General features: G+C 42.8%; 7 protein-coding genes and 1 pseudogene across 9 annotated transcripts; 6 read left to right on the top strand and 2 right to left on the bottom strand.

Annotated features, from left to right (window-relative positions):
* Positions 1-719: 719 nt before the first annotated feature.
* LOC133919201 (uncharacterized) lies at positions 720-1419 on the top strand. The gene is made up of 3 exons (XM_062363515.1): positions 720-893; positions 964-1120; positions 1191-1419. Exons 1-3 carry the CDS (start codon positions 813-815, stop codon positions 1400-1402), a joined length of 450 nt encoding a protein of 149 aa, XP_062219499.1. The 5' UTR covers positions 720-812; the 3' UTR covers positions 1403-1419.
* Positions 1420-10956: 9537 nt separating this feature from the next.
* On the bottom strand, positions 10957-14206 carry LOC133919200 (uncharacterized). The gene is made up of 3 exons (XM_062363514.1): positions 14048-14206; positions 13662-13752; positions 10957-11465 (listed from the first exon to the last, which is right to left on the bottom strand). The coding sequence occupies exons 1-3, from the start codon at positions 14115-14117 to the stop codon at positions 11327-11329; spliced, it is 300 nt and encodes a 99-aa protein (XP_062219498.1). The 5' UTR covers positions 14118-14206; the 3' UTR covers positions 10957-11326.
* A 2634-nt stretch (positions 14207-16840) lies between these two features.
* Positions 16841-25513, top strand: LOC133919199 (DNA mismatch repair protein PMS1). Of its 3 annotated transcripts, none has more exons than XM_062363512.1 (12): positions 16841-17198; positions 17291-17614; positions 17732-19069; positions 19428-19669; positions 19762-19888; positions 20271-20339; positions 20460-20533; positions 20714-20779; positions 23968-24071; positions 24152-24333; positions 24504-24603; positions 25203-25513. In XM_062363512.1, exons 1-12 carry the CDS (start codon positions 16947-16949, stop codon positions 25229-25231), a joined length of 2907 nt encoding a protein of 968 aa, XP_062219496.1. In that variant the 5' UTR covers positions 16841-16946; the 3' UTR covers positions 25232-25513. The 3 variants fall into 3 exon arrangements, with proteins under 3 accessions (XP_062219496.1, XP_062219495.1, XP_062219497.1); XM_062363511.1 differs by having other exon boundaries at positions 19419-19669; XM_062363513.1 differs by lacking the exons at positions 23968-24071; positions 24152-24333; positions 24504-24603; positions 25203-25513 and having other exon boundaries at positions 19419-19669; positions 20460-20537.
* A 10021-nt stretch (positions 25514-35534) lies between these two features.
* Positions 35535-39901, top strand: LOC133919198 (armadillo repeat-containing protein LFR). Its single transcript, XM_062363509.1, has 8 exons — positions 35535-35827; positions 37142-37311; positions 37784-37917; positions 38016-38263; positions 38765-38870; positions 38956-39094; positions 39237-39364; positions 39467-39901. Exons 1-8 carry the CDS (start codon positions 35644-35646, stop codon positions 39726-39728), a joined length of 1371 nt encoding a protein of 456 aa, XP_062219493.1. The 5' UTR covers positions 35535-35643; the 3' UTR covers positions 39729-39901.
* A 154-nt stretch (positions 39902-40055) lies between these two features.
* Positions 40056-42883, top strand: LOC133917963 (2-oxoglutarate-dependent dioxygenase DAO-like; annotated as a pseudogene).
* A 3923-nt stretch (positions 42884-46806) lies between these two features.
* LOC133919197 (uncharacterized) lies at positions 46807-53389 on the bottom strand. The gene is made up of 8 exons (XM_062363508.1): positions 53215-53389; positions 51271-51812; positions 50711-50876; positions 50578-50628; positions 50107-50289; positions 49881-49977; positions 48113-48810; positions 46807-47976 (listed from the first exon to the last, which is right to left on the bottom strand). Exons 2-8 carry the CDS (start codon positions 51732-51734, stop codon positions 47620-47622), a joined length of 2016 nt encoding a protein of 671 aa, XP_062219492.1. The 5' UTR covers positions 51735-51812; positions 53215-53389; the 3' UTR covers positions 46807-47619.
* A 4883-nt stretch (positions 53390-58272) lies between these two features.
* LOC133919196 (ribosome biogenesis protein BRX1 homolog 1-like) lies at positions 58273-62425 on the top strand. The gene is made up of 8 exons (XM_062363507.1): positions 58273-58679; positions 58766-58907; positions 60259-60337; positions 60456-60580; positions 61038-61139; positions 61252-61320; positions 61401-61499; positions 62164-62425. The coding sequence occupies exons 1-8, from the start codon at positions 58441-58443 to the stop codon at positions 62296-62298; spliced, it is 990 nt and encodes a 329-aa protein (XP_062219491.1). The 5' UTR covers positions 58273-58440; the 3' UTR covers positions 62299-62425.
* A 1440-nt stretch (positions 62426-63865) lies between these two features.
* LOC133919194 (large ribosomal subunit protein eL6x-like) lies at positions 63866-65728 on the top strand. The gene is made up of 4 exons (XM_062363506.1): positions 63866-64148; positions 64243-64349; positions 65145-65326; positions 65423-65728. Exons 1-4 carry the CDS (start codon positions 63934-63936, stop codon positions 65576-65578), a joined length of 660 nt encoding a protein of 219 aa, XP_062219490.1. The 5' UTR covers positions 63866-63933; the 3' UTR covers positions 65579-65728.
* The last annotated feature ends 2690 nt before the right edge of the window (positions 65729-68418 follow it).

Here is a 68418-nt window from a genome sequence, read left to right as displayed (position 1 = left end):
AACACACTATCTCTATAATATGTTGCCAAAAATATGTGATTGTTGAATAATTGATGGATATTTACTCTGTCAATTTGTTTATGATGTAAGCCCACATATGCAACAATGTACAAACTAACTGGCGTACACTACATGTATTTTCTTGTCGCCTGCAGGTATGGTATTGAGAAAAGGTAAGTGTTCTACATATTGACAGAACCATACGCCTATCTGGAGGCGAAAAACCACTCTCTCAGTACTGGGATGAGTCACGAGAACTCGGGCGAGACATAATTCAACGGATACATGGATTTGGAGTAGGAAGGGTAACACGCTGCACATATCTTGTATTCGAATTCATTTTGTCATCTTTGTTGCTGCTAACAAATTTATCTTGGTACTTCTGAAATAGATTGTTGATGACATAACGTGACCACTCCCATACCCAGATCCATTTGAAAACCACCAATCACATAGAAGCAACGACGAGGTATGTGTTATTAATATCCTACAACTACAAATAAAATATTACCTCTTATCACCAGTCCAATGATGCAGGGATCACACCATGGCATGACAGTGCTTCTCAGACTTAAGAACAAAAGTTTGATGATGGTATGGAAAAAATTCAACAAACAAGTGAATCGACAGCTAGACGATCTAAATTGACACACAGACTGTTGACTAAATTCATAAAAGATTTTATGGTGATTCCCTTGATGTTTTACTTCGAATTACTTGCATATGTATGTGCAACCATTCCTAATTCATACATTGAAGAATTCATCATTGCAGGTTGGCAAACAACAGGAGACAAGCAACCTGCGCCGAACATGTTCGCAGACGACGAATTTGGTCGTAATCAAAACAAATCACACGGGAAGAAAACTATCAACAAATCATCGCAAACAAAGGTATTGTGCTATCACATCTTGATAAAAACTGTTTTTTTGCAGTAATATATACCAACAATACCTCTTACAGGCTACTCGCAAACGGAAGAAACAGCCAGCAGACCCACACGGTGCAAATCGATTAAGGTCTCCGTCAAAAAGGCAACATAAATCAATATATGACAAGGACGGTGACTTTGTTTACTATGGCCAGAACAAGCCAACGCAGCCACTATACATGACAAAAAGTATGACCAGGTTCAATTATAATTCCCTTCATAAGTTCAAAATCTAACTATTTGCCATCCTAACTTGCAGATGCTGATTTTAAGTGCAGCGATCAAGATGCTCCTACTATTGAATACATCAAGTCCTCGACGGACAATGAACAATTGGTGCATATCAAAGATATTGTCATAACAAGAAATAATCTGGAAATTCTTTTTCATAAGGACAGATGGCTGGACGACCAAGTAACTAAACCTATATATATTATTCCTATGCAAATATTAACATATCATCTAAAGTGAATTGTTATTTGCGTACAGATCATGAATGCGTACATATACTGCGTAGACGATGGCAAACGGCTACAAGTTAGGGCCAGTGGGAGGGCGTACCTTGCTGATACATATGATGCATGTTTCCTAACTTACACTACCGGGATGATATTCTAGTTAATCATCAAGGTTGTGATTATGAATAATGATCCTTCTAGTAATTAATTAGAATATTATTTGGACGGTTCCTCACAGCGGGTCAAGATGTTGTGGCTACGATAGTGCAAATAGAGACAATAAAGGCTCTAGGATGAGAACCCGTGGCAATTTGAGAGATCTTCCCGAGGGTTCTAATGAAAACAACCCTCCACCACCTCCATCACCGAGCATGGCGGAGGTGCTCATGCAGATTGAGCAGACCCGCCAGACTAATCAGGCGCTTCTGGAGGCTCTCGTGCGCAACACGGCTCCTCATGGAGGGGGTAGAGCCGGGCGTCGAGATGATTTCTCAGATTTCCTGAGGACTCAGCCGCTGGTCTTCTCGCGGGCTGAGGATCCTCTGGATGCCGACCACTAGTTTCGGACGATCGAGCAGAAACTTGCTCTCCTCAGATGCGAGGATCACGAGAAGGTGCTCTACGCCACCCACCAACTTCAGGGCCCGGCAGGCGCGTGGTGGTCCAACTACCTGGCCAAGCACCCTGCCAATCATCGGGTATCTTGGGCGGAGTTCCGCCAGGCATTCCGGGATTTCCAAATTCCCAAGGGCCTTATGGAGATCAAGCGACGGGAGTTCATGGACCTCAAGCAGGGAGGCCGATCGGTGATGGAATATGTGCAGGTGTTCAACCACCTTGCACAATATGCTCTAGATGAAGTGAGCATCGACGAGCGGAAACAATACCGCTTCGTTAACGAGTTCGCCGATTTCAACAAACTTGTGAGCACCTCGCTCACGGTGGAGTTCAAGCTCAAGAACCACCAGGAGGAGAACAAGCGCAAGAGGGGTCCGTCGCCTTCCATGGGCGGGAGCTCTCAACACGCTCGCACTGAGAGTCAGCCTCACCATCTTGCGTGTCGGCACCGACTGCTCCACGACCAATGTGGCTGGTGCAGCGTCTAGCTTTCTCCGCTTCACAAGGATAGCCTACAAGACCCATCGGCTCCCAAGTGAGCGTGACAAGTGGTCCCGGCGGCCCGTGCTACAACTGCGGTCGTGTCGGCTACTATGCTCGAGATTGCCCATATCCGAAGCCGGGAGTCGTGGTGACCGCTCCAAGGCCACCACCGGCTCAGTCTGCGCCACAGTCCTCTCAAGCGACCCACGTCCCCAAGCATGGCCAAGCACGCCACACCAACGCTGACGAGGTTCAGGAGGGTGATACGTCCTGATGGGTACGTTGAGTATGAGTTTCAATTCTGTCGTCATTCCTGCATTGGTTCTGTTTGATTTCGGAGCCTCTCACTCATTCATAGCTACGAGATATACCTGGCGGCACGGGCTGAAAGTCAGTGCCACCACTTCACCGTATGTCATCGATGCACCCGGGGCCAAGATTCTAGTGAGTCAGTGTGTGCCCAGAGTATCGGTCATTATCAATGAGACGCATTTTGGTGCAAACTTGCTGGTGATGGACCCAAAGGGGATATATGTCATTTTGGGAACGAACTGGCTCACCAAAAATGAAGCTATTATGGATTGTGCTCAGAGGACAGTTACTCTAAGTGGTCCGTCCAGCACCCAAATTCAATTGAAGCTTGAGGGTGTCAAATCTTATCTCTTCGCCTTGAAGGTTGTCCCCACCGTAGACATGATGAGATTCCTGTGGTGTGGGAATTCCCGGATGTCTTTCCGTATGAGTTGCTCAGAATGCCGCCCGATCGAGCAGTCGAGTTTTCTATTGATCTCGTGCCCGGTGCAGCTCCAATCTCGAAGAGGTCGTATCGGATGCCACCTAATGAATTAGCGGAATCGAAGAAGCAGTTGAAGGAGTTGCTGGAGAAGGGGTTCATTCGTCCGAGCTCCTCTCCTTGGGGATGCTCGGCACTCTTTGTGAAGAAGAAGGATGGTACCCTGCGGATGTGTGTTGATTACCGTCCGTTGAATGAGGTCATTATCAAGAACAAATATCCTCTCCCTATGATTGATATTCTGTTTGATCAATTGACTGGAGCCCGGGTTTTCTCAAATATTGACTTAAGACTGGGCTATCATCAGATCAAAGTCCGACCAGGGGATATTCCGAAGACGGCTTTCTCGACTCGCTATGGCCTATATGAATTCACCGTAATGTCCTTCGGATTGATGAATGCACCGGCATTTTCATGTACTTGATGAACACGGTGTTCATGGAGGAATTGGATAAGTTTGTCATGGTTTTCATCGACGACATTCTTATATACTCCAAGACTGATGCAGAACATGTTGAGCACCTCCGTATTGTCCTTGGCCGACTCAGAAATCATCAACTTGATGCTAAGTTCAGCAAGTGCGAGTTCTGGCTTAGGGAGGTAGCTTTTCTGGGTCATGTTCTGTTAGAAAATGGTGTTGCAGTCGACCCGAGCAAGGTGCAGGATGTGCTCAATTGCGTGCAGCCCAGGAATGTCACTGACATCCGGAGTTTTCTCGGACTTGCGGGCTATTACCGCCGGTTCATTGAGAACTTCTCCAAAATTGCCAAGCCAATGACCGAATTGTTGAAGCAGGGCAACCAGTTCGAGTGGTCAAGTGAGTGTGAGTCCGCCTTTCAGACCTTGAAGAAGCTGCTCACGACCGCTCTAATTCTCGCTCAGCCCGATATGAGCAAGGATTTCGATGTCTATTGCGATACTTCTCGCATGGGCCTCGGATGTGTCCTTATGCAAGAATGCAGGGTTGTCGCTTATGCCTCACGATAGTTGAAGCGCCACGAGGAGAATTATCCGACACGTGACTTAGAGCTTGCTGCTATTGTGCACGCTCTGAAGATTTGGCGTCATTACTTGCTGGGAAACTTGTGCCGTATCTATACGTTTCACAAGAGTTTGAAGTACATCTTCACTCAAGCAGATTTGAATATGAGGCAGCGAAGATGGCTCGAGCTGATTAAGGACTACGAGCTGGAAGTTCATTATCACCCCGACAAGGCGAATGTGGTTGCCGATGCCTTGAGCCGGAAAGCTCATTGCCATTGTCTTAGGGTCGAGCCCGAAAATTCCACACTTTGTGATGAGTTCCGGCGGCTTGGGCTCGAGATGGTCACAGATGGATTCATTGCCAACCTGGAGATCAAGTCCACTCTTCTGGATGAGATCAAGGCAGCTCAAAAGGATGACAAAGGCATAGCTCGAATCAGAGAGAAGATGAAGATCGGTCAGGCCTTATGCATTTTTGAAGATGAGCAGGGCATTCTGTGGTTTGGGAACCGTCTCGTGGTTCCGAAGGTTGAGGCTTTGAGGAAGAAGATTTTTGATGAGGCTCATGATTCATTGCTCTCTATTCATCCGGGAAGCACAAAAATGTATCAAGACCTCAAGCCGAGATTTTGGTGGACTTGCATGAAGCGAGAAATCGCTCGGTATGTCTCCGAGTGTGATGTCTACCGAAGGGTGAAGACTGAGCACCTCAAGCCAGCCGGTACACTTCAGCCTTTGCCCATTCCTTCCTAGAAGTGGGAGGAAATTGGAATGGATTTCATTATCGGCTTGCCGAAGACCTCGAATGGGTACGACTCTATATGGGTGATTGTGGACCGATTGACGAAGTTCGCTCATTTCTTGCCCGTTAAGACCACATTTTTGGCCAAGCAATATGCGGAGTTGTACCTCACTAGGATAGTTTGCCTTCATGGTATTCCAAAGAAGATCATTTCTGATCGAGGCACACAATTCACTTCTCATTTCTGGAGGAGTTTCCAAGAGGCTATGGAAACCGAGCTTTTTCACAGCACGACATATCATCCTCAGACAGACGGTCAAACTGAGCGGGTGAATCAGATTTGTGAAGATATGCTCTATGCCTGTGTTCTCACTTATGGGAAGAGGTGGGACATATGCTTGCCAGTCGCGGAGTTCTCCTACAACAACAGCTTCCAAACGAGTATCGAGATATCGCCGTTTGAAGCTCTCTATGGCCGAAGATGCCGAATGCCACTAAATTGGTCCGAATCCGGTGAACGGGCTTTTCTAGGTCTGGATTTGGTCAAGGAGGCGGAAGATCATGTTCTGAATATCCGCAAGAGTCTTCTTATGGCTCAATCCCGGCAAAAGAGCTATGTCGATCGTCGCCGTCGAGACCTCGAGTTCACAATTGGAGATTATGTATACCTCAAGGTTTCACCTCTCAAGGGTGTTCGCCGATTCCAAGTTCGAGGCAAGTTAGCGCCTCGATACGTGGGACCATTCCAGATTGTTGCTCGACGTGGAGAGGTGGCATATCAACTGGACTTGCCTTCGTCTCTCTCCGTCGTGCACAATGTGTTCCATGTGTCACAATTGAAGAAATGTCTCCGAGTCCCGATGGAAGTTGTCGATATTGCACCCCAAGAGTTGCAACCGGACTTGACATATTGTGAGCGGCCACTTCGTATCTTGGACGAAGCTGAACGCCAGACACGGCGAAGTTCCATCAAATTCATCAAAGTCCAATGGAGCAACCACTCAGAAGATGAGGCAACTTGGCAGCGTGAGGATAAGATCCGCTCCGAGTATCCCGAGCTCTTTGCAGGCTTGGAAAAGTTGTTGTAAATTTTGCACAGTTGGAACATTTCGCATGTATATGTTCATCGCCTTGTTAAATGGAAATGTTCATTGGATTCTATCTCTCACAGCGTGGTTCCTAGACTCATTGTGCTCTTCCCCGACTCGTACTGAATCTCGGGGCGAGATTCCTTTTAAGGGGGGAGGGGGGAGGTTTGTCACGTCCCAAATTTCATAATCGCGTGATTAAGCTTAATCATGCATCATTAGCGTCATAATTATTTTTGAGGTAAATTATTTTGACGTACTAAAGTACTTTGTTTGAAATCAATTGGATGAGAGAAAGAAATTCGGAAGAGAAAAAATTAAATTCGCAGTTAAAATAGACCTCTTTCTCTCTAATATGTGGGACCCACCCGGCCCCACTATCTCTCCCTCCACTTGGGCAGCAGCCCCACCTGCTCCCTCACTCTCACTCTCGTGCCTCTCTCCTCTCCCAACCAGTCAAAGCAAGGGAGCTCCCCCTCACTCTCCCTCTCACTCCCTCTCTCCTTTCTCCCTCAAATCCGCGCTCTAGGAGCCGGAACAAGGTATGCATATGGTACCATTGCGATCACAAGCTCACAATCATTCCATTCCTCCAATTTGTTTGCTCATTCCCGAAGGATTTGAGCCGATTTGGATGTCTTTTGGTGTTAGGGTTGAAAAGTGAAGAACACCGGAACTCTTCGATTTCCCACCATTTTCTCCTTCTCCCGGCGGTCCCCAACCTCGGCAAAGCACCTTGGGTAAGTCCTCTAGGCTTCCCATGGCTTGGATACGCATTTGGTTGGTCGAAATCCGAATTTGGAGCTAGGTGGTGAAGTTTGGGCATTTTTGTATGTTTTAGACCTAATTTGAGGAATTAGATGAATTTGAGTTAGGAATGGAGTTTTAGGTTGTTAAATGAGTTCTAGAACCCTTGAACTAGCTCAAACATGTTCCCTTTTGGTTTGAAGAAGATCGCAATTCGTTTCGGGCATTTTTTTCCCCTAAAAACAGTCCAATTCTGGAGCTTTCCCCGAGTATCTGACCATCCCCGGAGTCTCCGGGTGAGCCCCAGCCGAAAATAACAAAGAGGGTGCTGCCGGAGAGTCTCCCAGAGTTTCTGGTACCCCGGAGTATCCGGGTGCACTGTTCATCAGCCTGTGCTGATAACTTGTAAAATTCATAATTAATTCATCCGAACTCCAAAAATCATGAAACCGCATGCCGATCTAATGGTAAGACGAGCCGAATACCTTACTCACCACATGCCGATCTAATAGTAAGCACTTACCTTACTCACCACATGCCGATCTAATGGTAAGGCGAGCCGAATACCTTCGCAGTTGTGGCTTTGTGGGGCCTGAATAACGACAGTGTGAGCGGGCGGCCTTGTAAGCGGTACTAGTTTGCTCCGGGAGTAGTTCTGGTACCGCCACGCCGAGCGTTGCATGTCACACACGGTTGGGGCTGGTTGGGAAAGGTTGACACGGGTACCCCCTTGTGTGCACTTTAACGGGTGGCACAAGCCGTATGGTCCCGAGTCGTGTGGGTCCAGGAGTATCCCCTACAGGGTGTATAAATAGTTTAAACTGTCGTGCTCTCGGTCATGAGCATGCTATTGTTTCATTTGCACCCGGTCGTAGAGTTCTCGTGGTTGGTTCGGTTGTATGGTTCGGATATATGGTTTGTGGTTCGGATATGTGGTTTGTGGTTCGAATATGTGGGAGGTGGTCGAGATGGTACTTGTTATACATTGATACTAATGTAGTTTCAGTTTCATATGATCAGTTGGTAGTTATAGGGTAATTTCATATATGTTGGTTAAGTTAGTTGCTCACACATATGTCTAGGTTGCTTACCGCATATGTTTTATTTAACCTTGTGGCCTACTCTTGCTAACAGTTCAATGCATAATCCTTGGAGTCGGGATATTATATACCCATATTATATAAGACTTGCGAGTACCTTTGTACTCAGGGTGCTGCTCTTAAGTTGATGCAGGTTCACAGGTCGGCGAGGAGGGGCGGTGTTTGGCTACTTTGTGCCTGCCGATCAGGGTGGCGGGCAGGAGTAGCACACTCTACTCCGAACTCAGTGTTTTGGTATGGAGCCTATGGGCATGTGGCTCCATATCCTTTTGTTGTATAGCTTTTAGTCTTCCACTGCTTAGTTCTTTTACTGGTTAGGAGTTGAGCAGGTTTTAGTCTCCTCCTAGCTCTCTTTTGCTGTAAATTCTGATAACTTATTGCATGTTTAAGAACTTGTAATATAATGTTAATTACTCGCTCTTTCTTAAGCTTTGTTGTGATGTACATGTTGGAAAGGCATGTGTTCCGATCTTGGGCACAAAATACGTGCTGGGACTACCGGGATGATATTCTGGTTAATCATCGAGGTTGTGATTATGAATAATGATCCTCCTGGTAATTAATTAGAATATTATTTGGACGATTCCTCACAGCGAGTCAAGATGTTGCGGCTACGACGGTGCAAATAGAGACAATGAAGGCTCTAGTTGCTAATTTGCCTGTGGTTATCCCGGACGATGACGACGACGAGGTGCTCTATGATGGGTCTGACGATTAGTACTAGGGGCATATGGGTAGATGAATTAATTATACTATATGAACTATTTGTGAACGTGATGTGTAATCATCGTCGGTGAGCAATGAATATTTGGTATTTCGACCAAATTGGAATATGCCAACAAATTTGCTCCTCTTGGGGTCATATGTTTTAATGGATTTTGTAGCATAATTATTCCATAATGTTGCGATAATGTAACATAAAATTTGTAGAGTAAATCAACAACCAAGGAAACAATACACATGAGAAGTATCCTAGTTAACTACCAATTGAGTTTGAATTAAGAGTTCAAAACAAGTAGCCGTTGTTCTTCTCTCTTCCTCAAAACTCAAAAACAATACCAATGATCCGTATCCTTTTCCCTCTCTGCGTGACTGTTAGTTACGCCAAAGACCCTGGCGTGATTAGCAGTGTTGTCACGCCAAAAACCCTGGCGTGACTAAGGTTTTAGTCGCGCCAAGCCTTTGCAATTTCCAGCACCCCCCGGGATCGTGGTGGGGGGGGGGATGTGGTCGGCATGACCTAGTTGATGTGTCATGCCAAGGTTCCTGGCGTGACTAATAGTTTAGTCGCGCCAGGACTTTGCAATTTGCAGCACACGACCTGGACCGAGGTGGGTGGGGGGGGTGGAGTTGGCCGGTGTGACTCAGACTTGTGTCACGCCAAGGTCCTTGGCGTGACTAAGAACTGTGTCACGCCAGACATCCTGGTGTGACTAAGTGTTTAGTCACGCCAGAGGTCATGGCGTGACTAACTGGACAGAGCAGTTTTGCAAAACTACTAACCTTTGTGTCCAAACCACAGCACAAATACAAGATTCAGTCTAGCAGGATTTGCAAAAATATGAACAGGGTCTGCTAATATATCTTCTTCCTCTATCTTCCTTCATTATCAAATGCGAACTTGTAAATTCGGAGCCTAACATTATGCAACGTAGGCAATAGTCAGTACATGACAATTAGACACGCAGTTTATACAACACAACAAAGAACCCCTTGGCCACTCGCAATGTCGGAATAGTACATATTATGCATACAAAAGCAACACACGCAACTCGACGAGCCTAAAGTGTCATCGTTCATACCTTTTACATTTCAATATGACTAAAATTCATCTCTACAATGCAAAACCACTTGTATACGCACAAAAATATGCATTGCTCATATACATTAAATATAGCTATATGTATTTCAATTTCCTACGCTCAAACAATTGCATGTAATAAATTTCACACGATACATATGCGTTACTATACATACATAGCACGATATGTGAGCTCCGATCTAGACCGAAACGTAAAAATTTCATAGATCAACAAAATCAAAGTCTAAACCCTAACTACCCAAGAACTAGCAATGCAAACCGAAAAAACCAAAAATACTTGAAGGGATTAGAGGAGCTACCTTCCTAGGACTCTTTCCCCTCAAATTCCCTTCGAATCGGGCCTAAAATCGGTGGAGAATGGAGTGGAGGAGGGCGTCGGCGGCGCTTGGAGATGCTCCTGCTCGCGGCTGGCTGAGGAAGAAAGAGCTCGGTGCAGGAGAGAAGGGCCAGTGCGCGGCCTATATGCACCTGTGTCATGCCAAAGGGGGTGGCGTGACTCCGGTCGGGCCAGCCCCCTTGGCGCGACACAGGTGGGGACAGACGGCCTCGAGCGCCCGCCTGGATGGCGCTGTGTGACGCCAAACTTGGCGCCAGCCCCCTTGGCGCGACACAGTGGGGACAGACGGCCTCGACTCCAGTCGCGCCAGCCCCTGGCGCGACACATGTCTGCCACGTCGGCAGGCCGCGTGGCACGGGCCGGGCGACCGCAAGCGTGGCATCTCGGTCACACCAGGCTGCTTTGTGTGACTAAGTAGTGAGTCACGTCAAAGCTCTTGGCGTGACAAAATGAGCTAGTTTCTGAAAATTTAGATCCTCACGTGTTTTTATTAAAATATTAGTATTAAATAGGCTAAAAAAATTCCTAAGGCACTTGCGTTCCATGGGTTTTGTGGACTTATTTCCTGCATGTTCCATATTAAAACGAGAGCATGCGAACAAGCAGCGATCTGGAGCTTGGCGGCTTTCTGGTTAACATCAACGTTAAATTATGTTCTTCTAGATAACAGGACGCCATCTTTATTTCCAAAAAAAAAGATTACAGACAAAGTGATGAGACGATGAACAAAATTATTTGCATTAAAATATTCACACGATATGTTATGGTTAACAGCACCATAAAACTAGATTACAAAGGCCGATAGGGCATCCCCTGGTCCCAAAAATGGCATATGGTATAATCCACGAACATATCATCGTTAAAACCATTTTTGCATTTGCCTTGTCATTAGTATACAAGCACACAGGAACAAAGAACCCAACACACGACATAGGGAACTCATACAGTTTCGGTGCAAATCAGCAATTCTCTCCTTTTTTTCTTGTAAAGGATAATAATATCCAAGACTGTCAACAATGTGAGGTTACACAATGCAACCTGAGGCTAAATTATGAAGATAATATCTGTATTACACCCTCATTGTCATTTCCCAGGAACAAGTACTATCATTTTGCAATTAAGGAGACAAAAAGAATAACCATCCGGCATCCAGGGACATAGCTCATGGGCACCCAGAAATGAACCCAAAATTAATCCGGTATGCAGGAACGAGCATGGCGATCTTAATCTTTATGCGAATGCGCCAGGTATTGGCTTGTGTATTTGTCCACCTTTGGTCCAGAAGAACCATATTTCTGGTCATAGTACTCCACACATGCAGAACCAACCAATGCAGCCAGGGTTAGAGCCTGCGCATGCAACCTGCAAAAGTCAACAGTTTATGAGATGTTAGGATTGTGAGTTATCAAATAGTAGCATGATTAAATTGAGTTATAAGTACAGTCATCTGGAATCAAGTCGAGCATATTTAAACAGCTGAAGTTTCTACATTACACGATACATGAAATGGCTACGGGCAATCATGGGCACTATCATCTGCGGTTTCAATGGGTTGCCAATTTAAGCACTAGTAATCCAAAAACCATGCGAGCTTGCTGTTGGAACTTGGAAGCTTGTATCAAATTTGCATGCATATCATTTTAAAGCTGTTGAACCCGTTCTGAATAGCCCTAATGAGCACTATGAGAAATTACCACAGAGAAGCATGTGCAATGAAGTACATATACGGCACCATATATGTTCACCAAAAAGAGCTAAGACCTTAGAGGCGAATAAATAGCAAAATATGACACAGAATGGAAACGATTAAATCGTTGGTACATGAAATAAGCTAAGATTGCAAAACAATTATCAGCAACAATAACGAAGTTTCTAAAAATCCCATATTGTTTTATTCAGAAAAATGATCAATTATACAGTTCAAATATCTTCTAGACACTGTTGCCTACTGCACTAGATGAGGTGAGGTTGATTAACAGCTACAGCGTGACAGCGAGATGAAGCTTCATCAAGGATTTGATGCGTAGTTCTGTGCATCAGCAGACTACAGCACATAACAGTGCTTCATAGTTGCAAGAACATGTTGAAGATCTACATTTTAAAAACTTGGTATTCTAACCCTCTAATCTCAGCACCAGAGCCCTTCAGCGTGAGGAAGCTTTATGTACAAATACAATCCATGTTAGCTTTAAGTTTTTTCCCCTTTATGCAACCATCTAAGCCCTGAAAACTTGCCAAAATTAGGGTCATCGATTTGGTAGTCTCTGTGTTGGTCACATTTTATCACAAGAAAGCACAAAGGATTAGCCTACTGTTGGCCGCATGCCAATAGGTATAGCAACAGATCAAATATGAGCTACATTTGGTAAATGTGCCCAACTTTGGCAGTTCGGCTTGGGCAAGGTTGGCTTGCAGGAAAAGTACCAAATTAGGAGAACCAGCAGCTAAGAGGTGTGCAATTTCATAGGTAAAAAAATGTTGCAATCTAAGATGGGCCACTATTTTTTCATAAGGGATTGGACAATGCATATCTGTAGGGGGTTTACTTGTTAGGCTGGATGGGCCATAAGTATAAGCAAATGCATAGATGTGCACAAAGAACAGAGAGATCTTGATACCCCTCCACCCATATTAATCTAAGTAACAAGAGGTTACCTAAATTACTTTATACAGCTCGTATTGTACCAGCGTACTAGAAAGAACCTAAATTGCAAACAACAGAAAGTTCCTAAGATCTGGGTGGATCATCAAGCGCAAATGTGCAATAACCAGTAAGCTCCTAAAATTTAAATTCCCTGCAGAATGGTATGCCTGCTCCCTTATAGGAGTTAAACTACTCATTAAAAAAGATAATATGGTACTATCTGTCAGACACTCACCCTGAATATAAATTATGAAATCAAATCTTATACAAAACACACAATCATGTGCAGCCTTATAAATCCATTTCCTTTATATAAAATAATGGAAACCAACTATTTCCCTTCAGGCAGAACAAACAAGGACCCCACAATATCCCATGTATTGTTCTTGTGCCGAATATCACCAACTTCATAATCACTTGCAAACAGTTACAACAATTAAAACTAGTATTTTCTCCTACAGTCATAAGATTCCAAAGATTGCCAGATCACTAATCTTTCCTTCACAACTCTGATGTCAAATCTAATACCCAATTGTGCCAGAGATTTTAGAATTTATTAAGCAATGTTATGCCTATTAAGTAACTGCCCTGTAAAATTTTCCGTAAAATGAACGAGACTTCCTATAGATCTCGGTATAATGTAAGTTGGTTGGGTCTGTTCATATTACAGATTAGCTCCTAAACGGCTTTCCAGAAAACAATCATATGCACAGTCAAGAAAATCAACCTTCTGTTGTAGTAGTGTTTAAAAACAATATATTGCTGTGAGATGCCCAAAACCAATCTAGTCATTGCATCTAAGAAAAGTAAATATCAAATGTGTTATTCTTGTTTATGATAATACAAGACGGCCCACACCGTAATTGAAAATGCGCAGAAATCAGGAGTGAAATTAAATGACAAAATAAGCAAACCTTGCGTGGATGATCTTGACGCTGGGCTTCATATTGGGCCGCGACCAGTTGTACGCGATTGAACTGCTGATCCCAGTGAGCCAGAGGCCACCTTTTCTCCAACAAAATATCGCAATGATCAGGACACATTACATCCAATATGGGGGAAATAATCTCACAATAGAACAAAAACTAATTTTTCCCCAAAAGAACTCGGAAAAATAGGAAAATATAGTCACAAATTCGTGATAGAATCTGGTAAGCAAAATTGTGAAACACCGTTAAGAACATGAAAGAGGAAGGTAAAGAAATAAATTGCAGGGATTTGGGATACATCGGAAACCAACGCTGAAAAGCTAGATCCGGGCGAAGAAAACAAATCCGCTAAAAATTTGACGAGGCGTTACCTACGGCTCGGAGCTTGTGCTCGATGACCCACTTCCTCATGGATTCAATCTTGCTCGGTGTGTCCGCCATTTCCTTCGCCTTTTCCTCTTCTCCCTTCGGATTTTCGCCCTGTTTTCCCTCTGGAGTTCTTTCTCCTCGTTCTGGAAGGGAAGTCTGTCTCGCTCTTCTTATATATGAGGGCATGTTTGTTTTTGGCCCTTGGAAATTGTGGTATTCGTGTACTATCCATAGGATTCCTTTCACATGTCGCCATCGCCACTTGCGTAAAAATATTTTTCTTCTAAATTTTATTGCGGCCGAAGAAAGAAAGAGGTTGCAAAATTTTCATTTGGGACCAAAAGCATCTGCCTGTTCTCTCTAACTTTGTTATTATTTTGTACAAAACCAACGCGAGAACAGCACGTTTTTGCTGGGCGGCGGCTGCGCGGTCAAACACCGGTCGGACGGAACAACACGGCAAATTCTTTGATATAATAAAAAAAGTAAACACGTGTAAATGTATAAATACCATCTATCGGATCCGTATAAAAAGATTACGAATAATTTCACCATCCACATAAGTGGAGGGATGATTTGCAGAAAACTTCCATACGATAACGAAATAATACAAAATAACATTTGATAATAGGATTAATCGTAACGTATAAATAAAATCGGACATACATTATTCACTATTTATACATTTACATCTATTTACTTGATTGCGGAAAAGATTTTCCCTAATGCTCCATACCGGCAAGGCCCATCATCCGACCCAATAGCTCATGCCGAGCTGGAACGCGCCTCGCGTGGTTTGCTTTGGATTCGTCATGTTCTTTGGATGCAGTAGCAGCCAACTCAGGCTTGTGCTTTTCCGGTGGGCGAGAGGGTGGTTTTGGGGTTGACCGAGTCGACCGGACTGACTCACTGATCTGATTAAGGTCATGGTCATCCGGACATACCCTCGGTTAATTCTTGTTTGTGAGGTTGAAACATTTTTTAGTTGAGTTCGCGTAGTAGTTCTATTTTTTCAGCAAACTTCACCATCGATATGAACCTAAGGCCTCAAAATATTTTTACGCATATATACACGTATTTTCTATTTATAAGCTGAATATCGGCGTCCTTAAAAAAAATCCGGTGAGTTAACTAAGAGGAGAACTTGAAACATTCAAAATGACATTTAGAAGATTCAATTTGCAGACATTCAAGTTCGCACGTTAGTATTGTAGGAGGGGTAGGCCGAGCGAGTTAGCACCAATTGGATACCAAGGATGATAAGAAGGCTGGACGCTAAGATATTTTCTTTCTTCGTGCTGAGTGAAACATCATGGAGGCTTAAATTTTTCACACTTTCTAATGATTAGGTGACTAAAATCTCAAACGATTTCAGTTAATGGTGTGAACATGCGCTGAAGAAGAAGAAGAATATGCGACGATAAGGTTAGGGGAGGGGATTAGGGTTTGGGGTGGGTTGGTGCCGGGTTTAGAGGGATGCTTTGGGAGGCGGCAAGATCGATGGTGGGGCAAGCAAGGGATGAAAAAAGAAACTCGTGCGGAGAAAAAAACTGTCAGGAGGAAGAAGAATATCTAGCGTCCATTGGATTCTAATCTGATGGATGAGATTTGTCGACTAAAAAAATAGAAAAAAACAGGCACCGAAGGATAGCAACACGCTAAATTCTTGTTACAGCAACACTTGTAACTCAAAACTCTCAATCATCCATGAGCTGTATATATTATCCATAATGGATGAGAAGGTATATTATCCATAACGGTTGAGCCTTCTCATGAGGACACATTCATATTTTTCTAGAACATGAATTCGTATATGTCCAAAATACATTTTTTATAGAATATGGAACTATTTTGTATAAAATATAGGTTTTGTTGCAAAAATAAACATTTCACAAAAATAAATGTACAAAACAAGCAACTAATCTATCTTATGTGCTGAGGACAATTAGTTTTATTTTGCTAAGCAGTGTCCTGCTGCCAGGAGGCCATCGCGGTGAAATTCCTATATTACGAAAAAGGTGGGCATAAAACTTCTTTTAAAAAAAACCCATTTTTCAGAGTCATCTATCTGAGTTGGGCTAAGCCCACATGAAGGCCCACATGAGGCAGATGCATCTCGCTACTCAGAATCACTTGGGGTCTGATTGGTTTCTCGAGTAACAACATGTCTCGACGGATATGTACAATTTTAAAAGAGAAATATATTTAGTTATTTGTATATATTATTTTAGTCTGATCTGATAAATATGAACTTTTGTATCTACTCATGCAAATATTTTTACTTCTCGGTGTCACAAAATTATCTTCATATATGTAACCAATTACCGTCTCAATTCTTACATCCGTTTGTACGATCTCAGATTTAATCTATAAAAAAAACTCAATTTAATCTATCCAAATGAATATAATCAACTAAATACTGTTATCTTTAACTAATCTATAAAAATAGATATAACTAACTAAACACTCTAAATATATGGATCGAAATATACATCCAAACGGACTAGGGCCTGTTTATTTGAACTTCTGTTTTTGAGCTGGTCTGAAAGCTGTGCTTTTGGCTTATCTGAAAAGTTGTTTTTGAAAATAGGTTGTTGGTTTCTATAATAAATTTTTAGCTTCTCAGTACATAGCTTTTTAGAAAAACATATCTTAGCTAGTTTCTTAGTTTTAATTTATTTTCCTCCTCTAAAATTTTATTTATTCTGACTTTTAACTTCTAGCTTATGTTAGTAGTAAAAATCGAATTAGAAGCAGAAAATAAACATGGGCCTAAATCATGGAGCAACCAATCACACCGTTACCGATTACCACTCGCCAGTAGCGCGGGTTCGAGAGGGGTGAAGCCGACGAAAACCCCCTCCCTCTCCAACCGAGCGGCGCGTAGGGTTTAGGGGGGGAATGGCGGGAGGAGGAACAGGAGGAGGCGGCCGTGGCGACTCCTCGCCGGCGATCAAGCCGATCAACAGGGCGGTGGTGCACCGTATCTGCTCCGGCCAGGTCATCTTCGACCTCTCCTCCGCCGTCAAGGAGCTCGTCGAGAACAGCCTCGACGCCGGCGCCACCTCCGTCGAGGTCAGCCTCAAGGCATACGGCGAGGAGTGGTTCAAGGTCGCCGACAACGGATGCGGCATCTCGCCCATCAACTACCAGGTGAGCTGCTCCGATGGTGATTTCCCCCCATTCCCCCCTGCCGTTAGACATAGTTGTGGATTATTAGTTGCTAACCAAGTCGCTGAACCTAGGCGCTTGCTCTTAAGCACCACACATCCAAGATATCGGAATTCTCGGATCTCAACTCCGTGGTCACCTTCGGGTTCCGTGGGGAAGCGCTAAGCTCGCTCTGCGCGCTAGGGAAACTGACGGTTGAGACGAGGACCAAGGATGAGCCGGTGGGGACGCACCTGGAGTTTGAGCACTCGGGCGTGGTAATCAACGAGAGGAAGACCGCGCGGCAGGTGGGCACCACGGTGACCGTCGAGAAATTTTTCTCCACCTTGCCAGTCCGGAGCAAGGAGTTTAGAAGGAATATTCGGAAGGAGTATGGGAAAGTGATCTCTCTGCTGAATGTGAGTTTTTCCGTTTCTGTTTCTAAGTTTTCTTAGCACTTTCGCGTGAGGATATCAAATGTTCAAGGTAGCTGCTCCCCATTTCTGTTACTAATCTTTGTATCTTACCTGTGCTAGGCTTATGCCTTGATTGCAAAAGGGGTCAGATTGCTTTGCACCAATACCGTCAGCAAAAATTCTAAAATGGTGGTGCTTAGAACTCAAGGAAGCAGTTCAATGAAAGACAATATCATTACCGTATTCAGTTTAAACACTTTCAAATGTCTCGAGCCCTTCAGTGTTACCATCTCAGATGACTGCCAAATAGAAGGTTTTCTTTCAAAACCTGGACCTGGTACTGGTCGCAATTCAGGAGATAGACAATTCTTCTATGTGAATGGCAGACCTGTTGATATGCCAAAGGTCACAAAACTGGTGAATGAGCTGTACAGAAGCTCAAATGCCAAGCAATATCCTGTGGCTATCCTGGATTTCTGCATTCCAACTAAATCGTATGATGTGAATGTCGCACCTGATAAGAGGAAAGTTTTCTTCTCGTCTGAAAGTATGATTCTGCGATCTTTACGGGAAGCTATTGAAAACCTGTACTGCCCTCAGCAGTGCAGTTTCTCCATCAATCACATCGAAGATCCTGAAAAGGAAGAGGATCCTGTTATTGATGAGCGTAATGAAGATACAAATTTGATAGCAGAGGAAAATATTTCATCTCCTGAAAACAGTGATGACAAGGAAGAAACAGATAGCGAGGATGAGGTTTCACCAGAGAATCAGAAAGTGTCTTCTTCAGTGACCAGGGTAGCCATTGAAGCTACAGATAGCAATGCGAGCCCCTTGTCAAGAGCCCCAGCCACTCAGGTTGATAGATCTGCTTGGCTTCCATCCTTCTCGTATGAGCAGCCAAAAAGACCGTTTAAAGAAGGAAAAGGTTATTCACCGGGAGGAAATCATTTTAGAACTGGGCTTGCTGCAAAGTCTACCCATTCAAGTATTGTTCAATCTTCTCTGATGGACTTTGTATCACTAAACAAGCGGAAGCACAGAGAAGATTGCTATCTTATTTCTGAAGCTCCAGTGCTGAGAAGAGGGACATGCTCAGAACAAGTGAAGAGAACAAGTTTGGAAGCAAACACTGTATCACTAAACAAGCGGAAGCATGAAGACGATTGCAATCTTATTTCTGAAACTCCAGTGCTGAGAAGCGGGACATGCTCAGAACAAGTGAGGAGAAGAAATTTAGAAGCAAATTCACCAGTTGCATTAAGCTCAAGCATATCTAATATTCCTGAGTTCAATTTGCCTCGGGAAACAAACTCTTTACAACATAATTCCCCACAATCATTTGTATCTGAGAGAACAGATGTTTCACCGCATTCTAAACCACCTAAAATTGGGACCTGTGGTATGGAATTGCCTCGATTAGGTCCACGTGATGTTCACACTACAGAACCTGATGTGGTAAGCAAACCTGTTGCAAGTCAGATATGCAGCCCTTTCCATTAGATTTCTAGAGGGGATTGGACTACTGCCAATGCCTTTGCTTATTTTTGTCCCTGTTCGTACTTTGCTTGCTCACTTGTTCTTGGCACTCTTGTTAAGTGCTTTGCCTGCTGATCTTACATTTAGAGTTCATGGTCAATTTCTAAACTTGTGAATTAGTCATCATCAATCTACTTTTGGCATTTTGCAACTCCTTGCTTCTGGAATAGGTTCTTTGATTAGCTAGGTTGTGATTCAGTATGAGCCCAATTCCAAAAAGAAAAAAGTTTCTCATCACTTCATAGGATTGACTACTGAATCCTTGCAGGATGATCAGCCTGATCGATGCCTTTCAAACTCTGGTGCTCCTGATAAATATTCAGATATGGAACATCAGAATACATTGACCGATGGTCCTTTGCCTGATGCTCATGATTTTGACAATAGGGGTGCAGTATGTTCTACATCAGTACAATATCCCATTAAACAATTTACGGTTGCTGAACTTAGGAGAAGAAGAAAGATTGGTTTTATGACGTCACATGCAGATAAAGCATATTGTCTTGAGAAAAATACAAGGTAACATTCCTGCTGTTATTACAAACAACTTATGTTGTCATCAGGATTTTTGTTACTGTTTCCCGAATGAATAGTGCATTGTCCTTATGTAGGTGCTATAAAGCTGCAACACTGGATACTTATGTACCCTTAGGTGATGAGGCAAAATTGAATTTGTCAGCTGCAGCCACCGATGAGTTGGACAGGCTTTTCAGTAAAGATGATTTTGGAGAGATGGAGGTGCTTGGCATAACTTTATATTTTCAGATTTTCGTTCTTTTTTGTTAAGGCTCTATGTGAACTTATACTATAAAATATATCATGGAATTCATGGATGGAAGTGCTTTGAGCTATCTCAGTGATGGCTTTTTTCTCTCAATGGTGAATGGGTATGTTGACACTCATTCTGTGCTTTGAGTGACCAGTATGGGCAGATTCTGGAAACTTAGAAACTAGCTTGCAAGAAAACTGGAATATGAATCTAGAGAACTTAAAGACAATCTATTATTATAATCTCTTTGTTTATTTACTTGATGCATATTCATTCTTTGAAAGTAGGTTGCTGTGTTAAAATATTATCTTGTATGCAATTGTTTTTTAGAACTATAGATTTCATTTTCAGGTTGTTGGGCAGTTTAATCTTGGTTTTATCATTGGAAAGCTTGATCAGGACCTGTTTATTGTAGATCAGGTATCTTACATACTTTGTCAATGTAATTCTGTGACAACATCATACAAGCCCCTGGATATGTGGGTTGCAACTTGCAAGGTGCCTCATGTATAATGATTAAACTTTTGATTTTGTCATTAGCATGCCGCCGATGAGAAGTACAACTTTGAGACCCTTTCACAATCGACAACTTTAAACATACAGCCTCTTCTCCAGTGAGTAAGCAAACCCATCATTTTTACCTGCTATTTCTGTACATTGAACTAACTCAATGCCTCTATGTGATGGTTGGGTGTTTCCAAGTATGATTCCGTAATTGGTAACATCATGTTTATCTGTAACATTTGCCATATGCCTCAGTTATGTTGGGTATTTGTGATTATATTCAAATGCAGGCCACTGAGGCTTGATCTATCACCAGAGGAAGAAGTAATCGTTTCTATGCACATGAGCACTATCAGGTATTGGATTGTCTTACTACTTGAATTTAGCCGCTCAACTGTCGGATCAAATAACTTAATGATGAATATATATCTTTTTATGCAGTAGTATTCAGTTGCTTATGCGACCAGATGTTTATTACATCTAAAACCCAACATTTGCTTGTTGAGATTGTTAAGGGCAAAATGGTCATTGTACTCTAGTCTAGGGTTTGGGGGTGTGTCTCCACCTGGAGCTCGCCCACCTTTCGATGCTGCTGCCACTGCCCTGACCTCTCTCTCTTCTTGTGTGAGAAGGGGATCAGCTTTCACGTGGACTCGCGGAGGATTGGGGCTGTGCCTGTGCTTGTGCTTTGGTTGGATGATGGCATCGTGATCCTTGTCTCGCTGCTGTTTCGGGATCCCTAACCTGTGCCATCTTTTGTGCTGCTGCCCACTGCTGCTAGTATCCTTGGTGCTGCTTGTGTCTGCCTCGTATTATAGTCATTCTATCGCCGTGTCTATCCAAGTTCGCCGCACTCTCTCTTGAGCTTGCCCATGCCGTGTGAGTCCACAAATTCCTCGTTAATCAGCTGATTTTTGCATAGCTTGTAGCAGCCGCGGCCTCTGCTTGCTGCAGCCACACTTCTTTGCGCCTCTGCTTGTATGACCGTATTCTGCCAGTGTCTTCACTGGTTGCCCCTGGGTGAGCCACCTAATTATGCTGGATAACTGCCTGGTTGTCCCTTGGTGTGTCAGCTGCCGCTGCTTGTGCTTCTCCTCGCAATTGCACACAACGGTGACATGATGGAGACTCGGACTTCGGATGTTTATATAGTTTAGTGCCTTACCTTTTTAAATGCAATGCTATTGCATACGCTTTGCTTTTTTCTTTTGGGGGGGGGGGGGGTGTTCAGGGTAAAATGATCTCATACAACATATAATGCCCTATTGTACTCTAGTCTAGGGTCCCGGGGGGGGGTCTCATGTCTTGTACTGCGTATATGCCCTATCGGGGCTGTTCAATGCAACCGATTCATTCATACACTCCTCTCCTTCTAACAGACATAACATTCACATTGTTATTTTGTATTTTATTTTGGAATATCTGTCCATAGTTCACAACTCATGCTATCCATATATCGTTCGTTGTCTGTAATTAATTTAAATTTCTCTATTTGTTTTCAAAACTAATACTATGCAGTATGTTTTGCATTCCTGTAGTGAAAGTCTGTCTGTCATATAACTTATGTTATTCATATACCGTTTCTAGTTTTCTTCTTCCGATTTTTATGTGCTGTCTCTATTTAGTTTTGAAAGTACCAATTCATGCATGGCAAAATTTTCCAATTGTGCAACTTGGTCTTTCAGATTTCATGCAAACTTTTTTTCCTCTCTTGGCACCTTATATTTGTTAGGAATATAGTCCTTATCTATTACGTATACGTTAGGTTATTAGAGTCCTTATCCTGTACTTCCTAGTGTACTCTATATATTGCCCTCATAGACTACTATTAAATACAAGTTGTTATTTCTAACATGATATCACAACTAGGTTTAGGTTTTTCTTTTCGGGATGCAGCAACTCGTCCCGTTTAGATCTAGATCTATTCTCACCGTCGGCTTTTCCCTCACTGCTGGCTCCTTCCCGTCGGCTCTCTCTCCTCTTCCTTAGTCGGATTCGGCTCTCCTCCGTCGGATCTACTTGTTCCCGTGCCTCTCGCCCCACTCCCGTGCCTCTCACGCTGCTCTCGTGCTTCGCTGGCTTCCCGTGCTGCTCCCCTGGCTCGCAAGCTCTGTCCTGCTCCTCCTCCTAGGCCCCTATAACACGAGCTCTGCCCCTCCCATGTCCGCATGGGGGGTTGCTCGCCCAGCCGATGGCTTTCCCGCTGCCGACTTCCTGGCGTTGCCTGCCTCGCCGCCGGCTCTCCTTGGGCCGGATCCGCGCCAGGAGCTCCTCCGGTCGCTCGCCTGCATGGTCACCAGGTCCCGTCCGCCTCCCTCCAGCCGGGTGGTCTGCAAGAGTTAACCGTGCTAGATCCACCGCCCGCACGACCCCGCCGGATCTACCCTGTTCGCCTGGGTCCGTCACCGCCAGTGGTTGCTCTACTGCTGGATCTCGTCGCCAGCTCCTCTCTGTCATCGGTTGCTTTGCCGGCGGATCCCGCTGCCCATGGCTTCGCCCTCTGCTGTCTCCGCCCGCCGTCGGCGTCTCGCTTGCACGACGCTCGACTCCAGCACCGTAGCGAGGGCTTCCTTGTCGTGGGCCACCGTTGCTGTCGTCTACTGCTGCCGCGGGGTCTTGTCTTCTTGGAAGTCGGAGATGATTGCCATGGCAGCTCACGTCTCTTCTGTTGGAGTCACATTGGTTGCACTACTTTTCTTTGGGTACATCAAGGGTCGCTTTACTAGGAGCCGTCCATTTATCAGTGCTGTCCAGACTGCCAGTATTGTTGTTCTGCTTTGCTCAGCTTGTTGGCTGGTTATGTTGCATGCTAACCTTTGCCTACGCTGCTAGCTTCTTTTGCATCAAGTTTTTAGTCGTCGTTTTCTGCTACGTCCACATCCAAGTCTTGTCTCTCTTTGAGTCCGTCTATGCCGTGCGAGTCCATGTATTCCTTTGCCCATTCGTCGATTTCTTTCATGGTTAGCTAAATTATATCCTTGTTTCGCTAATCATTTCTCGTCGTTATTGATGCAACTTGCCCATCTAGATCTTTCCGTAGCTCTAGTGATAATTTTCGTTTGTCATCTTGCTATTCATTGTCGCTTTGCTGCGATTCTTGATCAAGGGCATTCTTTGTTATCATCATCATGACTCTACTCATGTGCTTCGTATTGCACTTCTTTGGCTTGATTCGATAGGATTACCAAGGCTCCACTCTACGACGGCTTTGAAGATACAATTTTTTGGATGTATTACTCAAGTTTATTATTTAGTGTCATCTCTTTCAAATGCAACACTATTGCATACGCGTTGCATTTCAGGGGGGTGTTAGGAATATAGAGTCCTTATCCGTTACGTATATGTTAGGTTACTAGAGTCCTTGTCCTGTACTCCCTCGTGTATTCTATATATTGCCCATATATGCTACTATTGAATACAAGTTGCTATTCCTAACAATATTGATGAAAAATATAATTTATCTGTTCACTAACAATGGTTAATAAGTAATACTGAGCAAATTCTTGTTGCCTCACATGTTTTCTTCCATGTTCTCAATTTTCAGAAAAAATGGTTTTGTTTTGGCAGAAGATTTGCATGCTTCCCCTGGTAACCATTATCTTTTGAAAGCTGTGCCATTCAGCAAAAATATTACTTTTGGTGTCCAAGGTATTATTATTCTCACATGTCGTAAATGTTTGTTTTTGTGCATGTCAGACATGGCCTTATTCTAATTTCCCTTGATTTAGATGTAAAGGAGCTGATCTCCATGCTTGCTGATAGTCAAGGAGACTGTTCAATAATCAGTAGCTACAAGCTGGATAGAACTGATTCTATTTGCCCTTCGAGGGTTCGTGCTATGTTGGCTTCGAGGGCTTGCAGAATGTCTACTATGATTGGTGATCCACTAACAAAAGCCGAGATGAAGAAGGTAATTCCAAATTCAATTAGCTTTTGATGGAAATTCTATGGTACTTAAATATCGTTTTGACTTTCCAGAAGCATATGTAATGCTTCGTTCCATTTTGTGTCACCACTCACTGAAAGATAAACATTCCTTCAAAATACTCAATAACCGGTCCTTTTGCTTTTGCACTTCAGATACTTAAAAATCTAACAGGATTAAGGTCCCCTTGGAACTGTCCTCATGGGAGGCCAACAATGCGTCACCTAGCTGATCTGCATGCTATAAAAAACAAAGGTAAGAGTTGAGTCAGCAGTTACCTCTGCCCTTCTCTAGTTACATGGCTATCACTTGTTCTTGTTTATGTTCCAAAAAAAAAAAGTGGATCAGATGGATATCAAAACACTAGTTGTACATAACTGCACTTACTCATACATATTGCATTTTAAAAAAATAGAGGGAGCACCGGAACACTGTTTTAACAGAAACAAAGTTGAAGGAGTTTACATAAGCATATTATGTAAAAAATGAAAAAAAGGACTCCAGTACAACAAGAACAAACTGCCTATCGTAATAATCTTATAGAACATTAATGGATTCTCCTTAAGTAATTTAGTTATTTGCTTTTCTGCAGATTCTGGTTCACTGCTTATTCTTAAAATAGTTGTTTGGTATATGCCTTCTCTTAAATATGCAAACATTTTTGGGAATATCAGATCAGTTTGTCTTCGGTCTTGCATGAAGTTGTGTTATCCGCTCCGAATGTTTAGTTACTTTTCCAAAGTAATCACATGATACACATAATCTGACAAAAGAACACCCATTTACGCTCTTCAAAACTTAAGTGGAATTCCTTTGACTCGCACATTTATAAATCTCTTTCCAATGTTCCAAAGATTCTGCAGTATCAGATGCGACGTTTTGAGGATGGCTCAGCTGATCGGCGGATCATGCTGGGCTTAGGCCGTCCCGTTTTCGCTGCTCCCAATGGAAGAAGGTTTCTAGCTCCATGGCCAATATGGCTTGTAACGTGTGCATATGTGCGCCCCTCCAGGCCTAAGCACCCACCTGTTGCAGAACGATACTTTCCCGTCTATCAACGGATTCCTTTGCCTGTGGTAAATCTATGGCACTCTTTGTCCAGGGACAGCGTTTTATTTAATTTGGCAAAGAAAAGCTTTGAATTTGGCGAGCTGGTTGATGATTACCATCACTGTATTTTCTGTGCTACTTAATTTCCTACTTTCATATGGTGTCATGCTGCGCCTTTTTGGAAGGCAGTGAGGAACTTCAAACTGTACGATCTTCGCCGTTGGATTTTCGTAATGTAGTCACTCTCGTACTTGATTCATGCATCATCATTGATTTGGTGAATATTCAGCGGCTGCCTACAAAGCCCAATTTCAAACATCCATGGAAACGGATTTTCAGAGGCTGTTTGGTTCTCGTTCTCAGGAAGAAAAGCCAAAATTTGGTCATATCAAAACTGGAGTTATGTCAAAATTTGGTTATACTAAAAAGTGTTTAGTTTGAGGCAAAACTAAAATTTTGACTGACTAAAAATTGGAGTGGCTAATTTGAGTGTCAAAATCTTATCTAGTTTTGTTATAGAAAAAATTTAGTTGGCCAAAATTTTCAAGGCGTGATCAAATTTTGGACTTGAATCAATCAAATTTTAGACTTGAATCAAACAAGCTAAATTTTCTAGACATAGCCAAATTTTCGCTTGGCTTTTCTAGGGCAAGAACTAAACAACCCGTTAGTCTCTTATCTGGAAGGTCTGGGCATAGCATGGCTGGCAATCCAAAACACTTTTGGACTACGGATAGACCGGCTTCTAGAGGATCTATCTATTACTAGTATTTGCCGTCCATTATCTCTACCCTGGTTGCGCCACGTCAGCAAGATTTTGAAGATCGTTGAATCACTGTGCTAGATGGTCGGATCTGCCGTGATAGATGTGTGGCTCGTGTGCCCGGTGCTCTGGAGCTTTCGACGATTCGAGCTTTTCCCCCATCTCCCGTGCTCCCGTCTCCTTCGCTGCACAAGAATCCCGAAGCATTGCGCGCCACAGATCCCCGTCGTCTACTCTTGAGCGGCCGACACTCCCGCAAGATGCCGTCGCCGTACCCAGACTCCACCTCCATGCCCCTCGGTGAGGCCACCTCCTCCTCCGCGCTACCCCTTTTCTCTCTCATCTCCGACCGACGAGCCAAAACCCAGCCGCCGACATTATTGTACGAAATCGAGATGCATCAATCCTAACACCAATCGCGCTGGGAGCTTCGTCGTTGCCCTCTCGGATGCGGTGTCTCGCATCTACTGCATCGTCACGTCCTTCATCTGCTGCGGGGGCGTCGCCGTGGCCGTCCTCGGCTATATAAGCAACGAGCACAATCCCTGTCTTCCTCTTTCGTCAATTGCTGCAGCTCTATTCGAATCTCGATCCACCCATGTAGTTGTTCTATTGATTTCCTCAACGATCTATAGCTATGCAATAACATGAGAATAAACACCTAAAAAAAACTCGTGCTTTCTTCAAATCTTTTCAACGATTGTGACTATGCATTAATCTTGGGATACACTTCTTGCGTTTTCTATTTTCACTTTGTATTTACGGTCACAGTGAACAAAACAATATTACTTCATCAATTAAAAATTCACATTTAGAAACAAATACTAGACCTTTCAGCTCTTGAACCTTCGGTTCATACTGCTCCCTAATAAAGGTAATTCTTTTCCTTTTCTCATTTTCACCCAGGCCTAATCCCTTTCTCTCCTCAGACCGCTTCTCCTTTTTCCCTCTCGGCGCAACCCAACAAGCCAACCCAATCGGCCTGGCTCCCTTCTCCCCTGCCTGGGCCGCAACCGTGCTGCCGGCCCAGCTTCCTCGCACACCGACCAGCCCGCTCGCCAGCGCCAGCGAGCGAGCGAGCGAGCCCCGGTCGTCCATGTATCGCCCATCCCGTGCTCGTCCTCCAGCATCTTCCTCCCTCTCCTCCAGCGTGACACTGCGTCACCGTGACAGCCAGCACAATAAATGCGCCGACGACTTTCTCGTCACCCCTGCGACATCTCTTAGCACTCTCGTTCTCTCTCCTCTCTCTCTCTGCCCTCACAGCACACCGCCCGAGCGCCTGACGCCGTGCAACTTCCACGCCCGTGCACGCACGTGGCCAACGCAGTCCGGCCATGCTGTGGAAATAAAGGTGGGCGATGCCTCACCACCTCACCACAGCTCAGCTCACAGACGATCGTGTTATGCAAGCACTGCACCGCCTCACAGCGTCCTCTCCCTCTATAAATAGAGAGGTTCGGTCTCTATCTGTGTTTCCCCACTTCGCCACCACCACCGCACCGCACCATCGTCATTCTTGCCACTGTAGCTCTGACATCACCAATTCTTCCCCACGAGCTACCGAGAAGCACCACAATCTCGATGTTGTCCCTATGTCGCTCTCCATCAACCAGAAGCCTGAGGGGAGCCCCCCCCCCCCACGCTAGAAGCCGAGCCACTCCATGGTCGCTTTGCTAGCCACCATCCAGCTTCTTGCCATTTTCATGCTCGATGAGTATTCCGGTCCCCTCGCGCACCCTCCTAGCTAGCAGGTCGTTGTTAGCATGCTCTCTCTTCACGCGACCGCGTGCAGCCATGCATTTGGTCCTCCGCTGCCATGCCATGGTCATTGCCAGCGTGCTTATGCCCTTATGTATGGTCCGACCTTCGTGCCGAGTAGCCCAGGGAGATTTAGGCCCCTTTTCCATGCAAGTCGACCACGCGTAGTTAAGGGGTGATGCTGTCCAGTTTCTCCGCGACGCCGCCGTCTTTCCCGACCACCGTCTGGCACCACCTGCCATCAACAAGCTTCTAGACGAATTCCCCGTAGTGCGTAGATGCCCGTCACATCTTCATCATCGTGAGTCCTCACCGGGAGCACGATTCCAAAGAGCTCTCTGGCGCGGCTCCGCCTTGATTGCTCACCGCCGGCTAATCCCCTTCGCTGCACTACTGGCCAACAATCATGCTCTCACGCCTGTGCAGCCCCGCCGAGTGGACCATGGCTCGGCTCACACACCACCGGCCTGCCAGCCCAGCCACCAAAGGCCTCACCCCAGTGGGCCGGCCCAACTTTGCAGCCTGCGAACCGACTAGACCTACCCGAGCAAGTCAGTGAGGTACAGCCTGGTACTGTGCATCCTAGCCTAGCCCATCCAAGCCCAGACCAGAGCCAATTGGAGCCCATTCCGACCCAACTGAGTACTATTCATGTGGGCCCCACCAGGTTACTGTTCAATTGGTTCCCATCTATGAATAGTGCAAATTCATATTTTTCTTGATTTAATTTTAGATTAGATCTTTTGGGAGCAATAACTTTTCCGTTCTGGCTATGATTTCGGTGATTCTTTCATAAAAATTCATCTAAACTCGAGATCTACCTATCTATCACAGTGTGATATCTATTAGGGCTCATTTGGTTTTTCGTTTGGTGTTATTTGATTCTTCTCTAGTATAGCCCGTTAATGATCGTAGTCATGATTACAGATCCGCCAGAATTCGGCGAGTGCTGCACGGGAAGCATCAGGAACGAGGAAGATCCTGACTACAACCAGAATGTTGAAGAAAACCACGGAGAAGGCAAGTCCTATCTCCTTGATCATATTGAACTTATGTTTTCAACTAATCTACATGATCAACTAAAACTGGACTTATATCGCATGTGCTATGTACTACTCTTTTATGAATTGCTTGTAATAGTTAATCCTATCGACATTTGCTATATCTTAAATGTTTCATCCAAAATACATATCACCCTAGGATTACCTGTTGTTATATATATTAATGACGGATAACGCCTTGATATCTAGCATGTTTAGGATTGAATACGTTTTCTCGGAGACATCGCTTTTAAAACACCTCTCCTCAGAGATACGATTTACTGTTATCAATGATAACTCATATACCATGAATCCTTAATGGTTGTGAAATCTTTGATGCCATGTGGGATGTGGAGGGTGGTGTGTAAAAATGGGTGAAAACTATTTTGGCGGGGCCAGGTGGCGTAGTACTCTGGACGAGGATGCTCTTGAGGGCTTTAGTTACCTCTGTGATATTCACTGCCAGAAGATACCCACCATGGCCACATAAGGACAGAGTCATTTCACCGCCATGCTTAAGCAACTCTGTGCAACCACATGTCCTGAATGGGCAGGACTTGACTTTTCTTCATGTGACTGGGTTGGGCATCATACTAGGAGATTGGGGAGCAGTGAGAGGCCAAGTGTCCATCTGCCCCTCTATCTGAATATTTTGAGAGACATCATAGCCAATCTGGTATTCAATCTAAGGACTCTGTGACTTGGGGTGTCTCGTAGAAAATCACGGCAGGAAAGGTGATTGAAGTATCTCGGTATGATTTGCTCCTCCACTTGCAATGGTTGGAGGCTGTGCATATCGTATGGGTACAGTGTACAGGCTCAGTAGAGTGTAAAACTATTCGAATAGCTGTGTCCACAGTCATAGACATGCGAAGGTAGAACCTTTGTGACTAGACTCCGAGTGCATGTGTCTTGATGAGTGAGTGTGTGGAATAGATGTCTGTGTGATGATGTTACTGGCTCCTAGAAGCTGCGTGGTACTAGAGGTAGACCAGAGGTGATGATAGGGACTGTGGAGTGAGGTGTAGCCCCTCCCAGGACCGAAAACCCCTAGATATAGCTTGTTACATAGTTTTGAACTATTTAAACTATTTTAAAGTCAATCATAAATGATACAATTGAATACCTACATAAACTGCTTTACGCTTAAAACTAAATCGTAAAATCGTATCCTTGAATTACCCCTTTATGCATCTATCAACACCTTGAAGTAGTATAGGGCTTGCTGAGTACCTTCCGTACTCATTCTTGCTATCATTCAGATAAGGAAGCCGATGCCGACTTCGCCGGAGGTGAAGACGAGAATGAATAGTAGTCTTAGAGGTCACGTTCACACCCTAGCTGCTTGTGGCTTTGGGTCGTTGCTTTCTGCTGAGTTTTGCTGGCCGTTTGGCTAGATTTATAATATATGGTTTGGTTTGTAACATTTTGTACTCTGAATCTTAATACTTATGTATAAAATTTGGCTATGATACTACAACTGTTATACTGTGCATATCAGCTACTTGATACAGGGACTGATACGGGAAGCACAAGACCCCGGGTTGGGGTTTTACAATAGCAGTACTTTTAAAACATTCCCAGACCACGAAATAAATTCTGAATGTTTTGAGTCAAATAGACCATCACCTTGAGGGACTTCCCTCACTGTCATCGTCATGCAGGCTAAGCCCTAATGACTCAACAAAGGCAGGAACTACAGGCTTGACGTGGAGAATAAATTCTGCTGCTTCCTCTATGGTGCAATCAAACCCCTCTATCACTACTGGTGTGTTGAGTGCAGGGTTGTAGCTCTTAAGGATACCAAGTACTGTTTCAGTGCTTACGGAGGCCGATTGGTTCATGCGATCGAGGTTCTACTCCTTTAGTGTCTGGAGTGCTGAGACCACAACATCTTGCTTGGCAACAGTAGCATTTTGCTCGGCAACAGCGGCATCTCGTTCAGCAGCCATGTCCTTTCGTTCAGCTCTCGCTATCTTCACATCAATTTTGAGCTTTTCCTGATATTTTGAATTATCGTCGATGGTTTTCATTGCGTCATTGATGAGGGCCTCTTTGCTGTTCAAGGAGGACTCAAGAACTGGAGAAGCAAATAAAAATTGATTATCATTAGTTGCCCAATGATTGAATTATATACTTGTGATCTAGGAGTGGACTTACGTTCGATTCTTTCTTGGCTGGCATTAAGCTCCTTCTGGCAGTCCATGTGGTCAATCTCCGGATATTGGGCCTTGGCAGTAGCCGCTTGAGCACCTGTGGCATTGAGGAGAACATCTATCGCCGCCCAAGGGTCATCAATTGGGATCGATGTCAAGGTCTCGACTTTCTTAGGCTGCGGGTTTGCTTTCTGTGTGTCTGAGGCAAGATCTTCCACTCGAGGAGCTGGAGGTGGCGTAACAGGATAGGTCGACGTTAGTTGGCTGACCAACCCGTTTGCATCTTATTCTTTTGCTTTCTCCGGAAGTGATGGCCTACAATCAACAGGATGAGGAAGGGAAAGGAAAGCTACTAGTCAAGATGAAGATTCAAGCCAAACCTCTTGGTAATCGGAAGGCGTGAGACGATGTTCAATTTCTGTTTCTTAACGATTATTTTCCTCCACTTCACACCAGCGACTGGGGCAGGCTATGTCGAAGGGATGGCCTGGGAATCAAATGAAGTCAAGGGAGCAATCAATTGCTAGAAATCAGCCAATAGCAATTCATCATCCTGGACATATCGAGTGAATACTGAAAAAGAATGACCAATGAAAGGGCGATAACTCGAGGCGAGTTATCTCTTTGGCCGAGTCATCAGGCGTGAAGTTCTCTCGAGGAGGCGATTGAGGGGTTGCACTTGTTGTTCCCTGAAAGAAGGCTACCTATGCAGACCGGACGTTAATAATCATTTGCTCAATAACCAGGAAGGCAGATGAACAAGTGGTCATTGAAAGACTCGATCTCAATACCAATGGAATTTTTCCCCGCGTGCGTTTGGGGGGAGGTTGGTTAGATGGCGAAGAAGATATCTTGAATCAAAGAGACCCTTCGGTCTCTTGACCAGTCGGTGTATTCCCCTTGTCATCGGTGCCAGAGGAAGTGTCTTCTTGGTGGAAGTCTGAAATCTGAAATAAAAAAGACAAGTCAGGTCGAATAAGAATAATTAGTGCTTCTCTCCTAATCCAAGCAAATTCTTACTGGTGGTCGAGGATTCTTGATGGAGTAGGCCTGGATAGAGCACTGTTATCCCTCCTTGGCAAACAACTTGCTTAATCGAGCAGTGGTGTCCTGTAAAGATAGAGCTGAAGAAAGGAAGAAGTCACTCGATAAAGATCAATTGCGGCTGCAAAGATCATTAAGGGATAACTAAGTCTTACATCCGGCCGCGTCCCGGGAGCAATCGTTGTCTCCAGCATATTCTCAAGCGAAGTGATCCTGCACTTTCACAGGGCTTAGCCATTAACTGAAGAAGTCTTTAGCCACATGCCACCCGGTTAAACCACTCTGCCTAAGTTTGCCAATCTTCTTGACATAATAGGCAGTATGGTCGAGCTCGCGGTGCTTCTTCGACCAAGATGGATTTGGGCGAGGTTGAAAACCTCTATAGACCAAGGAAGAGGCGACGGGGTCGAGAATGGAGACATAAAATCAAAGTTTTTTTCAATCTTTTTGCCAGGAGTAGATCAGAGCAACCAGGATATATGAATTTTTCATTCCGTTCAGCAGTTGGAAACCACAACCCCCGACACATTTATTTTCAGTATTCTTCTTCAGATGGTAGAAATACTAAAAAAATTCAAACTCGGCTCAATGCTGAGGAAGGCTTCGCAAAGATGAACAAAACACTAAGCATGGTGATTGAGTTTGGGTTTAGGTGGTGAAGCTCGACTTGGTACCAATCGAGTACATTGAGAAGAAATTTAGAAGGGGGAACATTAAAACCACAGCGAAAAAAGGACACAAAAACCACAATCTCGTGGTCGAATTGGCATGATAGAAATTCCTCACCCAATGCTAGCTTCCAGTTGGCCAAATCGCGAGAAGGAATGATGCCTTCGCGTTCAAGTTCCTTGAGCCTTGATTCTTGCATCGACGAGATCGCCTAGGCCTCCGTTAGCAATCTAATCTCATCTAATTGCTTTGGGGATACGTCGGCAGCCTTTGAGTTGGAGTCTTTCTCTGGCGAGGAAGGAGAGGTGGCGTTACCGGAAAGGCTGGAGGCCATGGGGCGGAGTTTTCTGTTTGGCGGCGCGTGTTTGGGCGAAGAAAGGAGAAGGCTTGAGTGAAAGAACTAGTGGCGCAATGGTGAAGAATGGCTACAGTCTAGGTTTGTACGGATAAATATTTTAGAGTTCAAAGTTTTCTTTGGTAACTTCTCCGGTCGTTGTGGCGCCTTGTTCGACGTGAAAGACGAGATAATGGCATTATGCGAATCTCTACACGCTCATCTGAGTGCATTGAATGCTCCTATACCCAACGTTTCAAATTTCGGATATGTTCTTTTTAACTTTACAAAGAGACGGATATCGAGAAGTCGAGTTTTCAAGCCTTTCTTAAGTCTCAAGTGCGAACAACGGTAGGGCGCTTGACCCAATAGTGTTTCCACTCGATACTCGGAATAGAGCTTTTCCTTGCTCAATTCTTTTGACTGCAAGCTTGATCTATCTTACTTGACTGGGTTCAGATTTGGCAGTTCTCGAGTAGACGCTTATAGAGATGGCCAAATGTGCTTGTCGGGCTAGCTCAGCACGGGCCCGTCTAGGTACAGCTTGGCTACGGCATGGCCCGACAAGCCTGATAAGACTAACGGGTCATGCTATGCTAGCCCGCGGGTCGAAGACGCGACCTACGGCGCGATCCGTCAGCCACCATGCTGGGCCAAGCCAGCCTGAGCACTGTTGCGGCACGGCCGCCCCGATGGCCCGGCAGGCACGGCGAGGTGGGGTGGCACAGCGGCGAGGTGGCACAGAGGCAGAGCTTCGTTCCCAACCAAACACAGTAATTGAAATGGAAACCGTTACCTAACCAAACCAAACAAAAGATGCTTTTTCTCACACTGTTACCGATACCGCTGCATACTGATTACATTAGTGTTGCCGTATACATAGGTCAAACCAAACACCACCTAGAATCTCAGAACCGGCTGTGCTTGCACCAGTCACCAGGCCACCGTCCTGATCGAGGAGAACGGAGGAGGCATGGCCGTCGCCATTCCCATCGATGGATCAGTCTCTGGCTCCTAGGACTACTTGTGTATGTATGTATGTATCAATTGGAAGCGCGGCACAGAATGAATGGGCTGTATACACCTGTCAATGGATCACAGATGAAGCGAATCAATCCCTGATGAACTCGGTACTGTATATTAGACAGAAAGAGAGAGTGATGAACTCGGTACTGTATACGAGCTCCATCCATGGTTGGTGCGGTGGATACTCCTTTTCGGGAATAAGTCGTTTGGTACACTAGCTCAATCTTCAATATAACATTTCGATTAATGATCTCTATAAAAATTCGTTATTCAAATAAAATAAATTATGCATTATAAAAGTATTTTAATGGTGAATGTAGCCATATCAATTTTATGTTCTCATTTTAGTTATACCGACTGGGTTCGTTATGGACGTCGCTACTTCATAAGTAGCAACTGTGACAGGGCTGACGGGCTACTACCGTTCAAGCTATATCTGGACCTACCTGTCAATCACAAAGGGTGATTGGTTGTTGTATGAATATATCTCGGCTCGATGAATGCGTATAATTTTAGAGAGAATTGTATTTGATTATTTGTATGTATTGTTTCAGTCTGATCTGACAAATACAAATATATGCTTGTAGTCTAAACCGCAGATGCAGACTGCTATATTCGTTCATACAGATTGGTTCATTTGTCAGTGTCATAAAATCAACTTGATGTGAGTAAACAATCAAAATCTTGACCCACTCATGCAACCTCAGATTTAATCAACTAAACAGAAACTCAACTTAGACTGTCTAGGCAAATACAACTAAATAAACACTCTTCTTTTCAACCAACATAACTTCGCTCAGTCTGTTTCCTCTCAACCTACGTATACGATTAAAAAAAGAGTATTTGGTTGATTTTATATATCACTCTTTTTTCAACCAACATAACTCCGCTCAATCTGCTTTCTCTTAACCTGCGTATAAAAATTATATGAGTAACAGTACATACCGGTAATCAATCACACAAAGAGAAAGGCACAGGCCGCATGGCCAGGGGATGCCACATTCCAAATCCTATAACTTTGAGCAAAGTTACAGCATAGTCCGTTGAATCTCCACCATCCGAGTGATCCTGCGGCTCCTCTTATCTGCGTCCATCATGAGGCTTAAGGTCTGTTTGTTTAAGTTTCTGTTTTTTCTTTCTAAAAAGTTATGTTTTTCTTTTTGCTGAAAAGTTATTTTTGAATTTTAGTGGTTGATTTTACAATATTTTTTTACTTATTAAACCATCATTTTTTAAAAAGCTATTCTCAACTAAGTTTCTGTCCTAATTTATTTCCTCAGAAATAAATTTGTAACTTGTTAAAAAAATATTTTTTAATAAACTAATTTATTTAGGCTTCGAAGCTTGAGAAAAGCAGAAGAGACGAGTCTCCCACGCGCCACGCGGTGCCCACCCATCTCCGAGCTCCCTCCCTCCCTCCGCCCCGAAGATCCGAGCTCCAAAACCCTAGCCATGCAGAAGCAGACGGGCAAGTCCGGCGGGAGCGGCGGCGGAACGCCGGCGAAGCGCGGACGCCCGTTCGGGAGCACCACCGGCGGCGGAGCCGCGGCCGCAGCCGCGGCGGCGGCGGTCGGCGACCCCGGGGCGCCCGCCGCGCTGATCGGGCCGTCCCTCCAAGTTCTCTCGGCCCTCTCCGGTAATCCACTTATTCGTATCCTCTTGCAGTTCAACTAAGTTTATGTGGGATTCTAGGGCATAAAGCGGGAATAACTCGGGTGTTGGACTTGTGAATTGGTTGCTCCTTAGGGTCGACTTGTTGGAGGAAAACTAGGGGCTTTAGACTGTGAAAGAACCTCCCTTTTAGCTTGAGCTGCATAGATCTGTGTAATTATTTGCCTGGTACTGACATTAGATACGTAAGTAAGGCCTTGGGGTCCAAGATCTGCTCATCTGAGTGCACGTTATAGGGAGAGAGGCATTTTGGGGTTAGTTTGTTGCGGTTGGTTGTCTTATCAGAAACAATAACGTTGCTGTAGATTCTTATTTTGGCAAAGCCACAAAGGTGAGGTATGACTGCAGTAATACACAACAAAATTTATATTGCAACTGAGTTATACCTTACCATCTTGCTCCCTTCAGATCTGATCTCATACTCTCAAAACCGTAGCTTCAAGTAACAAAGTTTGCCTATAATAGAAAAAGTTTGACCTCACAAACAGACCCTTTATCAAAACAGTGTGATGCCGCAGAACACTAACTGGCAAGATTTCTTTCAGACCTCTGTTTCAATGCTTGAACACATATTTAGACTTGGATGAGGCTATAGAATACCGGCCAATTTTGAGGCTGGCCTGAGTATCCGATTATGGTTTTGTTTTTCAGCTCTTTGAAGGTCAAAGCATAATCTAGAACCTGATGCTTGCTTTCTTCTTCTTTTTTTATTGTTGGCAATGTTTAGGGGATACTGGAATATGGTTCATTTCCAGTTTGGATTGTGTGGCAGGCCGAGTTGGTGGAAGGAGCAGGGAAACTAGTTTGCCGGCTATGCAAATGTTGAAAGTTGCATTTTAGCTGTAACTATTTCTGCAGCATAAAATACGTTGGTAGAATTGAAATTGACTGCTAAGTTTCTATGGGATGGTTAAAAATTTCACGTTTGTGCACACTTCCATTATTGAGAGTGCATGTTGGTTCAAGCACTTAAACATAGGCTTGTAATATGTGTACATGTAGTTTTTTTTCCCACCAAGCAGTTTTTTCACACAGCTGACAAATCATGGCATGGTATAGTTGTGTTCACTTTCTTTGTTATCCTGCTCTCTATCATTTCAGGTAAATAAGAGAGTCTATATTGTCCCATTTTCTCTTGTTTTGTCCCATTCGATAGAGATGATACCCCACATTCTGCGCCATGAGATTGAAATGCACGATTAATCTTTTTTAATTGTACTTCCATTATCAGCATTGGCTATTTGGCAGGATAGTTTACGTTTCTTTGTGGCTATCTCAGATCAGAACAACAAAAGAATTGTCCTTGCATTGCAAAGTGGGTTGAAGGCAGAGATATTGTGGGCATTGAATGCCCTTACAGTGCTCTCATTTAAGGAGAAGGATGACCTCCGACGGGATACAACACCTCTTGCTAAAGTTCCTGGGCTTTTAGATGCTCTTCTTCAAGTTGTATGTTCTTAGCCCCCCCCCCCCCCTTCCAGTTTGTTTTCTGTGTTACCGAATCATGTATTTTATATTTCATTTAAAATTGAACAGTAATCATGTTTCTGTTTGGTTATTCAGTGTTTAATTTGTTTTTTATTAGAATGGTTTTAAAAAGATTTAATCAAGCTTGTACGGCCCTTCGCCGTAAACACTGAAGAAAAAGTGTCATGGTCTCATGCATACTATGGGATTTGGCATTGATTGTCCAATGTAGCCATAAAGCAAAATCAAAAGAGATGTTTATTATTTCCACTTGAAAACTTATTACTGGATCACCGAAGCAATGTCTTATTACTCTTATCTCATTTGATTATATGGTTCTTACACCCAACTAAATTCTAGCGCACAGCTGATTTCCTTGACAAAAGAGTAATGTGTTGGTCAGGTATTATCATTTTTCCTTGCATTCTTTCTTATGCTTTGCCATCTTGTACAGATTGATGACTGGAGAGATATTGCAATGCCAAAGGACCATATGAAACCACCTAGAGAAAGAACTTTGGGTGTCAACACAACACTATCGGGCTTTGGCCACGAGAACATGGAAAAAGTCTACTCGGACACTGCCACGTATGTTGTTATTAGTATTACCATGGTCCTGACAACCCATCTCACTTTCCATAGTTCTTGCTGCCATACTTATGTTCTTTTAAATGCTGTAATTACAGTACTTTGAAGGATCAATCAAAGACTGAGGACTCCAGTGTCACGAAGAAGTTCTCTGCAAGCTTTTGGTTTGATGAAGATGGCTTGTTTAACAATGATGATGAAGGGCGGACAGAAAGGCAGCAGTGCGCTGTTGCAGCCTCCAATATAATCCGCAATTTCTCTTTTATGCCAGAAAATGAGACTATCATGGTTCAACATAGGCATTGCTTGGAGACTGTATTTCAGTGCTTAGAAGACCAAAATAGAGGTAAAACTTCAAATATTGTCCTTTGTTTTCAGTTACATGCATCTATCGTTTACTCCTTTTTGTTGAGTCCATTTATCACTAGTATTTTTTTCATTTACTGATTAATTTGGAGATAGTCGAATGTGTTTATGTAAATATAAGTATTTGGTTCTTCAAGTATGTTGTAGCTTATGTTTTGACAAATTATTACCTACATATGCTCCATTTAGGCTGCAGGTTACTCTACAGTCCAAAAGCTTGGCTCGAAAACTGATTAATTTATGTTTCCTAATTCCTATTTGAATTTTTGTGTTCAGTCTTATACCACAAAATAAGGATGACGTAAAAGCTATATGTTTTTTTTTTCTGTTTAGTTATATCGAATATCCTTAGTAACTCGAATGAGTTATTTATCCTGGGACTATGTGTTTATTGCACGGCAGTTTGAATGCAGTTATTTTTCCAACAGACATTGATACATACTTGAAAACTAACCTTTTGTTCATTTTTATCATTTAACAGAAGATGATGAGCTCATAACAAACATGCTGGAGACCCTTGTTAATTTAGCACCTGTGCTGGACCTGAGAATCTTCAGCTCTTCAAAGCCATCATTTATTAAAATGACGTGAGACAGGACTTTGTAACAGTATTTTTCCTTTTTTTCTTTTTATATTGATGCTTACTCTTTTTGCCCGCTTTTGCCAAGATAGTGAGAAAGGCGCAGTTCATGTCATAATGGGTATGCTTGCATCTTCAGTAAAGCCGTGGCACTGTGCTGCTGCTGAATTGATTGGGCGTCTGATAATAAATCCAGACAATGAGTCGTTTCTTCTTCCTGTCATTCCACAGGTAAATGCACATGCTGTTTCTAGTTAGTAATAGTATTTACTGTTATAGTGTTATGCACTAATGCTATGCAGATGGATTTAAATAAAGCTATCCGTTTCTCGGTGGTGCAGTTGTCATACTTACATTGCTATGCTTGATACAGATATACAAACGGCTAGTTGACCTCTTGAGTGTGCCAGCATATGATGCACAGGCTGCTGCTGTTAGTGCACTCTACAATGTATCAGAAGTGAATATGGATTGCAGGCTAAAGCTTGCCAGTGAGCGATGGTAAATATCAGCCTTATATAATTAGAGATAGCATTCTAATATTGGAGAAGCGGCATTACAATCTGGTTTTTTTGTTTGTCATTTCAATGTCAATTGAACCAGGGCTGTCGATAGACTCCTAAAGATTGTGAAGATGCCACATCCTGTGCATGAGGTTTGCAGGAAGACATCGATGATATTGGAGAGCCTTGTCTCTGAGCCTCAAAATAGGATGCATCTCCTTGTTCACGAAAATACTTTTGCTGAGATCCTGACAACAGAAGGGAAATACTCCGACACATTTGCTCGGATCCTATATGAACTGACTGCAAGACCGAGTAACAAAGTGTCATCAGGGCATGCTATCTGGGGAAACATAAACTGATGCATGTTCTGGTCCCAGTGTGCTGTTAAAATCTAGATGAGATGTAATGTAGGTACTTTGTTGACTATGTATTTAGTTTCTGACTGTATGTAACAAGCTCTTAGCTGTATCTAGTTGCAGGCTTGCAGCTTGGCTTGACCTAATCTAAGTACTTATTTTTCATGGTTCTCCCATCTATTTGTGTTAGTACTTTTGGTGGGCTGCTTAAGGCTGGAGTGGTTGGTAGAACATAGCATGCACCTGCTGTGTATTTTGCTGGAATCAGATGCCTCAGATTGGTTTTTGTCCCAGTAACACTAGTACTGACGCGAATGCGCTGGTAGCACGATGATCTCTTCGCTGGTGAGAAAGCGACTGGTCGAGAGTTCTGACAAGTGATAATGAAAGAGCAGGACTTTAGCTCCCTAGTTCCACATCAAATTTAGAGTTAATAGACATCTATTTTTAGTCTACTATATAAATAAGATTAGTCAAACACTCAACTTTGTTTGTAGCTATAAAATTTTTTAAAGCTAAATATTCTTAGCTTCATGAATTCGTGGAGTTGAAGCTATAAATATAATAATGATGTTTGGATCAGCTGTTTTGTTTTTATTTTAATATAAAATAGAGATTTAAATTATTTTATTTTAACATATAAATTTAAGAGATGTAGCTGTGCCAAACAAACTAAAAAGAGCCTCACACTGCGAATTCCTACATGTTATTTTCTAGAAAACTTCACATTTTAACATAGGAACGGCACACGGAACCAAGATGACGATTCAGCATCAGTAAACCACGCTGTGCAATTTACACAGCACGGATTGGATGGATGTAACTAACAAGTACAGTCTTGTAATCTCTCTGTATGGCATGTTGCATTGCTGTTTGTCTCTTCAGTACCTTGTGTCTTTGGTGAGCATACTGTTTCTGTTCTCCTCTCGTTTTGTTTTCCATGCATCTGCTGTACTGTACCAACTGACAAGTGACAAACCTGTCCAATGACACGCAGAAATGAAAGCAGCCTGCCAAACTTGAGTACATACAGATTTCGTTGGTTGTGTTTGTGTCTGCCCGTTTCTTTCCTGCTCATGGCACACAGATTTCATGGTCGTAGTCTGTACTTCCGACAAAACCCAGGGCAAGTCACCACCCTGTTCACAGGTAGAGACCATCAAGCCCGAAGCATGCACGAGCAGTCGTTGGGAGCAAAGAATCCACCGAGGATCACCTCCTCTTAATGAACATGAACAGCCAAGGGGAACGTCTTTCCTGCAGTGTCGTTCATTTTTGTTTTTAATCATATGGCCACCTCTGGAGTCTGGACGCTGTATGGACAAATATCAAGTGGATGTGCCATCATGGCCGCTCTCTAAAAATCATTAGGAGAAGAAGAGGGGGAGGAAGAGGCCAACAATGGCTTATCGCGATCGAGGTTGGTGATTAGGTCTTCGTCAATTTTGAACAATTGATCTTGAGCTTTGGGAGGAGGATCAGATGAGTTGATGCAGACGCGTCATTTTAGACGGAGACACGGAGAGATCGAGAGGAGGGGAAGGGAACAAGCGAAGATTGTGATCCCTGATGCTGCTAGGAATTAGGATCGGTTTGACTGGGGTTGACGATGGTATGATTGAAGTACCGCATGATCAGGCTTACGCATGATGTTTCGTTAATTTAAAAATGATTCATCATCCATGGTTTAGCTAGGTTAGGTTACTGATAACGTAACGTTGGACCTTAAGCTATTTGTAGATTTGAAGACTTATTTGAGCTTGTTTGCTATTTGCTAGCAGGTTTGGACTATATTGGTAGGTAGCAGGACATGCCAATACATATGCATACCTAGCCGAGGGCCTCTGGATTTAGGGGCCCAGGGCGGTCGCCTTACCCACCCTGCCCCAGGGCTAGCCCCGGCTGACTTTGACACATTCTGCGACTGCCTCGGCGCGTCACCGCACATCAAGCGAAGAAGATTCGCATTCGATTTCTTGATCAGGGCGCACCACACACACATTTGATTTCTTGATCGATGCGCCACCGTACATCAGGTCAATTTCGATCGTCTAAAATTGACGAAGGCCTAATCACCAACCTCGATCACAGTAAGCCATTGTTGCCCGTTCCCTTCCCCTCTTCTTCTCCTGATCGCCAGCAGGCATGGTCCCTATGCTCAATCAAATCAAGGGTCAATCCCCGCCCAGATGATTTCATTTATTTGATTGAATTCTTTTACCACTTTTCACTAGATGTCAACTTTTGATGACTTTTTTATTTCAATTTTCAAGACTATCTGTACCCATTTATCATTATGGGATAATATGACATCTAGAAAGCATATATCTAGAAGTGGAAAAAGGAAAGTAAAAAAAGAAAAGAGTTGATAGAGTTGCAGAATATTATATTTACAATTGATATATAAATATTTCAATGTTTATGTCCAATAAAAATCTCCATTTTAGTTTCACCTCGGGTCACCAAAATTTCAAAGCCGGCCCTGTTCGATCGCACCAATCTACCACGCAGGGTGCCGTTGATTTTCAATCCTGCTCCGTTCGTGCTCGCGCAGGTAGACCATCAGGGCGTACACCGAGAAGATACACGAGCTGGTCCTGGACGTCGCGACGAAGGTGGCCGCGAGCCTCGGTGTGGCCGTGGAGGACAGCTCGTCGTTCCGGGACTGGCCGTTGCCAGTTCCGCATGAACAGGTACAACAACTACACGCCGGAGACCGTGTGGTCCCCCGGCGTGCAGATCGACACGGACACCAGCTTCGTCACCGTGCTCCAGGAGGAGGAGGACCGCATCGGAGGCCTCGAGGTGGCGTACATCGGAGGCCGCGGGTCGCTCCTCGTCAACATCTGCGAGATCGCCATGGTACGTAGAAGCAACTCCTCTTCGGCTGCATGTGTCAAGCTCGTCAGTTATTGTGAATTTGGCTTCGCGCAGGCGTGGAGCAACGGGGCGCGCTGCATAACGCGAGCCACCGGGTGCGGTGCGTGGCGGCGGTGCCGCGCTTCACGATTGGCATGTTCCTGCTGGCGCCCAGGGACGGCGAGGTGCGCGCGCCGGAGGCGCTCGTGGATGCGCTGCACCCGCGCAGGTTTAGGGCGTTCAACTACGACGAGTACCGGCGGGCTCGGCAGTCCACTCTGGGGCGCGCCGGCGCATGAGGTCCCTGTGCAGTTTGCCATGTACTACCGAGTCCTGACCTGACAGGGATTGTAATTTTGTTTTATAATTTTTTCATTCACCAATGAAAAAACCGAAATTTTATAAATTTTTTCGTCTCTGCTCTATTGGTTTCATATAAGAAAATTCTAAATTTAAATATTTCATTCCCTCCAAAATTTATAAATTTTTTCGTCTCTGCTCTATTGGTTTCATATAAGAAAATTCTAAATTTAAATATTTCATTCCCTCCAAAATTTATAAAATTTCAATGAAATTTTAATCCGTAGACCGGAGCATGTGCCATGGTTGCATATGGCGCTAGTATTTTAATCAGCTTACGTACCCTAGTATAGTTTGTCACTGTGATCGTGCGAAGTGGATGCTATTTGCTGGATTGCGTCCTAACCTAGTGTGTTCTGCGATACAAGAAGGATAGAACATTCAAACTGATCGAATCAACGTGATATCGTTGGACAAGAATGGAAAAAAAGAGTTGATGAGCGGGGTAGTGAGCGAACCAGAGCAACCATACGGGGCCCCCTAGCCCGTTCAAACCTTTCGGTCGAACATTTATTCTCATGGGAGCCTTTATGTTCAGGATATCACACCCTGGGGCCCATATGGGAAACCCGGGAAAGAAACTGATCCGAAGATCGGGCTCAGCCGGAGGCGAGCCGAGAAACTCAGTCCTCCGGACATCTCTCCCCCGGGTGGGGGCGCCCGATATACAGATCAGGCAGGCCCATCGCCATCAGGCGGCTTCCCGGGCCAAAGCCGATTCGGGCTTTAAGCACAGGCTCAAACTCACACCCCATACCAAACCAAAGGCCAGGTCGCACCACCAACTCTTTTGCCCTCCGTTGGCTGGAGTTACAGGCTCGCGTTACCGAGCCCAGCTGCAGGTTCGGAACAGGTGTCAATTTAAGCTGGGTTTCTTAGCTGGCGATTAGCGGTACGGGACTAAACCATGCTGGCACGGAGAGAAATGTGGATTTTGGTATGCTCTGTAATTGCCGCTCCTTGTTTGCCTTCTCTACGTGCTATAAATTTTCTTTAGGTTAGAGCGACGATGGGATGGTGACGAGAGTGAGACGGTGATGCAGCCATGCATAGCAGCACACTTGTTCGTTCATAAGTCTGTGTCCAACGATTTTTTTTCAGAGCTAAAATCCCTTCACGATGGGATTTTCGTTCTTTTTAGCGCTCTAACGGGTTCCCTTCATGGTTCCCGTTGCGAAGGGATTCTCAGAGTCATTCTCTCCAGACCGGGATTCTCTCTACTTTCCCTTCACGATTCCCTTCGAAAGGAAGCTGTTGGAGATAAGAGAAAATAAAGGAAATAAGAATGGGAAAGGGAATCGAGAAAAGAACGAAATAAAGAAAATATAGTTAGAGACAGTCTAAGCTCTGCTTCTTTCTCACTACGCTCACGCTCCACTCTAAGAAAAGAGACGTCCATGGCATCCACCAAATTGAGGTTCACCTGAATTGACCTAGTCCTCCGAATCGAGTTCCTTGCCGTTGAATCTCACGCTAAATTGACTTCTTCGCTGCTCTCTCCTATCAGTTTCTTCTCTTACCACCAAACTTAGCACAGCAGTGACCAAATCGAAGTCATATGTTACCAAATCGAGCACTTCACTGCTCAAATCAAGCTTCCACGTTGCATCGAGGTGATTTCATTAGAGGAAGAAAGGAGGGAGAAAGAAGAAGAGACAGCGGAATGGTTCTTTCGCCTCCTTAGAATTTTGGTCTAAGCTCACCGGAAGCAAGTACGTGACATGCACACCTAGTTATCGTGATGGAATCGCAATTTCCAAAGAGCCACAGGACACAAGCCAAATCTTGCATATTTTTATGCTTGCAAGTGCGTGTACAAACAAATCCGGTTTTGCAAGTACGTAATATAATTCATATTCGAAGAATTTATAAAACCATGGTACTTTAGAACATATTATATAGTAAATACTATGTATAAGACTATAAATCATAATATTCCTAAAAAAATGTTTCAGTCAGTAAGAAATATGATGTTAGAGTATTGAGAAAAAGGAAGATAAATGTGCCATGCTATATTTCTCATACTTTGGGGCTTATAATATATGCATAGGCCTTCTAAAAAAAATTAGATTTCAAAATTGGCTTGTTATTTTGGCCCGTTGGTACAAATGTCAGGTAGCGGAGTTATCGCTAGCTAGGAGCTCAGGTAAATAGCAGAACTAAATCCAGGGCTAAATCCGACAAGGCCGGGCGTATGCCGGCCTCCCGGGCTAAATCCAGCCCAAAGCGTCCACCATTTGGAATTTTTTATTTATGTATTTTATTTTTTCAATATTTGCAAAATTACACGACCGTTTCAATGAATTGCAAGAATAGTCTATCGTTGCTCATTCATCAGGTGAGATCAAGGTCTCATCCGATTGTGAGCCCCGCCGATCAGAAGATTAAAAAATATGAAAAAACCACCGATAAAAATGCATATAAATTGAGCATTACAAGGAACTCATTTTTTCACTAAATAACCTAAGGTTATAAATATTTTTATAAATTAGTATATCACATGAAAAGAATATTAGTGAATGTTTCCTGATTTTTGGGAATTTATATGAGGCATTAAAAATTGCTAGAAGTTATAAAAATAGGCTTCTTTGAAGAATTTTAGTTAAATATTGGTTTAGGATTTTTGGATCAAATCAATTAAAATGGGTTGCTAGTGAGCTCTTGTTTACTCATAAAAATGTTTAGAATTTTTGAACCACTAGTGTACTCTCAAGTAAAATCAAAAGTTAAATAAAAAAAGAAATACACACTTAACATAAGCTAACGAATGGAAGTGTAGCTCGCCCGCACCCATTCATCGGGCGTGGGCGATGATATTTTATTCTTGTAATTGTTGAAATAGTCGTGCAATTTTGTAAATATTGAAAAATAAAATATATAAATAAAAAAAACATTTGCACCATAATAACCCGCCGGCGAACTCACCGGCAAGGCCGACGGACGGTGGCCTGCCCTTCAACGCGCCCAGCCCAAGTGCCTCAACAACTGCCGCCTTGCACCTCTCTCAGGACAAAAGCCCCCCAACAACGAGCACCCTTATAAACTCTCAACGGGCCTCTTCAGAGCGGCGTCACTGGAACCCGTCCTTTTGCGCTTCTGCCTTTTCGACGCAGAGGTGCTGAGCACCGACTTGATTCAAACAAACTTGGGGGTATATTTGGATCAGTTAGAGCTTATAGAAAGTTATTTTTAAAAGTTTTAGCTAATTCAAATAGTTTAGTTTTTTTCCAGTTTATAATAATTTAACCATCTAGCTTTCTATAATACCATTACTGGACAGTCAGCTTATTTCAGCTAATGCATGTTAAAAAAATCTTTTTGCCCTTCACCCCCTCACCCACACGTGTTTACATGTCAACAATAAAAATAAGAGTATTATAAACAATTAACACATAAAACTAACAATAAGCCAACTTATAATCTAGGGATTCAAACAGCCCCAACTTTTTACTAGCCAACTTTTAACAATCCATAAGCTATAAATCAGATTTCTATAAACTCTAGCTGATCCAAACAGGACCTTACCCTTCCTACCAACTCTTTAGTCCTAAAGCTCGCATGACCGGACCCGGCTGGTGCGGATGTTGAGAGGCGCATATTTAAGCGGGTTAGGGTCTGTTTGATTTCCTACATTCAAGCAAACATACATACATATGAGAAATTTGTCTCTATTTATGTATTCTCGTACAGAAATCTGTTTGGTTGACCTGCATGACAGATACAAACTCTATGAGTCATCCTGGCCATACGATATATCTAAATCGAGCTTCACTTGTATCCAGGCTAGACGGATGTAAGCTGCTTGAGCAAAAATGTCAGTAGGATCCACTCATCAGTCTTAGATTACAAAATTATTACATCCGCTCATACAGACAACCAAACACATTCATAGGTTTACTGTATCCGCTCATACAAACAACTAAACACTCTTCTCAATATACGGCTCCTCCAATCTACTTTTACTCAACCAAACTATACGAATGCAGCTTTTTTTTACAATCACACACACCCTTAGCACGCATATCTGGGCGAAGTACGTGACAGGAGATGACTTTTTCAGATCTTTGTTGTTTGATTGCTGCTCCGTGGTTGCGTTACATGGGTCGGTTTCCTTCCAATTCCATAGTTGCGTGACGCTCCAAAGCGAAGAAACTACGGCCGGTTGGTCCATGTTGCAGGATTGCAAAGCAACAGCGACGCAGGTTTCCTCGTAAAAAGAAGGTAAGGCAAATTAAGATACATTTTAGTATAATTTGACATTTTGAACCAGAAAATACAAAACAAAGGCGTCCATGTTTCTGCAGTATGTGCTTTGAAACGTACTCTAGCGGCCAGTATGGTAGCAGCAAGAAATTAGTAGCTCATGAAACGGTATAGCTTGCCATTGATACTGCTAGGGCAGGCAGTCATTACATGGTCATATTCCATGCACGGAAATAAGTACAACGCTGTAAATATTTACTTATTAACAGGGTAATGTCAAACAGTCGCAGAAATCAATGTCTAAGTTGGCTCAACCAACTATGCACACACTGAAGATAACCGATTTGGACACCCAATGGCAGGCAAGAATCACTGAATCACAACTGACCTCGTCCATTCGCAAGAGCGGCAGCACCGGGCAGTCTGCAAGTCTGAAACGAGAATGATGGTTACCGCGTATGTTGATGTGAAGTTAAAAACCAGCCCATCCAGATGGCTGCCCTACTTTCTTCGCTGCCCCAGTGCCGAACCTCTGGGAGGAACTCCCCTGAGCAGTAGTCCTGTTGATCTGTGCAGCAGAGCTTGATGATGATGATGATGTTCTGAAATTATCAGCACTGAAACCCCACACATCTGGGGAAGGACCTGAGTTTGTGTTCTTTGTTACGCTTTGCCTTACATTGGTTGCATGATCGACCTTTGGACGGGCCTGAGCTTTTGGCTCAGGGAATGCCTGCCATGTTTTGGCCTCAGAGCTGGGTAATGAAGAGTTGCTTGCAAGCATTCCTTGTTCAAGCTCCCACACCGTTCCTTCGACCTTTTCCTTTCGCTGCATGGGTTGTAAATTTTGTGTAAGATGCTAACAAAAATAAAAAGTCAGGACCAAGAGATATGTGTTGTAAATTTTCTATAAGATGCTAGCATAATGTTGTATTAGAACTTAGAGATAGGTGTAGAACAATCACCTGAAACTCTTGTGTCCTCGAGCTGACTTTGTTCAATGGAGGTGGTGTCGTCTCGGCAAGAGTGCGTTTCAGCTCTTGAATCTCCTGGCGCTGAGATCGGCAGATTGCAGACAGCTTTTCGTACTTGGCCGTCATCTCGGCCTTCTCCAATGTGGTTTTCTTCAACTGCTCCTTCAGACCGGAAACTTCTTGTTCAAGTTCAGATGCCTTACCAGCTGCAGTAGTCCCAGTGTGGAGATTGTTTGTGTCAAAGTCTGCAACAAAGCTGTTGAATTCTTTCTCACATTTTGGCTTGGGTTGAGGTTGCTGTGCTTTAATTTTCACAGAACTTTGTGTCCCCATGAACAAATTTGTGTCAGAGACACCTGTAAATCCATTATTGGATACAGAGTTACTTGGCGCTTTACTTATTCGTGACACATGACCAGAATGACCGTGCCTATCTCCAGGGATAATGATGCTGGTGTCCACGCTGCTTTGGTTATGCTTTGATGATAGAGATGGTGTAATTGGCTCCTCATCAAACAAAGGATTCCTGTTATCTGCAGCTTGAGAACCCTGTGCATGTTGTGCCCAAAATGCACCTAGAGGTGCATCTCCTGCCTTTGAGCTTCCATGAGACAGGGAACTATTAGATTGCTCTCTCGGAGGCGGAGGAGGGTTCCTTCTAGGCATCACATGTGTTCTTTTGTAGGCATCTACACAAGCAAAATAAGATGATGATCTGCAAATTAATATCATTTGGCCACTCATGTCCAAATTTACAACAGTAAAGTGACCATGTTCATTGATCACACTATATTTTACAGAAAACTTTTGAGCATACCAGTCAGGCTAGTATAGTAAATGATTTTTATAGAACCCTGCATGCAGCATGGTGACATATCATAAGGTTCCGTATCATAGAGAAGTAAAGGAAGTTGGAGCGATAGCAATTGCTATGAAGTTATGTCCAGAATCATGAAATTTATAGCATAAAGGAGGTAAAAGTTCCCTATCTAGTTCATAGGGTCCCAAATAAGCTTATTTGAAGGGGGGTTTTCTTGCGAGGATATTTGATGAGGGATTAGAGTATATGTAGTAATTACCAAAGTCAGAGGCCAGGCCACAGAAATAACAAATACTTAAATAGGCCAATAAGGTAACCAAATAACCCATGTACGCATAAAATACTTGTCAAAGCCCTGTAAAATGGACCTCATGTAAAAGCTGGCATTGAACTCTATTGCATTCTCTATCAAAGTTGTAACAATTTATATCAGCACATCAAATTCTAGTCACACTCGAACCCTCTCTTTCTGTCCTTAAGGGGTCCTTTCAAATACAATAAGTGGACTTTGTAATTGCTCAACAAGCGAAACGAAATTTCATTAACTAAGATTTGGCCGCATACTATCTACAAATTGTTTTAGGAAGTCTCAAAATTGATTTTGACTTGTTATAACTGAGCTAAACAATTTTCTTGAATATGAGAACAAGAATGGCTCCAAAATCTCCCAAAAATATGGGTGTCAATCAGGTTCAGACAACAACAATGCTGACTGCTGAGGGCTTATTCGAAAATGTATCTATGATAAGTATCAGACAGCTTATTGTAGGTAGCACTGATGTTTCTTTGTTCCTTTTTTGCCCCCTATCAACAGAAACAAGCATGTCATAGACTCATAGTTGAGCACTTAAAGTACTGCGAATCAAAATCAAAGGCAACCACATATGATTAATAAAGTGTGTTCTACTTCTACAGATAGCATTTCTTCTAGCATCTCACTTTCGTCATGCAAACTCATGGAAATGGCTGATGAAGGTCCATCAGGTAAGTTTTTCTGTAACTCAAGCGGCAGTAGCTCATTAACACGAAACCAGACCTGCCAAACATATAAATTATAACATGAGCCAAAGGAAACTATGCTTATCTGGTTCCTAATGCTACATGCAACAGTCTATGACTAACCTAGTATCATGGAGATGAATGGCCAATCAATCTAAGCTCTTGCCTGTGTGATATCTGGTCTGGCATTTGGAGAGGCTTCCAGCATATCTTTGATCAACCCTGTGACAGCAGTGCTATACTTGGGTTGCTCAGGGATACGATAATTGCCATTGAGTACCTGCAACTTGGATTCTCCATCAAATGCAGACTTGAAGTAGCATATTCTATAGAGAAGGCACCCCAAGGCCTGCCAATGGTAAAACAAAAAAGGTTACAGATGACTTCACTCTTCACCATACTTTGCATGCAGTGCAAGAAAAACAGCGAAACTATTAAGTACAGTGTGATACAGGAACCCAATCATTCTGTTAGCATCACTCGTATGCATTTAAACTTTTAAGAAGTAAGTTTGCCAGGCTCTGATAATTAAAGCAAAGAACATAGCACATGCTATGCCATTGGTTTGCTTAAGATCCGAACACATGCATTGTAAAGACCACATGTTCATGTTCATGTTCATATGCTTTGCACTTACCCAAATGTCGACTTTCTCGCTAATTACTTCTCTTCTGTAGAGATCCCACATCTGAAAACGCATCCATGGGATCATTGGAGATTGTACAAGGTTTGTTAATTTTAACCCATCATATAGAAAGCTGTTCATTTACCTCTGGGGGCCTGTAGGCTGGGGTTGTATGTTTCCTTATGATATCTTCCTCAATGCCCATCTCTTCTGGTTTGTTAAAGCATTTATGATTTGTTGATGTGCTTCCAAAATCACATATTTTCCATGCGCCGTCAAATCCAAGAAGAACATTTTCAGCTTTCATATCCCTAAACAATATGGCAAAGTGGTCAGATATAAGATATATTTGCGAATAGTAACTTGTTTCAACAACTGCAGGCGAGTCCCTCGGTTACACCCAATATGATACATTGGTGCAGGGAAGAACTGTTTACATATAATATTTGTCCTAAGCTACAATGTACAGAAATTTCAATCCAGCCCATAATATTAGAAGAATACAAATGTGGTACAGGAAACAAATAACAAAACTAAATTTGCTAGTATACGAGTAGTTGGCTACTAAATTCAAATATCCTAATCATATAGTGAAATGGAACAGCATAAACACTGCAAAAAAGTACCCTTTTAAACTTAATCATAAAGCATTCTGCACACTGGGAATAGATTATTCCTACGATATTTGTAAATGTATCAACGTACCTATGTGCAATTGGTGGTGACTGTCCATGCATAGTAAAAACAGCATTACAGACATCTCGGAAAATCAAAAGTGCCTTCTCCTCCTCATAGTAACCACTGCCTCTACTCTCCATTGCGCTCACCAAGGACTTCTCACAGAACTCCATCACAAGCAGTGCCTCCTTTGTACGGCCCATGTCGAAAACATCATGGGCGACCAGTGTGACCACATTAGGATGCCCTTTGAGGAGGTCCATCACCTGGATCTCCTTCATGACAAGGTCAAGCGATTCTGAGTCATTGCAGATAATGTGCTTCAATGCGTACAGCTTTGATGGATGTACTGTGTCGCATGCAAGATATACACAAGAGAAACCTCCTTGTGCAATGACATTTCGTACTGTAATCTTCACATTTCCAACATCAATGGTGCGGCCTTCTAACCCACTCTGTACTTTTCCCCCAAAGGGATTGAGCTTCCACATTATTGAAATGCCAGAGACAGAATGAATGAAATCCCAGTGCTTAATTTGTTAACTATTCTTCTCCAAATGTTAACTTATCTGTGTAAATCAAAGGATGACAGAATGAAACTCTAATATGCGGCAAGTAACATGAAGCCAGATATGCACCAAAAGAGAATGGAACATATGATGGGTTATCAAAAAAGCCCAGCAGTGACTCATCATTTCAGCATTGGAAAAAAATATTTTACTAACATCTAATTAGTTAAGGAGTATGCCTCCTAAAGTTAGGAATAAAAACACTAGGAATCGTGAAAAAACAAATTTGACACTCATGACATAAATTATCCAAAGAAGGCTACAGGTGTTAAAGTCTGAACTCATGTAATGCAAACCATGTTTCTTTGCATGGAGGCTGTTGAGCAAATATGCAAGACATGCCACTATGCACGTCCACTAGTACCAGACCAACGAGATACTAGCTGCTCTCAGACCCTACAGATTGAAAATGAACCACTAACTTGATACTCCAAAGCTAAACTTACTTTCTTTCAAAACTATCTTATGGTGTGAAACTAAACTTTCATCGCCAAGTGTAGGACTGATGTCCCCTTTTAGTTTTCTGCTGAAGCACTATCAAGCATCGGCATAACGACTGAAATCATCAACTAGGTGACAACAACATGATCCAATTCCATCTCCCACACCCTAGCACAATTACTGCTCCACTCTGAAGATTATCACAACACACCTAACTGTTAAGTATACTCAGTTCCTGAATGGCTTGATCCTATGGATTGATACGCCATGCCATGGAATTAGTTGAACAAAATTTTACTTCTCCTATTGATCTGCTGCCAACATGAATTGTGCGCCCAAAAAATCAGACACACATCAAAACAAGATGGGCTTAATCCACTGCAAGAAATCGTGCGATCCAACTGCAACTAATTGCACCTAAACCACCTTTGCTGCTACAGTCCAGCAATACAACAACCATGATGTACATAAGCTACAAGAGCTTGCGGGGCACTAATGCCCGCGCATTAACAAAAAATCGCGTGGTCGTGTCACCTAGATGAAGCGAAATAGTGAATCCAGAGCAGCTCAGTATTCTCAGGGTCAGATCAGACGATCTCCAGGGAGTTTTTTTTTTTTCTCGAAAGGAACGATCTCAAGGGAGTCGCTCCATGTTTCCTCCAAAAACAACCAAAACCATGGAATCTAGCTAACCCGCCGTTCGTGCCCCCGAGCCATATTATAGCAATACTGAAAACCCACCAAAATTTCCCGCGCTACTCGAGCGCGAGGCGCAGATCGCCGCGATCCAGGGAACGTCTCCACAACCAATGGAAACGATCCCTCCGTCCCACAATCCCACGAGATATGCAGCTCCGATCCCGCCCAGAGAGCCGAATCTAACCCACCCCAAATGCCCCCTCATTCCTTCAGTAACACGCCAATCCAGCGAAAGTCCTCGAGTTTAGGCAAGGATGCTCACCTCTGGATCGGAGGCGGAGACCGGCGCAGGCGGCGTCACATGCGGAGCGCGATCTCGTTTGGAGATTCAGCGCCCGGGTGAAGGTCTGGAGGGGGGAGAAGGAAGGAAGCCGAGACGTGGAGTGGTGGAGCCGTGGAGTGGAGTGGTGGTGGCCTCGTGGGTGATGGTGGAATTGTTACATTTTAACTCTTTTTAAAAATATATTCTACAAATAGAACCTTATAAAAATAATTTTTGAAAATAGACCATTTTGCACACCATGACATTTGACCCGTAGCTGAATAGTAGGGTGTCGTGACAATTGACTTTGTGGTAGCTATCACATATGATATTCTGTATTGGATTTGTAAGATTATACGTTGTAGCTACCACAATATCAATTACTACAACGCCATACAATTTAACAATAGCGCTAATAGCCATGGTACCATAAAAATGGTCTATTTTTTAACATTGTTTCTCCATAGATCTATGCATAGAAAAAGTTTTTGAAAATGATTGAAATATAAAAATTCCACGTGGGTGTGTGTGGGGTGGGTGGGGTAGATTTTTGTGAATTTTTTACATTTTGGCCCTTTTTAAAAATATATTCTATAAATAGATTTGTCAAGGGTTAATCCCTGACAATGTGTTCGGGGTATATCGGTTGATAGGAGCGTGATCAACGCTTTTCTACAAGTGTGTGTATGATGATAAACTCAAGAATACTAAGGGTTATCCACGTTCAAGCCTCCCATAGGATAACAGCACTACGTTCTGTGTATTTTCTTATGATAGAGATCAACTGGATACAGAAAGAGTTCCGTCCTTTAGATAGTAGGAGGAGAGGTGTATATATAAACAATACATATCAGAACTATGGCAGTCCCATTCCTATCGAAAACACCTACTACAAGGCCATCATTACGGAGAGTGGGCATTGCCTGTTCATCTTGCACGTCGTGTCCCATCAGCCCGCACGTCGCCACGCCCACTTACGAGACTGTCGCCCCTGCTTGTAGGGTTGTCCAGTAGCATTAATTGCTACAGGCCGTGTCACTGCATCAGCCATGACTTCGCTCACTGAAAGGAGGTGCCTAGGGAAGAAAAATACTTAAGTGGGTAGCATTAAATGAGATTAGACTGGTTAGGTGAATACTTGCCCCAGTGGGGTTTCCTTCCGCTATTAGATGACTAATTACGCAAGCTCTGCCAAACGTGTGCGTCGGAGTCAGCTTTTGGTAAAATCTACTGTCAGCGGGCCTTTGCTGATGTGGGCCCATAAAACAAGGGACCCCTATTCTTTATATCGACAGTAGCCCCCAAGCTCCCCTGGGGATACGGGAGGCTAAGTGGTTTTGCCACGTGTCGTAGTCGTGGTCTGGTCATACTACTTGAGTCCAAGTGAACATAAGTTTCATCCCAGGGGTGACCATCGACGCCGCCTCCTCACGTGGTTGGCTCAAGAAACCATTTCCTAGGGGGAGGTTAAGCGTCTAGAGAGAGAGAGAGAGAAAAAGGTATAAGTGAGATAGAATCGTTAGAGAGAGAAATATTAATTGCTACCGGACCTGAGAGAAACTTTTAAGATATATTTCACAAAACTACAATTTTTTGGTCTGGTCCCATCCGTCAGCCAAATTTTCCCCATTATGCTGAAAATGTGTGGCTAACGGGTGGGACCGTGCCAAAAAGTTATAATTTTGCGTTACTAAGGGTACAAGTAGTTGTAGATTTGTGAAATATATCTTAAAAGTTATAGTTTTACGTTACAAAGGTACAAATAGTTGTAGGTTTGTGAAATTTACTCTATAAATAACGACACATCATATAACGATCCTAACAGTATCTCAAGGTGAGTCTATCTAATACCATGTTCTCCAACATATATCCATATTATTGATTTGATATGTCTATATCTATTATCTCTGAAACATGATCATCAATCAATACACGTGCTAGTCTGTGAATCATTATTGTCACACATAATAATATTAGTCTAAGAATCATTTAAAATAATATTGTAATAAAACAAAAAGCTTCATAAATAAGTCACAGATTTACGAATCAATGTAAATAATAATTATCAAAGAATCGAATAATATATTATTTAAAAGTACATAACTATAAAAGTGATACAACCTCTTTATAATTACTTCTAGCATACATATCACCAACAGTTTATAGGAGTATAATTGTTTCTCCATTACTGCTCGCGGTTGCACTATTCGTTCACGCTTGAGCATTCAACCGAGCGGTGGTGGGGTGTAATCTTTTTTTGAAACGAGGTGGGGTGTCATCTGGATTAGTAGCATGTCTTGATCATTCGCGCCGGCGTCCACATCGCAGAACCATCCCCAGAACCTGGCGCCAATATGCACGAAAGAGAGTTGTGACCCTCCATTAGAGTTCACGGAGACGAAAAAGTCTTTTCCTTGAGAAAAGCATTGGTGTCGCTGGGAAGCTCCAATCCTTGCCTTCACTCGGTCCGGCAAGTTCATCTGATAAATTTCACATCTCTCCCTCCCCCGTGTGTATTGGTTTGTATATATAATTATATAATAGTGTAGGGACTAAAGTGTAAAGATGTAGTAAGGTAAAAGAAATATCAGAGGAGGGAACGAAGAGTGGATTGAGAGATTTCCACAGACATTCCGTTTCTACAGTGTGCGTGTTTCAGGCTACGAACGAACTAACGAAGCAAAGTAGAAGGGTGGGTTGAGATTCTGAATTCTTTCGACAGGTGCAGATAAACTGCTATATATGAATAATGGCCATGTCATTCAGCAATACAGTTGGACTTGGCTTTAATGGATTGCAGGACAATCTAGAATTACCAAACGAAATCAAACCACAAATCCTTGCTGATGCCATTTGGTGGAGAAACTCTGTATATTTGTAATTAATGTACTGATCTAAGGACCTTTCTTATTGAGATGATACCTGCTCCTTCAATCATCTGAAACTTCTAGCTTCCATCTACACACGAGAACAATATCTATATATGCTGATAGAGAGGATCCTGGTTGCCATTTGCACCGCTTCCCTATCACAACAATGCTCTCAGCTATCACTGTAGAAAGACATCGCCAGATTCACTTGTTTGGCTATGACAAACTATCAACAATGGTTTTTATAGGAAGCTTTATAACTGAACATTGCCTTTCGACACTTCAGTATTGACTGATATATGATACAGTGCTACTCTAATATTTATAAACGGAATTCGCTTCATATGAAACAAGTCATTTTGATTTTTTTTTAATGTCATATGATTTTTTTATACAATATATCTTTGACGCATCGAAAAAATGTATCTTTGATGCATCGAAAAGAGGCCTTGATTTGACTGCCAATATCTCTTTCTATAATTCAATAGCTTACGTGTTATTTCAGTAAAAGATCATCACAAGTTTGATTTTTGTGTAGTGAAGTACTGGACATGATCAAGAAGCGACGTACAAATTTGTATTCCTTTGGGTAAGAGAACATAGCGAAGCAAAATATTATGTGCAAGGTTTGGATTCTGTCGCAATTCGCAACGCAAAAGCACCCTATTAGTTAAAATCAATTCAATTGTATTTTCGATATCCGAGCACACCTGCAGGTCATGAGGTGGCACAGGAGCAGATTTAAGCGGGGGGTGTTGGGTGGGGTGGAGCCCCAGAGGAGACAGAGGAAGGAAAAATAGAGAGGTGAAGGGCTATGAGGTGGTTCAGGTAGTAGTAGGTAGCTGTTTGTGAGCTATTAGATTGCAATCGGATGCCGGATGCACAAAAATCCTCAAGGCTTGATGACGTTCATCATCAACCTCCGCTGCCTATTTCTCTCTCGCTCGCTTGTGCCGACGGCTCACCTCGCTCCCCACGTGTTGACGAGGAATGAATAAAAAATATTTATATATGTTTAATAGAAATATGATATATTCTTAAATTTCACTAAAAATAATTATATATGTTTAATAGAAATACAATATATTATCAAATTTCACTAAAAATGATGGTTATGTTGACACAGGCGGACAATAGAGGCTTGTCGCTCCTTTGATTACAAGTAAATCGTGAGGGCCTCCTATGGCATGTCTACATATAAATTATGTGAGCGCCTCTTATCACACAAATACATATAAATTATGTAAATCCTGAGCATTAGCCTGACGGGTGAAGTTGTATTGTCATTAGCCTTGGAATCGTGTCTCCACCACCAGCTTGGTGTTTAGTGTTGCCGAGGCGGAGGCATTCTGAACTGATGAGCAGGGCCATTTGGATTTTGGAGATTCAAGGGCACTAGTGGAAGAAAGTGCTGGGATAAAAAATTTCCAGACAAAAACACCACACAGGCAAGTCCTGCAAAGTAGGGTACTGTCAGCTCCCGCGCAAGCCTCTACCCCTTCCAAAAATTAACGTGCAGGTTTTGACCCCGCACCGCGAGCGGCTCCGTACTCATTAGTTTAAGGCAACGTTACGGATTAGCAGCCCGTACCCCATATGTACCGTCCACCGCTCTGTGCGGCTCCGCTGCTCGCCGATGTGGGATAATTCTAGCGCCTCCGGGCTCCGGCTCTCGAGTTGACGGATGGGCCTGCTGCTGGGTCCGGCCTTTTTCTGGAAGTCCTCTGATTAGGAGTTTAGAACCTATTTTATTTTTATTTTTTTTAAATTCGAAAATTGTAAATATATGTGTTTGTTTTGAACATTTGCAACTCTACACTCCTGATGCCCGTGTTCAGAGATGCTGAAATTTTCCTTTTTTGTTTTTAATCGTACAATTAATTATTCGTATTGAAATTTTTTGAAGTATTAGATTATAGCATTCTCTATACTATATTTTATTTTAAAAAATCATAACTCTTTCGATAGTGTTTTGAATTTTGAGAGTATTAAAATGCTAAATTTTTAGTATATAATTGCAAAAATTCAAAACGGTTACGTGTGTGTGTCTATATATATATATATATATATATATATATATATATATATATGCAATTTTCGACTCTAATAAAAATAAAAAATAAAAAATCCTCTGATTAGACCATCCAATTCCAATATATGCAGGTCCATTAGGCCCATTTGATGCGGCGTGCTTCAACCAACCAACCCAAAAAGACCATCAGCATGGAGGCCAGTTGCTTAAACCCTAGCTCGTCGTGCTCGTCCCCCCGCAGGGAAAGCGGCTGCTCCACTCCAGGCTTCCACCGCTCGCCGCCTCCTCCTCCTCCGCGCCTTCGAGCCCGCGCAGAACACGCCTATGGCGAAGAAGCGGAAGCGCACCGACGCCCCCGCAGAGGCGGCCAGCGCCGAGAAGCCAGACGAGCCCGCGCCGTCGCGCCCGGAACGTACGCTCTTCGGCTTCAAGGACCCGCCCGCCCCGGCTCCCGACGCCGAACCTGCCTCCGCGGACGGTGGGGCCGTGGCACCGCCGGCGGCGGCGCCGTTCCGCAACAAGGAGAAGGTGCTCGTGACCTGCTCCCGCCGCATCACGTACAGGTGAGAGTGCTCCCCCTTATCTTTTCCTCTTACCGTGTCGTATTGTGTGGTGGATGATCCGATTGACGCGCGCGTGCTGGGCGCAGGTATCGGCATCTGATGCAGGACGTGGTGTCGCTGCTCCCGCACGCGAAGAAGGACAGCAAGGTCGAGTCGAAGCAGAGCAAGGGTAACGCGCTGAACGAGCTGCTCGAGCTCAGGAGCTGCTCCAGCTGCCTCTTCTTCGAGGTATAGCTCTTCTACTCTGTTTTCTGCCTTCGGTGGGAAAATAAGCTGCTACACTTTATAGGTTAAGTGGCGTGCAAAATCAATTTCAACCTTTAGGTTTGGTTCATGTTTTTGTTTCTAAAGGCTTTGCTGAGTCTTCTGGTATCGAGTTAGCGAGGCCCATTTTGCTGTGGTAAAAAAAAATTATTTCCATGTTACATTTGACTTGCTGTGCTATTCCATAATTATAAGGAAGAAGTCTATTTTTGTCCTTGAACTATCACTTAAGTACGATTTTAGCCCTCAAACTCTAAAGTCAGATATTTTACACCTCAAACTTTCCAAACAGTTTACTTTTCACCATTTTTTCTGGTTCTGTATGCTACTTTCAATGATGTGATGGCGATTTCACACACTTGGCAGACCTGTCAGCAAATAAATGAAGAAAAAAAATCAGAAAAATAGATTTTTTTAAATGAAAAAATAATAGAAAATTCAGAAATAATAAAAAAATCAGGAAAAAGATAAAATTAGGGGGGAAAAGTAAAAAAAAAAGAAAAATAGAAAAATCAGAAAAAATAAAGAAAAGTAGGGGAAAATGAAAAAGAAGAAAATAAGGAAAAAGAGTTAGGAAGTAACCAACGAGCGAGTTTATTGCTAACTGGCCGTATAGCGTAATATGTCATTAGACCATATGCAACACGCCCTACATACTCTTTAAATTTTTATTCTTTCTAGCATGTATATCTGTATTATTTAATGATATACGTACTGATGTTTGCGAGTTGTCCCCCTCCTTCGTCAGGCTGATTGCCTTCTAATAGCCTCCCTCTAAGCCTGTTATCCATGTAAACCCCCCACTCCCTAACCTCATGATCTCGAAACCCTAACCCTGGTGAACTCCTACATCAATTGTAACAATGACCCTAAATTTAGTCGCTTGACAGTTAGACTTTTTGTGACAGTTGAATGACCAAAAATAGATTTTTTTCTCTAATTTTTATTTTATTTTTCCTGATTTTTTCTATTATTTCATATTATTTATTTATTTTCTTCTGTTTTTTCTTTTTTTTTTCATTTCCCTGCTTTTTTTCTTCAATTTTTTGCAGACTGGTCTGCCACGTGTGTGAAACCACCGCCACTTGATTGAAAACAGTCTATAAAACCAAAAGGGTGAAAAGTAAATGGTTTTGAAAGTTTGAGGTGTAAAATATCCGGTTTGAGAGTTCGAGTGCTAAAATCGGACTTTGGTGATAGTTTGAGGGCCAAAAATGGACTTCTTCCTAATTATAATCAAACAATTTTGAAAAGTGCTATACACGCCAATTTTGAAATGTTCTGCCGCTGATCTTCTTTTACTTGCATATTCCAGTGCAGAAAACAGAAGGATCTTTACCTTTGGATGGTCAAGTCCCCTGGAGGACCATCTGTGAAATTTCTGGTTAATGCTGGTATGCTCTAAAACAAATAATTCTTGTCCTGTAATCCTGTTGCTGTATTATGCATCTCAGTGAAGCAGTCTATAACTTGTGAGGATTATGCTTAGCAATTATGTGATGTTTTGTGTAGTTCACACTATGGAGGAGTTGAAGCTCACTGGCAACCATCTGAAAGGGTCCCGCCCACTTCTAACTTTTTCGATTAATTTTGAGGAGCAACCTCACTGGAAGCTTGTGAAGGAAATGCTAACTCAGGTACATGACTGGTTTGACAATCGGCATGTTACACGATGCTCTACATGTGTTGCTATGTATTTTTGGACAAGCTGATGTTGTGCTGAACTCATTTATCAATTTATTCAGATTTTGCTCTCTGTTTTTTACCTGACATCTTTTGGGTGGGAGTCAATTCATAAGCGCTGAATTTGTGCTATTGTTATATATTAGCCTGTGGATGTTTGCTGTGTTATGTATAGGACACGGCATTTTATCCACTCTTCTTAAATTTTGTATTTTCATTCTTTGCGAACCACAATTACATTTGTGTTTATGAGGTTAGTACTAGTTACACGATTAAACCGTATTTCGATTTGTTCTAGGATATATGAACTTGCATGTCTGTATGCTTTATGGGGACAAATAATCTTTATGGAGATGTGCGAGCTTCTTTTAAAGCAAAGAAGCTGAGTATGAACTCATTGTGTTTGTGCAGGTATTTGCTACTCCAAAAGATCATCGAAAAGCAAAACCTTTCCATGATCATGTGTTTGTCTTCTCCATCGTGGATGGCCATGTTTGGTTTCGTAGTTACCAGGTGATTAAATATTCAGTTTGAATTTTTGTCTGGATAATGCTACACATTTTACATACAATAAAAGTTTTTTTGGTAGCACCATTTGAATTTGGCAACCAATATACTTTTCCAGATTTCTGTTCCCCACAATGAGATTGACAAAGTTGATAAAGGTGGTCTGGATAAGATGACACTTATTGAGGTAAAGGCACATAGCTTCTATCTGGATATGTTACATGCTTCCTGCTTGATAATAATTTGCAATGGAATCTTTGAGTGTAGGTTGGCCCCAGGTTCTGTTTGAATCCAATCAAAATATTTGGTGGTAGTTTCGGTGGCCCTACATTGTACGAGAACCCATACTATATTTCTCCCAATCAGGTATGTATATTTACCAATCGGTTGCCATGCACAGTTTATATATTTCGCTTATATTTCTAGACCTTCCTACCTTTTGTAAAGGCATTTTGGGTTATTACCTGCCATCATCAAGGGATGGTCATAGTTTAAATTGTTTTGTTTCTTTGACTGAAACATAAGTTAGAAAAATTGGTGATGGTGTGATGCCACAGGATTTCTTTTGGGAAATAGAAGCTTAGATGGAACTCTTTGGTCCACTGTTTGTTCAATTGATTGTAGAAGTATCCTAAAACGGCCTTCGATTTAAGTATGGCAAGAACAGTGGCCACACTGTGCACGTTAAGGCATCACACATGTTTGAATCAGTGTATATTAGCATTCAGTGTATGCCACCAACTATTTCAGATGCGTTGCGGTGTACAGCAACTTGCAATCTTGTTAGCCTTGAGTTGGTGCTAATAAACGCATTATTATGTTTGATCCACAAAAATCAATTTCATACTTACGGTGTAACTTTAGCTAAATAATTTGCTGCTCCAGTGGCACTGTTCATCTGAGAACGTGATGTTATTGCACATTTGATTGCATTCACCTGTAACAAATCATTCCCTGCATTGTTCGTGTATACTCTTCCGGATGTTATTTGAAGGTTGTGTTCTGACATTGTTTTGCTTATTTCCACCAGATCCGCGCACTAGAAAAGCGGAAGAAGGCAGGCAAGTACGCTAAGAAAGTGAAGGCCAAGGTGAGGAGGAAGATGCACGAGATGGAGAACACCCTGGAGCCAGATGAATTTGCTGATATGTGGAAAGGGGACTAGTGCGGCTGAAGCCATCGAATTATTGAACTACCTGTACTGCATTCAGCTAGCACGAATTTTGTTTACCAATTACCGTATTGTGAAAGTTTTTTTATGACAAAGTATGCGTTTATTTCTGTCAACCGAATTTCAGTGCGTACTCCTGCCTCTCTCCTCGTGTTTACCAGTCCAGTACCTTCTGTTCGATTGCTTGTTGCTGTGTCTTTCACCGTGTGTTTGTCACTTTTGTATGTACGGTGACAGAGAGGATGAATTAGGATATTTAGAAATTAATAGTTTTTAAAAAATTTATAAGATAAATTTATTTTAATTTTTATTTAAATGTGTTTTAAGTTTATTTAGTGTATTTACTCTACCGTTCAAGTGGATTGTAATTTATTCTTGTAAGTATGTAAATGCGAAAACGTAAATAAAGTAGAGAGATAAATTTGTTACAAGAGATTTTTATCTCATGATATGAATGTCACTTCTAGTCCACGTTAGATCTTTATCAAAGATATGTTTTCGGTCGGTATTCGGTCACGACTCTTTCATCAAGTCATCAAGGCAAGGCCTAAGTTAGATGAGCCGTTAAGTCTAAGGCCTAAGCTGGATGAACTATCAAGTCACTGAGGTAAGTTTTCACTGCTAGTTTTTCTTCTGATCACTTACTGCTGTGATCAATTCGGAGCTTGAGTCACCAAGGTAAGGATCTCCACATTCACATACAAGCGTCTTACCGTCGTTCTACACCAAGTTAAAGGGTTAACAAGCTTGAGCAACTCCGGTTCAAATTATCGGTAAGTCACCAAGACTTTAAGGCCTCGGTATATCACTTGGTACAAGTTATGATCACTCTTGTCCACTCTCTAGACAGTAATTACTTAGCAACACTTTTCTCTAGGCCTATAAGCACTAATCACTCACTAATCTTGTGCTTAATTATTTTGGATGATCACTTTAAACACTTTGGTGGCTTGAATATCTTCTTAAATGTGTATAGTCTTCTTTGGACTCCAGCAGCATACTACCCCTTCAAATAACTGAGTGGAGAGATATTTAGAGCCTGTTTGGATTGAGACTTAGCCGGAGCTCCCTAGCCAGGCAGCGCCCCTAGGCGTTTGATTTCAATCACATGGGGCCAGGATCGCTGCCTGGCGGGCGAGCTGCCTGCCAGGGTCTGAACCAAACACGCCATTCTCAACTTCAGTAGCACATATGCTTAGGCGAAGGACAATATGATTAAGCACCGTTGCTTATATTAGTGATAATAAGATATTCAATTATATTTAAGCACATATAATCTTTATTTATTTAAAACTTACAATTCTTATATAAATACTTATCATTATTTTTCCTTACGTACCTAGACATAATCACATAGTATTGGTCACCCCTAACAGTTTGCATGCAAGCTCAGTAAAACTGTTGGGCCGCAAACTCGGCAAAAACATTTTTATGGGCCTCAAACTCAAAATTTTGAGGCGGCCTCAAAATTCAGGCCCACCACTTGTACCCAGAGGAGCCCAATGACCTAGGGTTTCCACCTCTACGCCGCCGCACACATATAAATCCCGCGACCAAACCCTCGCCTCCATTCTTCGCCCACCGCCGCCTCCTTCCCCGAGCCGAAGCGCCTCGCGCCGCACCAATCCAATGGCTCCGACGTCGAAGCTGTCGCTGGGCATCAAGCGCGCCTCGCGGTCGCACGCGTACCACCGCCGGGGGCTGTGGGCCATCAAGGCCAAGCACGGCGGCGCCTTCCCCAAGGCCGAGAAGCCCGCCGCCGCCGCGGAACCCAAGTTCTACCCTGCCGACGACGTCAAGCCCCGCACCCCCAGCACCCGCAAGCCCAATCCCACCAAGCTCAGGTACACCCTCTCCCCGCACAACACAACTCGAGTGTTGTTCTAGGCTTTTCCACTTGGGTAGAGATTTGATTGGAACCGCCCCTCCGCTCTGCAGGTCGACCATCACCCCCGGGACGGTGCTGATCCTGCTCGCGGGGCGCTTCATGGGGAAGAGAGTGGTGTTCCTCAAGCAGCTCAAGTCCGGCCTGCTCCTCGTCTCCGGTAAGCCGCGCTCCTTCCTGTTGGTGTGATACTGTGGGGTAATGGTCGGTGTAGTTGCTTCCCCGTATACCGTCAAATGGACTAGTAGCATGGATCTGTGGGTTGATTGCTAATAGACTATTGTTCTACGGTCTTAGTCATTGCTAATAGGTGAACTAAGCTGTAAATGATGTAATTTAAAATAGATATTTGTGTTGCTAATAGACATCTATCACAATGTCTATAGGGAGGTTGTTTTGAGATTGCATTCAACTTCCATGAATAGATGAATTGGGTACTTAAAGATTCATTGTGGACGCTGGATTCTGGAACCTTAATGTGTTAGCTTGTCTTGGTTCCTCATAGGTGTAGGTTGAGGTAGAGTAAGAATGTGAGATTGATTACGTGCATTGTCTCTGGATCATCAGATAAGAAACTGAAAAGGTAGCTTAGAGATTGGTTAGATGCTTTGTCTGGGGAGGTTTACATGCATACATATGTTTTAAAATTACTGAAAACATATCGGGCTATGAGATTTGAGAACTGGAAATGGGAACTCCCCTCTTGGAAGTTTGGATTTGTAAAATTTACTTGGAAGATTAAGTTGCTCAAATTGTTGACAAGTCAACTCAATGTAAGACATGTAAGAATTTAAGATGGATGAGTTGGTTCTACTCCAAATTGCTACTCAACAGGCAACAGTTTCGCAAGCTGTATGCCTATGTTGTCACAATTAGAAGAATTGGCTTTTCCTGTCATGTTCTACTTGATAATCTTTCCCAGATTTTAGTTTTAAATGTTTCTGTTATCGTTCAGGGCCTTTCAAGATCAATGGAGTGCCGATCCGCCGTGTGAACCAGACCTACGTCATTGCCACTTCAACAAAGGTTGACATCTCTAGTGTTGATGTGGCAAAGTTCGATGACAAGTACTTTGCCAGGGACAAGAAGAAGAAGGCGAAGAAGACGGAGGGTGAACTTTTTGAGACAGAGAAGGAGGTACGCATCCAAGAACCATGATCCATTGTTTCATCAAACTTCTGCTATCGGTTGTGCTCCAATACTTACCTTGCCTAATCTGTGTTGAATCTTTAGGCATCCAAATCTCTGCCCGACTTCAAGAAGGATGACCAGAAGGCCCTGGACGCTGCTCTGATCAAGGCTATCGACGCTGTCCCAGAACTGAAAACCTATCTTAGTGCCCGGTTCTCTCTCAGGGACGGCGATAAGCCCCATGAGATGGTGTTCTAAGCTAGTTTTGGTGTCCTGAGGAAATCTTTGCCTATTGTGCTCTTCTGAATTTTGTACCCGGGTAGTGAACCTTTCATTCAGAATTGAGTCTGCCTGTCAAATACCATGGGAAGATTTAAGAGAAGTTTTATCTGTGTTGGTGGTTCTTTATTGCGATATTTGCACGCCGCGTAATGTTGATGTATACGTGAGCCAGTTGCATCTGTGTGATCCCCGTCAGTTTGAATTACTCAAAAATCGAGTTACTAAGGTAAGTTGGGAAGATTTATGATGGATGATGATGAAATCCTATAAGCTATGTATGATGGTGCTAGTGAATAAAATTAGAGGGTTTAGAAATGAAGAGTTTGATGATGATAAGGTGGTGACAGTAAACCTTACTTTGGTTACACTTATCCTAGAGAGAAATAGTTACAAGAGGTTTATACTAAGTATGAGTGCATCAAAACATACAAATCCAAAGATGCATTATATAAGACTATTAAGGTTAAGGATAACAAACAAAACAGAGGACTTGACTTTAATATGCATACAAGCAAGCTAAGTGAGTGTGTGAGATCAATGGAAAGGAGTGTATCAAATTTATCAAATGAGGCAAGCAAGATGATTACATCGCTCAAACAAAGTAACCCAAAGGTCATGCTCCACAATCTACCTTTTATACTTCTTAAGTGCTTAAGAGAAACCACCATGGTAAAATAGTTGCTCTTTATGTTGATGCCCGCACAAAGGACCGTGTTGTGAAAAAGAATGTGTGGGTACTAAAAGTGCTTGTGACTAATATGAAAGGACCCAAACAAATTTGGTTACATAAAACAAATGCTTAAAATTGTTTTGTACGCATATTCCTCTGGTGGATCAAGTTAGATGCTTGATAGCGGTTGCACAAATCATATAATCGGAGAGAAGAGTATGTTCTCATCATTTGAAGAGGATGGAGGACCAAATAAAAATATCATTTTTGATGATGATGGAAAAGAAGAGGTAATTGGTCTATGTAAAATTGCTATTTACAATGATCATTCTATTTCAAATATTTCGCTAGTTAAATCTCTTAGTTATAATTTGTTGTCCGTATCACAACTTTGTGAAATGGGCTACAATTATCTTTTTACTAACGAGGGTGTGACCGTCTCTAGAAGGGATGACGTTTCAATAGCTTTCACGGTAGGTTGAAGGGTAAATTTTATCTTGTTGATTTTTTAACGTACGAAGTGAGTCATAAAACTTGCTCGATTGCTAAGTCTAGTATGGGTTGGCTATAGCATCGCTGACTAGCCCATGTTGGCATGAGGAATTTATCTAAACTTCTAAAGAGGAGCACATCTTAGGACTAACAAATTTTTTTTTTGAGAAAGATAGAATTTGTAGTGCTTGTCAAGCGGGAAAGCAAATTGGAGCTCCTTACCTCGACAAGAATGTAATGACGACCACAAGGGCATTGAAACTCCTTCACATGGATTTGTTTGCACCAATTGCCTACATAAGTATTATTGGTAACAAATATGATTTTGTTATTATTAATGATTATTTCCGTTTCACTTGGGTATTCTTCTTTCATGATAAGAGTGAAACACAAGCCATATTCAAGAAACTTGTGAGAAGAGCTCAAAATGAATTTGATGTAAAGATCAAGAGGGTGAGAAGCGACAATGGAAATGAATTTCAGAATACACAAGTTGAAGAATTTCTTGATGAAGAAGGGATCAAACATGAGTTCTTGGTATCCTACTCCCCTCAACAAAATGGGATTATCGAGAAGAAGAATATGACTCTTATAGAGTCGGCAAGGACAATGCTTGATGAGTACAAGATATCAGATCAATTTTGGGCAGAGGTCATCAACACCGCATGCCATGCCATCAACCGGCTATATCTTCACAAGATTTTGAAGAAGACCGCCTACGAGCTTTTAACCGGTAACAAGCCTAATGTATTCTACTTTAGAGTCTTTGGTAGCAAATGCTTTATTCTAAATAAAAAGGTCAAAAGTTCTAAATTTGCTCTAAAGTAGTTAAAGGCTTTATGCTTGGTTATGGATCAAATGCCTACGCCTACCATGTCTTCAACAAAACCTCTGGTTGTGTTGAAATCGCGCATGACGTGATATTTGATGAATCTAATGGCTTCCAAGTGGAGCAGGTTGATCCTAATATTTAAGGTGATAAAGAAATTCTAAGAGAACAATCAAGAAGATGGCAATTGGTGAAGTCAAGCCTCAAGAGCCCCAAGAGCAACAAATGGATAATAATAATCAAGCTCAACCATCTTTATCAACTTAAGTGGAGCCGTCAACGTCAACTCAAGATCAAGATCAAGTTAGTGATGACTCTAACAAGTTCCTTGATAATGATAAAGTGGAAGATATTCAACCTTAATCCCAAATGGCACATCTAATAGTTTATCAAAGTATCCAAAGAGATCACCTGGTGGATAATATCTTTGATTATATATAAAAATGGGTAACTACTCGTTTTAGAATTGTAAATTTTTATAAATATTACTCTTTTGTTTCCTCTTTGGAAACATTGAAGGTAGAAGAAGCACTTGGTGATCCGGATTGGATGATAGCCATGCAAGAAGAGCTCAACAACTTTAAGAGAAATGAAGTATGGTCATTAGTGGAAAGACCCAATCAAAACGTGATTGGCACCAAATAAGTCTTTCGTAAAAAGCAAGATGAGAACGAGATCGTGACAAGAAACAAGGCAAGGTTAGTTGCTCAAGACTTCACATAAATTAAAGGTTTTATTTTGGTAAGACTTATGCTCCCGTAGCTAGGCTTGAGTCTATTCGAATATTACTTGCCTATCCTACTCACCATAATTTCAAATTATATC

Source organism: Phragmites australis, chromosome 5, assembly GCF_958298935.1.
Source record: "Phragmites australis chromosome 5, lpPhrAust1.1, whole genome shotgun sequence".
Taxonomy (NCBI): Eukaryota; Viridiplantae; Streptophyta; class Magnoliopsida; order Poales; family Poaceae; genus Phragmites; species Phragmites australis.
This window is presented reverse-complemented; position numbering and strand designations above follow the sequence as displayed.

Excerpts from the sequence above, each read along its gene's own strand:
- LOC133919201 (XM_062363515.1), top strand. The coding sequence starts at position 813 with ATGTTCGCAGACGACGAATTTGGTCGTAATCAAAACAAATCACACGGG. Across the intron at positions 894-963 it reads ACAAATCATCGCAAACAAAG|GCTACTCGCAAACGGAAGAA; the intron begins GTATTGTGCTAT and ends TACCTCTTACAG. Across the intron at positions 1,121-1,190 it reads GCCACTATACATGACAAAAA|ATGCTGATTTTAAGTGCAGC; the intron begins GTATGACCAGGT and ends CCTAACTTGCAG.
- LOC133919200 (XM_062363514.1), bottom strand. The coding sequence starts at position 14,117 with ATGGCGGACACACCGAGCAAGATTGAATCCATGAGGAAGTGGGTCATC. Across the intron at positions 13,753-14,047 it reads GCACAAGCTCCGAGCCGTAG|GTGGCCTCTGGCTCACTGGG; the intron begins GTAACGCCTCGT and ends GTTGGAGAAAAG. Across the intron at positions 11,466-13,661 it reads GTCAAGATCATCCACGCAAG|GTTGCATGCGCAGGCTCTAA; the intron begins GTTTGCTTATTT and ends TGACTTTTGCAG.
- LOC133919199 (XM_062363511.1), top strand. The coding sequence starts at position 16,947 with ATGGCGGGAGGAGGAACAGGAGGAGGCGGCCGTGGCGACTCCTCGCCG. Across the intron at positions 17,199-17,290 it reads TCTCGCCCATCAACTACCAG|GCGCTTGCTCTTAAGCACCA; the intron begins GTGAGCTGCTCC and ends CGCTGAACCTAG. Across the intron at positions 19,070-19,418 it reads ACACTACAGAACCTGATGTG|GATGATCAGCCTGATCGATG; the intron begins GTAAGCAAACCT and ends GAATCCTTGCAG.
- LOC133919198 (XM_062363509.1), top strand. The coding sequence starts at position 35,644 with ATGCAGAAGCAGACGGGCAAGTCCGGCGGGAGCGGCGGCGGAACGCCG. Across the intron at positions 37,312-37,783 it reads TAGATGCTCTTCTTCAAGTT|ATTGATGACTGGAGAGATAT; the intron begins GTATGTTCTTAG and ends CATCTTGTACAG. Across the intron at positions 39,365-39,466 it reads AAGCTTGCCAGTGAGCGATG|GGCTGTCGATAGACTCCTAA; the intron begins GTAAATATCAGC and ends CAATTGAACCAG.
- LOC133919197 (XM_062363508.1), bottom strand. The coding sequence starts at position 51,734 with ATGTGGAAGCTCAATCCCTTTGGGGGAAAAGTACAGAGTGGGTTAGAA. Across the intron at positions 50,629-50,710 it reads CAGCCTACAGGCCCCCAGAG|ATGTGGGATCTCTACAGAAG; the intron begins GTAAATGAACAG and ends ATGCGTTTTCAG. Across the intron at positions 50,290-50,577 it reads GCGAGAAAGTCGACATTTGG|GCCTTGGGGTGCCTTCTCTA; the intron begins GTAAGTGCAAAG and ends TACCATTGGCAG.
- LOC133919196 (XM_062363507.1), top strand. The coding sequence starts at position 58,441 with ATGGCGAAGAAGCGGAAGCGCACCGACGCCCCCGCAGAGGCGGCCAGC. Across the intron at positions 58,680-58,765 it reads TCCCGCCGCATCACGTACAG|GTATCGGCATCTGATGCAGG; the intron begins GTGAGAGTGCTC and ends TGCTGGGCGCAG. Across the intron at positions 58,908-60,258 it reads CCAGCTGCCTCTTCTTCGAG|TGCAGAAAACAGAAGGATCT; the intron begins GTATAGCTCTTC and ends TGCATATTCCAG.
- LOC133919194 (XM_062363506.1), top strand. The coding sequence starts at position 63,934 with ATGGCTCCGACGTCGAAGCTGTCGCTGGGCATCAAGCGCGCCTCGCGG. Across the intron at positions 64,350-65,144 it reads CGGCCTGCTCCTCGTCTCCG|GGCCTTTCAAGATCAATGGA; the intron begins GTAAGCCGCGCT and ends GTTATCGTTCAG. Across the intron at positions 65,327-65,422 it reads TTTTTGAGACAGAGAAGGAG|GCATCCAAATCTCTGCCCGA; the intron begins GTACGCATCCAA and ends TTGAATCTTTAG.